At 34.1% G+C, this 69925-nt stretch overlaps 8 protein-coding genes, 1 long non-coding RNA gene and 2 pseudogenes across 22 annotated transcripts in view; 8 read left to right on the plus strand and 3 right to left on the minus strand.

Annotated features, from left to right (window-relative positions):
• The first annotated feature begins 1268 nt into the window (after positions 1–1268).
• LOC120155267 lies at positions 1269–4371 on the plus strand. The gene is made up of 9 exons (XM_039166840.1): positions 1269–1385; positions 1672–1788; positions 1995–2339; positions 2516–2838; positions 2983–3082; positions 3163–3222; positions 3404–3490; positions 3572–3712; positions 3824–4371. The coding sequence occupies exons 1-9, from the start codon at positions 1269–1271 to the stop codon at positions 4151–4153; spliced, it is 1620 nt and encodes a 539-aa protein (XP_039022771.1). The 3' UTR covers positions 4154–4371.
• Positions 4372–6566: 2195 nt separating this feature from the next.
• Positions 6567–18264, plus strand: LOC120155144. Of its 10 annotated transcripts, none has more exons than XM_039166720.1 (18): positions 6567–6698; positions 6801–6955; positions 7879–9569; positions 9677–10042; positions 10387–10545; positions 10914–11305; positions 11480–11807; positions 11889–11961; positions 12126–12178; positions 12256–12363; positions 12448–14207; positions 14310–14415; positions 14790–14970; positions 15691–15758; positions 15860–15972; positions 16060–16938; positions 17668–17761; positions 17850–18264. In XM_039166720.1, the coding sequence occupies exons 3-18, from the start codon at positions 7889–7891 to the stop codon at positions 17864–17866; spliced, it is 6378 nt and encodes a 2125-aa protein (XP_039022651.1). In that variant the 5' UTR covers positions 6567–6698; positions 6801–6955; positions 7879–7888; the 3' UTR covers positions 17867–18264. The 10 variants fall into 10 exon arrangements, with proteins under 10 accessions (XP_039022651.1, XP_039022652.1, XP_039022656.1 ...); XM_039166721.1 differs by having other exon boundaries at positions 6887–6982; XM_039166725.1 differs by having other exon boundaries at positions 6887–6955; positions 17668–17768.
• Positions 18265–19084: 820 nt separating this feature from the next.
• Positions 19085–24422, minus strand: LOC120155145 (O-fucosyltransferase 29-like). The gene is made up of 9 exons (XM_039166728.1): positions 23999–24422; positions 23825–23915; positions 22893–22969; positions 22198–22286; positions 21903–22092; positions 21155–21336; positions 20557–20659; positions 20091–20419; positions 19085–19661 (listed from the first exon to the last, which is right to left on the minus strand). The coding sequence occupies exons 1-9, from the start codon at positions 24266–24268 to the stop codon at positions 19385–19387; spliced, it is 1608 nt and encodes a 535-aa protein (XP_039022659.1). The 5' UTR covers positions 24269–24422; the 3' UTR covers positions 19085–19384.
• Positions 24423–30593: 6171 nt separating this feature from the next.
• Positions 30594–31724, plus strand: LOC120155148 (metalloendoproteinase 4-MMP-like). Its single transcript, XM_039166729.1, has one exon. The coding sequence runs from the start codon at positions 30629–30631 to the stop codon at positions 31706–31708; it is 1080 nt and encodes a 359-aa protein (XP_039022660.1). The 5' UTR covers positions 30594–30628; the 3' UTR covers positions 31709–31724.
• Positions 31725–32221: 497 nt separating this feature from the next.
• On the plus strand, positions 32222–34839 carry LOC120155151 (protein NONRESPONDING TO OXYLIPINS 2, mitochondrial-like). Of its 5 annotated transcripts, XR_005518946.1 has the most exons (4): positions 32224–32517; positions 32646–32764; positions 33750–33820; positions 34391–34623. XR_005518946.1 is itself a non-coding variant. In XM_039166734.1 (3 exons), exons 1-3 carry the CDS (start codon positions 32345–32347, stop codon positions 34706–34708), a joined length of 318 nt encoding a protein of 105 aa, XP_039022665.1. In that variant the 5' UTR covers positions 32223–32344; the 3' UTR covers positions 34709–34839. The 5 variants fall into 5 exon arrangements, 4 of the variants coding, with proteins under 4 accessions (XP_039022664.1, XP_039022665.1, XP_039022666.1 ...); XM_039166734.1 differs by lacking the exons at positions 33750–33820; positions 34391–34623 and adding an exon at positions 34683–34839 and having other exon boundaries at positions 32223–32517; XM_039166735.1 differs by lacking the exon at positions 33750–33820 and having other exon boundaries at positions 32223–32517.
• Positions 34840–36113: 1274 nt separating this feature from the next.
• On the plus strand, positions 36114–37856 carry LOC120155153 (WAT1-related protein At5g47470-like). The gene is made up of 7 exons (XM_039166737.1): positions 36114–36337; positions 36421–36483; positions 36588–36704; positions 36785–37016; positions 37111–37272; positions 37514–37665; positions 37756–37856. Exons 1-7 carry the CDS (start codon positions 36123–36125, stop codon positions 37841–37843), a joined length of 1029 nt encoding a protein of 342 aa, XP_039022668.1. The 5' UTR covers positions 36114–36122; the 3' UTR covers positions 37844–37856.
• Positions 37857–38127: 271 nt separating this feature from the next.
• Positions 38128–43487, plus strand: LOC120155150 (zinc finger protein ZAT4-like). Its single transcript, XM_039166732.1, has 2 exons — positions 38128–38138; positions 42379–43487. Exon 2 carries the CDS (start codon positions 42429–42431, stop codon positions 43332–43334), a length of 906 nt encoding a protein of 301 aa, XP_039022663.1. The 5' UTR covers positions 38128–38138; positions 42379–42428; the 3' UTR covers positions 43335–43487.
• Positions 43488–47190: 3703 nt separating this feature from the next.
• Positions 47191–49255, minus strand: LOC120155149 (probable pectinesterase 68). The gene is made up of 5 exons (XM_039166730.1): positions 48955–49255; positions 48631–48820; positions 48181–48387; positions 47550–47788; positions 47191–47467 (listed from the first exon to the last, which is right to left on the minus strand). Exons 1-5 carry the CDS (start codon positions 49224–49226, stop codon positions 47311–47313), a joined length of 1065 nt encoding a protein of 354 aa, XP_039022661.1. The 5' UTR covers positions 49227–49255; the 3' UTR covers positions 47191–47310.
• Positions 49256–51947: 2692 nt separating this feature from the next.
• On the minus strand, positions 51948–56077 carry LOC120155152 (annotated as a pseudogene).
• Positions 56078–59948: 3871 nt separating this feature from the next.
• On the plus strand, positions 59949–68572 carry LOC120155147 (annotated as a pseudogene).
• Positions 68573–69675: 1103 nt separating this feature from the next.
• LOC120155216 overlaps positions 69676–69925 on the plus strand; it is a 10331-nt gene continuing 10081 nt past the window's right edge. The window contains exons 1-2 of the long non-coding RNA XR_005518950.1: positions 69676–69717; positions 69801–69914. This is a non-coding gene — a long non-coding RNA (uncharacterized LOC120155216). The remainder of the gene's footprint in view (positions 69718–69800; positions 69915–69925) is intronic.

Raw genomic sequence — 69925 nt, forward strand, 5'->3', positions numbered from 1 at the left:
TCGATTATTTGCTATTATCTTCCCTAATTTTGTAACCAGAAATGTTCCAATGCATTTTCAGGTAAGGCACCTTAAAAAAATTAAGGTGAGTCGTTTTTGTTATTTCATTTGTAAATTAGCATCTCCAAAATTAATAAATTTCAATTATACTCCAAACTCTATAGTCATACACGTGAGAAAGTCAAGTGGCATCGCTGGTAAAAGGGAATATTATTTTTTCTAGAGATATTGGGTTTGAGCAACTACGTTTGCAAAGTGTGTGTGCGTTGTCAATAGATTCGACAACATGCAGGCGAGTAAAGACTAACAAGATCAATGGAGACTTGGAGAGTAGCCACATACTTTAGAAGCCAACACTAATTTGCAAAATTTCTCATACTCGAATTCTAACTGGGGTAAAAAAAAATCAGACAGGAAAAAAAGGACAAGGTGAAACAACTCCTCACATTGAATGCACTCAACAACTCTGAAGGTGATCATCTAAAGCAGGCAACTACCTGGTCCCATCGGGGAGGGAAAATTTTTGCCTTGTTTACTTCACAATCTTATGTTTGAACATTTATGTTTCGTTTGAATTCAATTACTTCCATTTTGATGAGCCATCTCTCTTGAGTTTGGTTACTTTTATTACAACTTCATCATATAACATTTGCCAGGAAGTTTGTTTTCCTTATCACATTTGAATGTTTTTAAACGAGGAATATGTAAGTTTGAATAGTGTATAGAGTTGCGGACATACAAGAAATGGGTGGTTTCCGATTAGATCAGGAAGAAGGAGCTGCAACAGCAGGAGGAAGAAAGAAAGAGACTGAAGATTCTTCTTGGTCAACCAATCCACATATTCAGGCTCAACATAGGCGTTCCAAGAGGTGATCTTCACATCTTACTAGTTTCTAACGCTGTTTTTCTCGGCTTGTTGTCTAATAATCAACAGAGAATGGAGTTCTTTAACCATGTCAATTTGTATGGAGTTTTGAGGGTTTATTTTTCTTTGTACTTAACTGTTGTTTGCTTCTTCTTCTTTCAATTCTCTATGGTATTGCCTTCACTTGATAAGCAAGTGGAAGATTTGGGATCTTGTTTTTTTTTCAGTGCGTCTGACAGAAATATCGATGTTTCGAGAGATGGAGTTTCGAATCTTGCTAAGAAAGAGCTACAAGTGAGGATACATTTTCTGGCTTCAAGCTTTTCCAATGCTTACATTTTAGAATTATGAATGCTTCTTTATTTGTGATTTACCCTTTTATTGTTTTCTCAAATGTGAAAAGATGCAGGCATCTCCATTATCGACAAGAGTTTACAGGAATCGAAGTCCTCTTCATGACAGCTGCGCTGATGGAAACCAGATTACATCGTTGAACCAGCGAGCCTCATTAGAGAAAGATGTAAGCCTTGAAATAAGACGTTTTCCTTTGATAAATGACGCAGAGATGAATCAATGTGTATCAACTATAGTGCTAAATTATGCATAACCTGAGAAGGCCAAACCCTTTTAATTCAACTTCTGTTGGGACAGGAAATGGATAATGACCCTCTATGTATTCTATAAGAGACTTGCCATGTGCACATAAACAATGGATCAATGGCTTCTTAATGCTGAATAGCTGTATAATATGTCTCTTTGCTGCATAAGTTTCAACAATAGCATTACCATGGTTTTCCCATTTTCAGATAGAACTTCTGCAATTACATCTGCAACAAGAAAAATCTATGCGACTTATGCTTGAGAGAGCGATGGGGCGGGCTTCAAGCACTTTGTCTCCAGGACACAGGCATTTTGCTACACAGGTAACATTATTTCTGTGTCGTCGATGAAAACCGAGCCTCGTCAAATATTGTGATGTTTTTTCTCCAATATTTGTTTAATCAAACAAGAAACTCCCACATTGTTTGACTTGCAATGTAAAGGTGTGTGTTCTGTTTAACGTTCAACGTGTGAGTTTGGAAAAGACACTCTACCTGAAAATAACTTGACAACTACTGGTTAATTTCAGACAAAGGAATTGATTGCAGAGATCGAGTTACTCGAGGAAGAGGTCTCGAACCGTGAGCAGCATGTACTATCTCTCTACAGGAATATTTTTGACAATTGTGTTAGTCGGCAACCTTCTGAGCAGAGCTCAGGCAAGGCCTCTCCTGCCCATATGAAGCATACATCGAGGAAACACCCGAGTATTATTTCTAGTGCGTTTTGTTCTTCGAAAAAGTTCCCTCTGAGACCTTGGCAAGCTCTAGTTTCCACAAATGACTCTGGGAAAAGAATCTCTAGTATTGATGCTTCACAGTTTTGTGGAAAAACTGACATTCTATTTGACAGGACATCTTTACACCTAGTTAAGGTAAAAAAAAACATGGATACTCATTTTCTTTACAATATTAAACTCCAAGATTGTGTTCATGTGGAAAGACTACGCATTTTGTATACAATATATTACTGTGTGCATCATATGGCTTATCCGTCATATATTGTCGGTCATGTATGCTGTCCGGATGTTCTTATTCCATGCATTTCCAGGCTCATGAAAAGATTCAAGGTATTGAAAAAACCTCGGTGTTACGAACTCTGAAAGACCATCTTCATCAATGTCCAAGCAAGCTGTCGGAGGAGATGGTCAGATGTATGGCAGCAGTATATTGTGGACTTCGTAGTGCAACATCTTCGAATTCTGAGAAAAATCTATGGCCTTCGTTGTCAAGGTCATCAACTAAGGTTGTACTTCCCACACGCGGCGTTGGAGAGGACCAGGGTTTCTCTTGCACGTCCAATGTTGAAATATCTTGGATATCAACTGATAGGAACCGATTTTCTCGAGCATCTTATGCCATTAGTAACTACAGGTTGGTTAGAGAAATACTGTGTTTTAAGGAAATTAAGATACACATTGCAGCATAAATCTTGTTGGAAACTCTTCCCTAAAAAAAAGAAGCTTAAGAAAAACTTCTGCTATGTTTATTTCTCGTGCATTACTTTGTCGATTTCAGAGCTCTAGTGGAACAACTAGAAAAAGTGACAGTGAGTCAGATGGAATATGATGCCCAAATTGCATTCTGGATCAATGTGTACAATGCCCTTGTTATGCATGTAAGCTTAAATTTATTTACCAGCTCTTTCATTGTCTCTTTCTTTTTACTATCATGAACTCTCAAGTTTTCCTTGTGCAGGCATATTTAGCATATGGAAGTCCCCACGGTTCCTTGAGACGGTTAGCCTTGTTTCACAAGGTAGTCCTTTACTTTATCTAAATCAAAGACAATTTAGGCAGGCCACATTTTGTTTCTAGTAATTCTGATTTCTGGTGTTTCCTGGAAGATGTGGAGTGGATGCATCTTCGACATTTTTTCGTTATGATTTAATCGGCTATTAGATGATGAAATCAATAGTTTTTTTTTCTGTATAGTGCAGGCTTCATACAACATAGGTGGCCATGTCGTAAGTGCAAATGCCGTAGAGCAGTCGATATTTTGCTTCCGTACACCTCGAACCGGACGGGTATAACATTTACCATCTAAGGTAATTAAGACACAAATTGCCAGTTTCCTGATATTCAAATGTTTGATCTGTTTTTACCAGTGGCTAGAGACAATCCTCTCCACAGCCTTGAGGAAAAAATCTGGTGAAGAAAGGCAAATTATCAGTTCAAAATTTGGTCTTTCATATTCCCAACCACTTGTCTGCTTTGCTCTTTGCACTGGAGCTTTTTCTGATCCAGTGGTAATTTCTGCTTCTTTTTTACATTGTATTGCACTAGGATTTCCAATGATTTTCATCTCAAAGTCATATTACTCCAACTAACCTGCCCTCTGCTCATCTTACACTTTGTAGCTAAAAGTTTACACGGCATCGAATGTTAAACAAGAGCTAGAAGCTGCAACAAGAGAGTTTCTCCAAGCAAATGTAGTTGTAAAGAAGTCGAAGAAAGTATTTCTACCCAGAGTTCTTGAAAGGTTTGCGAAAGAAGCCTCAATCGGCTCGGATGATCTACTGAACTGGGTTCTCCAAAACGTCGACAAGATGCTCCACAATTCGATACAGAAATGTATGGATGGCAAATCCAAGAAGAAACCATCGCAGGTCATTGACTGGTTGCCTTATACCTCAAGATTCGGGTACGTTTTCTCGAAAGACTTGACAGAGAAGCTATGGCGGGCATAACTTCGACTCTTGGACGACAGGCGCCGGGGAGGTATCGGTCACCTTCACTTGTAATTCAATGTCAAATTCATTGAACATTCTAATCTATAGATCATTTAACATATATTCTGCTTGATCTAGAGCTAACACCTTCGCAGAAGTAGGAACCGTCTGCCAAATTTAGCTCTGGGATTATGATAAGCCTTGAATTTTGGTGTAGAATATAAAGTTTGATTCTAAACTTCTTTGCTATATACATATTTACACTGTAATTATGTAATCTTCTTTACTTTTAATTCCTAGAGCCAGATCGTTAACAACAGCTCATATCAGGTGCCGACATGGTACAATGAAATTGGCCATGTCAGCATTAGTGATTTTTAATTTTCTGTATCCGATTTACGATTATATTCTCTCCTTGAAAACATAATATGCTTCATTAATGCACTCACCATTTAACCATTGAAATCTAATCCCAAATTTCGACATCAACACTATGCTTCGAACTCAACGTACTGTGTGTGTTTTTAATGTAAATTTAGGCCATAATTTAATTAATTTGTGTATATTCTTTACATTTCTAGTAATGATATATATATATATATATGTGAGGAGTTGAATTTTTATATGGAAATAGTTGGTAAAATTAATTTTAGGGTAAAAATCACAAATGGTTCCCAAACTATAGAGCGTTGTTTTATGGAGTCATCCGACTATTAATAATTATAAAATGGTTACATGGCTATTCATATGTTCCAAATTCATCATTTTCGGTTAAAAATTTTGTGGTTGTTTGAGCTAGCAGTTAACATGTTGATTGATATATGATAAAATCTGATTACATAACCGTTTGAGTTGTATTTTGTGGATCAATTTTTCGTTTACATTATGTCGTCGAGCCAGTGGTTGAAAGCAACAATGATACCAATTGACATAATTAAAATATGATTTTATCATATTTCAGTCAGCAGGTTAACGTCCAACTTAGACGTTCCCCAATTTATTAACCAAAAAAGATGTGTTTGGAACATCTAAATAGTCGGGCAACCATTTTGTAACTTTTAATAGTCGGGAGATTTAACAAAATAATGTCCTGTAGTCAGAGATTATTTGTAACTTTTAACAGTCGAATGACTCTAAAATAATATCTTATAGTCGAGGGATTATTTGTTTAATTTTATGAGTTTCTAGTAAGTATATGTTATGTATGTTCATATTTTCATGTAGTGCTCAAATATGTCAACCTCTTATTTGAGCTAATTTTGATTTGAACATTGACACATATGTTTTATTTGACTACAAAAACTAGTTTCATAAAGTAAAAATACCAAAAATGTATAATTGGTTAAACAAAGAAGTGTTTTTTGAACTAAAAATTATATGAAAATGCTTTTATTTGTTTAACCCTTTATTTCAAATGCATTTTAGGATTGTGAATATAAATTTTTAATTATTTTTATGTCTAATTGATATAAGAATTGATCTCTTATCGTCTATATATTTTTTAAATAAGTTTAAAAACTTTTAAAATGACACTTTTAATATTTCTTTGATACTAGATCAAAAGTACCAAAATTAGATAAAGAATTTTGACACTGTTCTAAAATAGGAGGTTCGAAACTATTGGATGAATTTCAGAATTCTCCTTTAAATTTTGATTTTCTACAAATTTGTCCTTTAATCATATCTTGACCAATCGACGTCCGTTTGGTTGTGGTTTATATTGAAATTTATAATTTTGTTTAAACATGTGTTTAATCACATGATTAGTTGAACTTTATAATTCAATCCCTAAAGTTTAAAAATTTATCAATTGATGGTCCTTTTCAAATTTGATTGACATGGTTTTGTCACTTCAGTGGTTAATATATAATATTCTATTCGACTATACTTCTAGGTTAGGTAAGAGACACTGCACCTTCTATAACGAGACTCAGTTTAAGCTCCATGCGGACTATATCCAACTCGACAAGTATGTGTAGGTTCGAAACAAAATAAAATAGAGCTCGAGTCTAGCAAGCTACAATTTATCAATTGTTGTATTCAACAACAATCATTGGTGTAGTTTATTCTTTTTTTAAATAACGAGATACACATTAAAATTAAAAAATAGGTGGAAAATCAAAAAAGGAACTAGAAAGCTACAATATTTTCTTAACAATTTAACTATGAGATCAAATTTTTAAATTTCAAAATCGTTAGTGATTAAGTTGAAAATTGAAGTTAGGTGATCAAATAGAAATGATTATAAAGTTAAGTGCCCATTTTAGGTAATTCATTTTTAAATCCTTAGTGCATAGTGTAGATTTTATCGGACGTCTAATATAAGCCACGCGTCATATTCCGTAACGTCGAGGGCCATTTGATGTTCGTCATATTTAGAGTTCACTGAACCCCATTTCTTTTTGTTCATTTTTCAAAAGCATCACTCGTTTCGTTTATTTATTTTCTTCAGCGAGAAAAAGAGTCTAATTACATCGGAAATATCTCCCCTCTTTCTCTACTTTGTTTTTTACTTCGATTCAACGGAACCCTAACTCAACCAGCTAGACAATTCAAGATTCTAGTAAGTTGTTCTATTCATTTACTCCGCCGTTAGTTTAGGTTTTTATTCAAATAAAATTTTCTCTTGTTCCTTTTATTTTACCTTCTTCCCCCGTTTGTCTAGTTTGGCTCCTTCTTGTTGCTGATGTTCTTGTTGTTATGGTGTGCTTAAAGTGATATTGTTTTGAATTGGAGTTCTTTTTGGTGCAGTAGATGACCGTACGATTAGGGAGGAGTTGAGATCAAGCGGCCAGGGATTTTTCCACCGAATGGAGGGAGGTAGCGCCTCTAGACTTGCTTACTCTGGTAACTGTTCACATTCCTACTTTGTTTTTTTATAAACAATTTCTGTTTAGGGTTTCGTTTTTTGTTTTTAATTAGAGAACCTGGAAATATTTATCTATCTTCTTGAAGTGGTGAGGTATATTGTTGTTTAAGGTCTGGAACTTAATTTTTGTTATTCTGTGCGTAAATATATTGGAACCGAGTTCTTTTATTAAGTTTTCAAGTTTGCCTCAGTCAATTCTTTTTCCAGTTTCTATTATTTAGTAATAACATTCTAATAGTTAATATGATTGAGCTGGAGGTTTTGTTTAATTCAATTCGAAGTTGACTGATTAATGGTTTCAGCTAGATCTTTGTTTGGAATTAGTTCGTTGTATACTTGCATTAATATCCAAGTGTAACCAACTGATAGTTCAGGAACAAAAATACATGTTTATTTTTATTCTTAAGGATTATTAATGTGTACACTGTAGTGGGTTTGAAAACTCCACAGGTGGCTTTTCACTTGCTATGTTTTGGTTTAACTATATTTGTTAGCCTGATAATGTACTTTTGATTTCCTTATATTGGAGACATGAAAATTATGCACAGGAAGTGTAAATTAAAATTAGTACCATTTCTGCATTTTGTATATCAAGTGAGTGGCATATTTACTCCAAGAGATGAGGTCGGGCTATTCCATGTGAACAGTTTAACTTCTTTTCCCTTCCTTACTCTTCTTTGAACTGTACATTAGTATTCAACTCTACTGGAACTAGTTGGATGGGTAACGTGGATTGTTCTGTTTGTGTAAAGGTTGTAAAGTTTAAGCTTTCTGATGCAATTCATGCTACGACAGGATACACTTTAAACTCAAGAATCCTGATCACTTTGTCTGATTTAACAGTTTGTTTTCTTCCGAACTTTTTCTGTTGTAGGGATACACTCATGGATTATGATGACAATGATTCCCAAAGCCAGAATCTTCATTTAGCTGGTGAAGGAAACAATAAATTTCCTCCTGTTTTGCGGGCATATGATCTCCCAAGATTTGATTTTGATGATAATCTTCGTGGAAATTCAAGATTTGATGGTTTAGTTGAAACTGAAGTTTTTCTCGGTATTGAAAATAGTGAAGATAATCAGTGGATTGAAGATTTTTCGCGTGGGAGTACTGGGATTGCATTTAGTTCAAGTGCGGGAGAACCGTGTTTGATTTCTAGGCGCAACAATGTCTGGTCTGAGGCAGCGTCCTCAGAATCAGTTGAAATGCTGTTAAAATCTTTAGGGCAGGACGAAAATACTCTTGCTCAAACTATTAGTAAGGATTCAGATGCCTGCGATGAACTGGCTTGCATGATAAAGCAGATGGAACCTAGTTTGAAGCACAAAGATAGTAGCCTTTCTAAATTTGATGACATAAAACCTGTTCTACAGACAGGTGAGATTCCCGGAAAATGTATGGGAGACCATCAACTGGTTGAAGATGCTTCTAAAACCCAAGAGAAAGAGCCATCTGTTCATGGGGGATTAGAAGATCCAAATAGCAGAAATACTGGCATACCTTTGATTGAGATGGGCGAGTCTAAAGATGGTAAACAAATTGTTCTTGATGAAACTCGAGCGGAAGCTTCGGTTGATCAGTCTTTGGATTACAGGGGACAGGAAGATAAATTTGCTTCTGGGTCAGAAGTTGATACTGTAATCCCTTCTGTGCAAGGCACATGTTTGAGTGGTGTTTTGATAGATGATCAAGATACCACAGATTTGAAAAATGATATCATTGATAAAAATGTGGACAGTTTAGAGGGTGAAAATGTTGATTTAAGTCCAGAACATCACATTGGTGGTAGGAACTTGATTGATGATACAGTTGCAAGTGTCACCTCGCATGTACAGAAACATTCAGCTTTGGAAATGCAATCTAGGGAAGAAGAACATGCTGTCGGAAACAACACAGTTAATGTGGATGAGCCTTCTGATAGGATATCAGAAGGGAGTTCTTACCTCCATGTGGAAGAATGTAATGAGGTTGTAGGTGTAGAAATTCCTCTGCAGACCGGCAAGTCTGAAGACATTGTTTTGTCAGAAGGAAAACTGCATGACACACCATCAATGCCAGTTGTTATTGATAATACCCTCAAGGAGCATGAAAATGTGGTTATTGATACTGATACTATGCTTTCTAAGGGTCTAGAGTCGGAGGTGAATTCAATGGTGCAGGTAGCACCTGATGCTATTAAGGAGGACTTTTTAGAAAGTGATTGCCACCTAGATAAAAAAATCTTGAGCAGCAAGTCTGAGAAATCTTTGTTGTTAGTGGAAGATGGTAAAGGTTCTAAGGACGAAGATAAAGGTTCTCATGTCACTTTGGTAACTGAACCAATGAGAGTATGTAAAAAATACATTTTCACCGAACATAATGATGATCATAAACGTGATGAAAGTGTTTCAGCTGCTGTTAAGCAGAAAACCAGTTTGCCTTCTGATTCTAGCACTGCAGATTGTTGTGATGATGGATCCCCAGTTGGAACGAAGGGAGTTGATTTCTCATCGTTTGGTGCTGGTGGCAAGGTAAATGAGTTAACGTCAAACCTACAACCTGATGTTGCTGTCAGCAGTATGTCGGGTATGTATTTTCTGAAGCATTATGTCTAACAATTGAGCTTTTATTTCCTTCTTTATGGTTTTGTTTACCCATTCTGTATCACATACTAACATAGTGATTTGGTACAGTGGATTGTGTTCTTTTGCCTTCCGTCATGGATATACCGGCCATTACTGTTTTGGATCAGAAAGAGGTGCAGGTGCCATCTTTAGAAGCAAGTTTCTCGGTCATAAATACCTCTGGAACAACAACAGAAAAGGATGCTTCGTGTGAGGATGGTGAACAGTTCTCATGCAAGAAAGTTGATCAGTCATTGTTAATGGAGGATACCACTACCCTTGAGGGCAAAAGTGGAGACCAGACTCTTTGCAGAGTCACACCGGAGGTTGGAAAGGATATGCACTTACCATCTATGGTCTTTGATTCAGCAGCGAGGAATACTGATGGTGACGAAGCTCAAGCTATATCTAAAAAGGTTTCTACAGATGCTGCAGGTGACCTATAATTTATAGAATATCTTGGTTTACTGTTTAGCTATCATCTCAGCTTAAATTTGAATATAATAAAATTCTTATTAGCTATTTATTTTAGGATTTGTGTGCTAATTATATTTGGTAGTCTTCCATAGCCAGTGCATTTGTTTAATTGTCTGTTTCACTGTTTTCCTGGTTATTATGGTACTGTTTCCTTGGCTCATTCTTTCTGAACTATTTTGTTCACGTGATGATAACTGGTGTTATGCGCTGTTGGTGCTTTACTTTATGAAGCATATCACCTAGCATTTATGATTTAGAAACTCCATAAGGTTAATGTCAGCGAACAAAAAAAATTTCATCAGGTGATGTATCAATTCAGATGGACAAGACGTCGATGAATTCAGTGGCTTCAACTTCAATGGAAACCCCCCATAATGCTGACCAAAATCACCCTAAAGATAATGATTCCAAATTGGTTTCTGAAGAGATCAGTGGTCATGTTGCTGTGCATTATGTTGATGGTTATTTTCTTTATCAGTTTTTCTTTAAGTAATCACAACTTTATTATTTTGTCTGTCACGGTGAATCTCTCCTTTACTGCTGTCCCTAGTCTTTTTCCCTTGTGTTTTTTTTATTTGTTGGGTTGTTTTCTTCTTTTTTTGCCATCCCTCCTGCCTTTCCCTTAGGTTCTTGAGATGGGTCTTTCTATGTTCTTATTTTCTGTATTGTGAAGTTTTATCATGTTCAAGGGTGACTTATATTTTTATTGTTTTTGCATTCTTAGCTTCTTTGATGACTCTATTTTTCCTTTGAGATCATTTCATTAGTTTTTCCTGTTTTCCTCCCACAATTTTCATGTTATTGTTCATGGAATATTTTGCTGCTGCAGTTGATCCTGCAAAGACTTCTATAACTTCCTTTGCACCTTCATCTGAATCTCAAACTAAGTTTCACATGATGGAAAGCGGAAGTGGTAGTGCTGATCTTGACAATCCTTCCTGTGGCTCTCCAGTTGTCATTAGAACTTCTGAGCAGTCACAAAGTAAAATCGAAAATGCAGTTGTGAGAGGATCCAAAGATCAGAGTGCTGTAGTGTCTGGCATCACTAAAAGGGAAGCAAACAAAGAGCAGTCAATTTCTCGGGATACAAAAGGAAATCATGCGACTCCAGGAGACAAAAGTTTCACCTTTGAGGTGCCTCCCTTGTTAGCTGTGTCTGAACAAGAAGCTGGGAAGAATTGGAAGCCTTTTTCAACCATGCAACTTGAAAAAATATCCCCGGTAATTTTTTTAAGTGGTGCATAGGGTTATGTTAAGGTCTTTTTGTTCTAATAATGTCCTGCTTCTCGTCTTCTAGCTGAAGACTTTTAAGAAGTATGATTCTGTTCTTTATTGTTTCATTCTGGTCATGCCCTGCCTTCTTGCACTTGCTCTCTCGCTCTGTCTTGATACAAGAAGGCCGTGGAAGGAACTCCATCAACATCTGGATTAAGCATAGCAGGGCCCGAAGCTGCTCAAGAGACAGGTCGTACAAATCCTCAGGTAACTAAAAGGGGTGATGCACGTGGTGGCTCCAAAGGGACTTCTGAGCGTAAACCAAGACGATCAGGTGGTAAGAGTGCTGGAAAGGTAGCTGCTAGGAAGGGAAATGCTACAAAAGAAACAACACCTGCAAGGCAATCAGAAAGAAGTGATAGAACAAGCAATGTGTCACCCAGATCAGCTGGAACTGGTCAGCTTGTGCAATCCAGTGAGATGCAGCACCAGGGACACACAGAAGGCGGTAATATAAAACAATTTGGTGTTATTTCTACTTCAGTATCTAGTCTGCCAGGCTTGAACACATCACCTTCTTCGTATGCAGTTTTTCATCAGCCTTTTATGGATTTGCAGCAAGTTCAGTTACGAGCTCAGATTTTTGTGTATGGAGCTTTGATGTAAGACTTGTAACTTCCATTTTGTCTTTAGCATGTAATAAGATTTTTGTTCATGTGCTTTGATATCATTGTCAAACTCGATTGTCTTTGGTATTGCATTTTCATGTTTTACTTCTGATCATTTGAGCACATTTATCTAATTGTTTTTAACAATGTTGCTGCAGACAAGGAACAGTACCTGATGAGGCATATATGATAGCGGCATTTGGAGGTCTTGGTTGGGTTTCTTATCTCTATAGATGTTATCTCTGGGACCTTTTATGCAGATATATTCACTATTTTGGTTGTCTGCAGATGGTGGAAGAACCATTTGGGAGAATGCCTGGCGAGCAGGTATAGAGAGGGTACATGGTCAAAAATCGCTTCTTGTTAGCCCAGAAACTCCGGTGCTGTCTTATATAGGTATCATTCCTGGTCTTAAGTTGTTGAAATAGTTACTTCTGATTCTGTTGTCTATTAACTTTATGCCTTGGTTGAGTTGCGCAGGTGCTAAAACTTCTGATCAACCAATCAAACAAAATCCACCTCAGAGTAAGGTTACATCCTCACCTGCTAGTTGGTCTACCGGAAAGGGTACTCCAACTACGTCAATTGTAAAGCCAATGATGCCTCTTTCATCTCCACTATGGAGTATTCGTACACCTTCCGTTGATGCCCTTCAACCAACTGGCCTTCCAAGAGGTGCAGTTATGGATTATCAGCTGGCAATTTCTCCATTACATCCTCCGCCTACAAGGAATTTTATTGGACACAATCCTTCTTGGATGCCCCAATCCCCTTTTCGTGGTCCCTGGACTCCACAGACTTCTGCATTTGATGGCAATACTTGTTATCCTGTTCACTCCATCACGGAAGCAGTTAATTTGAATCCTGTAAAAGCATCTGTGCCTCAATCTTCTAGCGGGAAACAGGTTTCTTCAGTTCCTGTGGTCCAGGGTGGAAGTCCTGCTAATGTTTTTGCAGGGACTCCCCTGCTTGACACAAAAAAGACAGCATTAACACCTGGTCAGCATTCTGCTGATCCAAAGCCTAGAAAACGAAAAAAGTCTACAGTTTCTGAGGAGCCTGTGCAGGTTATACCTCATTTTCAATCAGAGTCCTCGTTGTCTACTGTTGTGGTTAGTCATGCCTCTACACCTGCTGCCATTACCATTCCTGCTGCCAGTATATCGAAGTCCTCCACTGATAAATTGGTGACATATTTCTCTAATCATCTCAAAAAGGGAGACCAAGAATCAGATCAGAGGGCTGGTCTGTCTGAAGAGACTCTTAGTAAACATGAGAATGCTCAGAAGCATGCAGAGGATGCTGCTGCTGCTGTTAGTCACTGTCAAGAAATATGGAATCAGTTGGACAAGCACAAAAATTCAGGGTTGGCACCAGATGTTGAAACTAAATTGACTTCCGCAGCTGCTGCAATAGCAGCAGCAGCTGCTGTTGCAAAGGCTGCAGCTGCAGCTGCCAATGTTGCCTCAAATGCTTCCATGCAAGCAAAACTGATAGCTGATGAAGCATTGGTTTCAAGTGGCTACAGAAATTCCATTCCCAATAATTCAATCTCTGATAGCTTGAAGAAGTTGAGCAAGGCTACTCCTGCATCCATCTTAAGGGGTGAGGATGCTACTATTAGTTCGAATTCTGTCATTGTTGTTGCTAGAGAAGCTGCTAGGAGGAGGTTGGAAGCAGCTTCAGCTGCCTCAAAGCAAGCTGAAAACATGGATGCCATTGTCAAAGCTGCTGAGTTGGCAGCTGAAGCTGTGTCACAAGCTGGAAAGATTGTTGCTATGGGGGAAACATTCTCATTGATCGAATTGGTAGGAGGTCCAGAGGCATACTGGAAAGTACCCCAAGCATCTCCTGAGCCGGATGGTGCTATTAGAGAACACATAAACATAGGTAGTAGTGTGAAAGCTCCTAGTTCATCAGTTGGGCATCTAAAAGAAGTTTCTGTGAACAAGAGGGAAAAGCAGAGTGATAACCATGGAAAGTCACCTACCCTTAGAGAGATGGCCAGGGAGTCTATGGAAGATCATTCTAGGTTGACATATTTGGCTCCTGTTGCGACTGGTGAGAAGGATAAAAAAGGGCAAAAGGGCCGCAAAGCTTCAGATGTTGCCAAAACTAAAGGGGTTGCTTCTGGATCTCAGATTGGGTTTGGATCACCTTTGATGACCACTGCACATGAAAAAGCAGGGGAAGGGGAAACTTCTAAAGATAATAATATAAGGGAAGGCTCACATGTTGAGGTTTGTGATTTCTACTAAAATGTGATTTGAGATTTTTAGTTGAAATACACTTGTATTTGATGGGAATTTGTCGAGATAGTATTGAGTTTGACATTTGTCCAGGTATTGCGAGATGGAAGCGGGTCAAGAGCAGCATGGTTCCTGGCAGATATACTGAAGTTGAAAGAGGGCAAAGCTTATGTGTGTTACAATGAACTTCGACAAGAGGGTGAGCAATCACATCTACCATAACTTATGTTTTGTTTGAATCAAGTGAGTGTTGATAACTATTAAAGCATATCTGTTGGTGTCCTTCAATTTTTATGTAATTCCTTGTTGATGTTTCTTTTTCTTAAATATTGCATGTTCATCTCTAGGCGGCTGAATCTTAAAATTTTCTTGTAAGATGTGTGCTTCTGTTGTGGGGAGATTTAAAATATGATTAAATGCACCAGAGTGAGGGTATATTTCCTTTGTACTTTCCTACATAACTTATGTGTTGAAACTTTTAGTTTCTTATGACAAAGCAATTTCTTTTGTAAGTCTTGTGACATGTGCATGTCATATAATAATTTCTTAATATCTTGAGTGCTTGTCTTACAGATGGTGATAGGCTAAAGGAATGGGTGAAACTTGAAGTTGAAGGTGATCGGGCACCCAGGATACGCTGTGCCCGTCCTATTACAGCCATGTCATTTGAAGGAACAAGGAAGAGACGCAGGGCAGCCTTGGGGGATTATAATTGGTCTGTTGGAGATAGGATTGATGCATGGATGCAAAATAGGTATGCATGCATTTTTTTTATTTATCCTCTCTATTTCTTGCAATCCATTGGACAGAAATGATATTGTTGGAGATTATATTTTTTTGATCGGAAGATTATAGTGATACTATAAAATCTATATGAGGAAGTAGATTGTTTATTTTTCCTAGCTGAACTAGCAACATGAGTGATTTGTCATATTGCCCAAAGCAAGTAGTGCTTGATGAATCTGTATGCGAAATTTAAATTGTCACTAACTGCACTAAAAATTATGTTGAAAAGTATCTGAAAAATTTTTATCAAAAAAAAAAGTATGTTAAAAATCGTTTCATGAATAGTGTTAGATAAATCATACAAGTCTACGTTATTTTCATTTGCATGTATGTTAACTGTGTAAAATCTCCTGGAAACCCATCAAATAGGTTGTGCTTGACTATGGACAAAAGTGATTATGAATATCAATAAAAATCTGTCCTGAAATCCATAAAAATATTTCGCTAAATATCAAGTTAATGACAGTACAACCTTTAGAATATCCATTATGATGTTTTGGGGAACCCTATGATTTGTCATTTTCTAATCTGTCCATGCTATGTATTTCCCATCCATCATGTATTTCCTTCTTCCGTTAAGAGAGGAAGGAGAGTTTCAACCGTATCAAGTTGTTTCAATTTTAATTATGAAGGAATGAACTGATGTTTGAAATTATAATAAAATAATGTTTGTTTACTTGTCTTTCAGCTGGTGGGAGGGAGTTATCACTGAGAAGAGCAAGAAAGATGAAACTTCTTTTACTGTCCATTTTCCTGGTATGTATGACCAAACACAACATTTATTAAGAAGATTGAATCTGCCCAGTAGTAAAGTCTATACAGCCTGTACTCTGTTCATTTTATTATTTTTATTGCAGCACAAGGAGAAACTTCTGTTGTCAAAGCATGGCTTCTTCGTCCTTCTTTGATGTGGAAGAAAGGTAGTTGGGTTGAATGGTCCAGTTTTGATAATAATGAGTCTTCCCATGAGGTGATATGTTGGCTTAAACTTGTGGTTGATGCTTCTCTCATTTTCTTAAATTGCTTCTTGGTGCTAATTCTTTGATCTATTTTTCAGGGTGATACCCCACAGGAAAAACGACAAAGGTTAAGCAGTCCTGCAGTTGAGGCCAAAGGGAAAGATAAGCTTTCAAAAAATGTTGACATTAAGGAATCTGGGCAACCTGAAGACACGAGATTGCTGGATTTATCTGCAAGTGAAGGAACATTTAATATTGGTAAAAGCACCAGAGATGAGAGTAAGCCTGATTCACTCAGAATGATACGTACTGGTTTAAAGAAGAAAGGGTCAGGAGTGGTTTTTGGTGTTCCTAAGCCTGGAAAGAAGCAAAAGTTTATGGAAGTGAGCAAACATTATGTTGCTGATCAGAGTAGCAAGACTCATGAAACTAGTGATTCAGCTAAGTTTACAAAATATCTAATGCCTCGAGGATCTGAACCCCATGGAACTAAAAGTAAAATTGAACCAAAGGAAAAACGAATGGCTGTATCCAAGACCAAGATTCTCAAGCCTGGAAAACTGCCTAGTGTTTCTAATAGAAGTATTCCTCAGATGGACGACTTATCAAACACTATGGTTTCTGAACCTGATAGTGCTGGGGCCTCAGATGTGTCCAAATTGGAGGGTTCTATAAGCCATGCTGAGAATATATCAGGAAAGCCAAACATGATGGAGTTTAAATCATTTTCATCTTCGGATGGGGCAGCAGAGGGCCCAGTCTTATTTTCTTCTATGGCCCTCTCATTGGATGCACCCCCCAAGAAAGCTTCTGCATCAAATGCTAAATCTGAAAGGATTAATAAAGGGAAACTTGCACCAGTTTCTGGGAAGTTGGCAAAATTTGAGGAAAAAGCCTTCAATCACGATTCAACAAAAACAAGCTCTGATGTTGTTGAGCCTCGTAGATCTAATCGCAGGATCCAGCCAACCTCGAGAGTAAGTTCAAAGATATGATCATTTATCTAAGTTATGATCACCATACTGCAGTATCAAAATTTTTAGATCTTGGGATCAAATTCATATGCATACTACTCTTTTTGTGGAATTGTAATCGGAAATATCCTTGCTTGTACATCATTTGCCCATGTGAACTTTTGTGTGTTGCAAACTACTTTGCTTGCAAACCGGTGATATTTTATGTGCAATACTCCTGGTTTCAGACTCAGAGGGAACAAGCCGGGAAGTAGAGGTTTGCTTGGAATATAGAAACATTTCCTTTGTCGGGTAATAGGGAAATGAACTTGACAGTTGGCAAAGCTGTTGAATTCCTATTCTACTTACCAATATTAGGGTGTAGAGACATCACAAGCAGCGCCTTTGCCATAATTCTATTTTTTTTTGTCATAACCAAGGAAACCTACATAGAGTTAAGACATTTGACATATCTAGTTAGACAAATATATGTCAAAAATATAAATTCGTTTCTGGGTTTTACACTACGTTGATAGGGTATTTTGGTGGTGGTTTCAAACCACGTACAAGATTTTGTTGAATGACAGTAGGAACTTGAAGAGTTTGGTTGCTATTTTTGCTTCTTTGAGGAGTTTACTTACGTATGGTGCAGGCTGCATTAAACAAGGATATGCCACTCTTTATATTCACTTTCATGCATTTATTTTTATGGTTTGTACTTATCCGGTTATGTATCATTCTTATTGCCCACAGCTTTTGGAAGGGATACAAAGCTCATTGACGATCTCGAAAATTCCTTCTGTTTCACATGACAAAAGTCACAAAAGCCAAAGCAAAAGTACCAGAGGTGAATGGTAAGTTCGTGAATCAATATTGCTGTCATTTTAGCTTCCTTTGTTTTCAAATATGCAATATAACTGCCTGGAAAATAACAGGAAATAACCAAGGTTGATAGCAGCTAAAGGAATCCAGCCTTGAAGAAATTCAGTGTAGCTTGTGTAAATTATCAGATGATAGCGGAGAAAGCTTGGAATGAAAGTTGCTTCTTTGGCTTTTTGATGTAGCTGTAGATACTGTTTTTTGAGTTTTATTTAGAATTATTATGATCTGATATGTCTAGGCCATGCTCTTCTAGCGTTTGTATATGGAACGCCCCACAAGTAGTTAGGTTTGATATTCACAGAGCAGCCGTTGCGAAGCGATATCAGCCCATGTATCTCTGTTGCATCTAACTGCTCATCTGCTTATTCAGCCTTATTTTATCTGTGCGTGGACATATCAATTGGGGTTTCTTCTAGTTCTGTGTTGCTCCTAAAGGATTCGTAAAAGATCGGGATTCAAACCGTTATTCTTATGCTTTGTTTATCATCAGCTTTTACGTGTGTTAAAAATCCATGGAAGTCATATTTGTTCGAATGCAAAATAATTGAAAAACGTGGTCACCGTAAACTTGAAATGATCTCGACTGTTGTAGAGGTTCGAACTTGGGGATTGGGATAGAGTTGAAAAAAAAATGAGTTAGTGGAATCGACTACTTTTATTTTATAATTTGAATTTTATATAAATTGAGTTAATGAAATTTAACCCGAGTCAAGTTATTTAAATTTTTGTTTAAATTTAATTATAAATATTTATAATATTATTATATTAATTAATTCTAATTTGAATGAATTTTATATTCGTATATGATATGTATATATGTTCTTATTTTTCTTGTATGATATATATATTGAGAGAGGTAATTCAAAATTAAAAATAATCTATTAATTATTAAAATATTTGAATTTGAATCATATTTTATAGTTTAATTTTTTTAATCGAATTTATAAAGTTATAAATCAAGTCATTGAGTTGAATGGAAAAAATCAATTGTTTAACTTGAATTTTGTTCACCTTACTCATCGCTTACGTTCCCTGCACTGTGACAAATCTATTCGTCACCAATTGTGATAAAGAGAGAGCAAGTAAGGTAATGAGGTTCTGGAGCCATTTACAACGCTGAAGATCGTTGATTTGAATGGAATAACCGGCCGACTTTATTCATGTGCAAAGCATAAAACGGTGCAGCAAAGGTTCACCAGAATCATGATTGTAGAGCACTTGCAATAAATGGTTGTAATTAATTGTCCAAAAAAAAAAGGAATAAAATATGATCCATCAAACAAAACAATCTCTAGAATCGAACTTTGATAAATAGTCCATAAATAGTTGAAATAGATACCTATTTACCTAGCAAACAGAACAGTCGAAAGTTCTTAAACATGGTTCTCCCTGTACAATTCTTTCCTGCTATATGCTACCGGTAAAACGGGAAGGAACATCCCTGTACTGTGCTTTGGCTCAAAACCAAATGGCATGTGCTGTCAAATTTTCCGCCAGACATCACAACCAAATTCTAGTCATCAAGTCCAACATGCTGCATCCTTCTTTCCCCTGATGAAGGAAACACATTTTTCAACCTCCTTGGCTCCTAAAATTGGCTCTTCTTCCTTGCCTCTCTCCCTTGCTCCTTGATTTCCTCTTGTTCCGGCTCGGGATCTCCACTCTTTTTGCAGATGCAAGAATATGGAAATTCATGAAATTCACCACGTCCGGGTCTCATCTCGTCTGGCTCTCCCATGAATCCTCTTTGAACTGCCTTAACTTTTCTGGCAAAGGTGTCCCAATCCATTTGATCCCTTTCCCTCAACAAAGAGCTCAGCCTCTTGGCGTTTGGTCTTATAGTCCTTTCGTGCCCAATGTACCTCCTTCGAATCCAAACAAGAAATCATGGAAGAATGAAGAGAAATAACACTATCCTAAATATGCATAAATGCTGAACAAGATCAAATCTACAGTAATCAGTTTGATACCAAACTTTCAACTGAAGATGTTCATAAAAGTTCATACTTTACATATTTTCAGATGTAACATTTTGAAATCTAAGCTAATACACGGCCCACCAAGGTGGTAAAGCCTCACATTATGTTACAGGTAGGTAATTAAGACATGGTGATGTTAAGAGCATTATTCTGCTTGTGGTTGATATCTTTAGAGCCTGGTCCAAATTTCACATCTTTAAATTAATTCAACAGATAAATTTCTAGATAAACATAAAAGTCAGCATGTATATGCAAGACATGTGACTACCAGAAAAGAAAAGGGAGCATGATACAAGAAATAAGTGGATTTCTCACCTTCGACCTGCCAGAATCCTTGCCATATTTCCATTATTATTGGTGACAAAAACATCACTTTCATCACAAACAATGTAGTCAATGGCAGCAAGGCGAGAAGAGTAAGGAAGAAAAGGTTTCAGCTCTTCATTGGCAAGCCTCTCTTTTGTATAGAAGTTTGGAAAGAGATCTCTTAATGGTTGCAGTGTATCTTCTCCACCATATATTTCTCCCGAGGCAACATAGATGTATGTGTCATTTGCAAAACCAAGTGCCCGCAGCATCAATCCTACTTCATGAGGAGTAAGTGGACATTTACCTCGACTTCTCTCTCCATCAGCATCTAAATCCTGCACGAAAACAAAGATGAGTGCAATTTTACTGGATAAAAGCAGCATGCGGGGGGAAACGGGTATTCTTTCTGAAAACGAGTATTATGGTGTATATTAAAGAGAGAACTGCTCAGTCATAAAAGATGGCATCTAACTGGTAATGTTTCCCATCGTTTTCGTATCTCTCCAAGCTCGTATCTCTCCTTGTCCCCTCCACCAAAATAACAACCAGAAAATGCTAGCATATCAGGTTCAAATCTGTAATGAAGAAAAGGTTGAATAATATATAAGAAAAACAGATCTTAGAATTTAGAATCTTACATGCAGATGTTTCTGTTTTCATATGCGAATGAGCCAATGGGCTGTTATTGAACACACATGCACTAAGTTGCCATAGTTGTTGGGTATAAAGTCGAACATAACAGGAAAATGAATATATAAACTCACTGAAGTTAAGATTTATTTCCAAAATTTTGAGGAATGGGCACTTAAGGGAAAGGCATTCTACAATGTCACTAACTTATCTGGTTTAAATAATTTGAAATTGACCACCACCTGAATGTGAAGGGACTTAAAATAAGTCTAATCATGCCAATTCCAAAGTATGCAGCGTAAAATTGCGATTATGGCAACAAGAATTACTGAAAAAACCCAATTTCAAGATGCATATCTCAATATATGTTTTAAAGTTCCTTCTTATATGCATATAACTTCCGAAAGTCAAATTCTAGCTATCTAGAATAAGGAACAAACCTCAAATGGACTGCTATAAAACGTTTTGCCATCTCACGCATTCTCGTGACAAGTTTCTGTCCAAGTTCTTGAATAGGTTTTGTAAATCTTAAAGCATGAAAATTAGCCCGGCAACGTAATTTTTGTAGCTCTTCATCGATGTCATTGGCCAGTCTGTAATCAAACTTTGTCAGTTGCAGGACCTACAAAATTTTCAGTGTGTTAACGGCTGCAGTCCCACATGAGACGCATAATATCCTAGAAAATGTATAATTTAAAATATTCTAGTAACATGGTGCTTTAATTGGAAAGATACAAAGAAGATAAAAGGATAGGATGTTGTCAAAAACTCTCGCCTTTGAACCACAAAACCAGGAGGGGGACAGAGAGAGGTGAAAAGAAGAGAGGAAATTTACAACTTATAGATTCTCTTCTAAACTTCCAGAAGTGGAGAATAAAACATAGAGGAAAAACTACTGTAATTGTAGCATTCTTATTTTCTTTAATTACTATTTCTTTCCATCACAGACACCTAAAAGGAATTGAAGTTTATAACTTCCATCCTCTCTCTTCTTGTTTAATTTTCATCTTATTGACCCAAAAACAATGGCAGTCTTGATATTTTGAAGCATTGAATGCAATTAATTTCACAAAAGAACACAATATATAATTCATGGAATATAGAAGCATCAGGAAGTTAAATTATGTAGATTATATCTACGATCAGCCTAAATATCATTAGTGATAGAGTATCTGAAAGTAGTCTTACATGTCTTCTTTTAAGTAAAGGCAGAACTTGGTCTAGATAATATTCTGGGGGGGATTTCCTTGGGACACGCATACTATATGGATTTTTTTCCATTGATCGCATGAATTTATCAGGAACTCTTTTTACAACAGTAACATCTTTTACGAGGTAAGAAATGAACCAGTTGACATCAAATATGTTGGCAAAGTCACTGCATTTAGAAGAAGTAAAGAAGAAGAAAAATATTAACGATAAAACAGAGGAATAAGATATTAAGCATAAGTGCAGAACTTCTAAATAAGTTGATTCAACTTACCTATTATCCTTCCAATAGGAGTTATGATCTAACTCAGGTACCACTAAAGTTGCATTCAGAATTCGTGCAACAACTACAGCATCTGATATCTGTGTGGCATAAGCAAAATATGAATTCTAAACAAATTGTACTCTCCAAGGTCAGTGAGGATAATAAATTCAGTAGGCAGCCTAAATCTCCGAGGCACACTGAATCTTAATTTATTCAAATAAACTAAAGCAAAACTTATCGGTTCAAATAATACATAGTGAAGGAGTAACAATACTCTTTACACACAGATAAGCTAGATATGTCATTTTTTTTTTATAGGAATTGAAGGCCTCATTAAAAACCTCCTTCTTGATTAGAGAGACTTAAAGAGAAGCTCCTTAATCAGCGGAAGGAGGAAAAGAGTGCCTTAGGATTTCATTGAACATAAAAACACCAAAATACATCCAGATATCGACCCCGTACATAAAACAAAACACCATAAAACAATCAAAAAACACCCCCATAGCAGCAACAGTAGCTCAACCTAATATCAACCACAACAGCCTCTAAAGGACTGACCCAACTAAAAGTCTAACTCTTGACTCGGAGAGCACCAGAAAACATAACACCTAAAAAAGAGAGATATGTCATTGAAGCAATTAAAAGATCTTCCATTAGGATATTTACCCACAAGTATAGCATAATGTATAAATAGTTCCACTTACTCCTGTTCTTTGTTGATTCAGTCCTCCACTTGCAGCAATAAGCAAGTAACCATTCGATGATCGTTCACGTACAGCATCTAAATATCAAATATTAATATAAATGATGAATCAATGAGCTTAAGAGACTGGTTTAGTAATATTTAAATAGAACAGTATCATAAAGATTGTTTATAAGAGGTGAAAACAGAAGATAAAAGGCACTAGGTATTAGACTCATTTTACTGGAAACCTATGCTAAAAAGAAAAGGAAAAAACGTATCAGAAAATTGCTCAATATGAGTTAATTCTATCTGATTCCACTAAAGAAAGAAATCTTCAGTAATTTAGTTTCATTCTTCAAAGTTAAAGACTAATATTATGAGCTAAGACATGACAAACATAGGCAAAGTCAAAGCCCAAAATCTATTTAAGCAAAAGCAGCAGTCCCTGTACATTGCATTATTCTTTTAACTATGACATATTTTTTAGCTGTATAGACTCGTATGGGCACAACTATCATGCTCTTGTCTCTATCAATAGTCGGTAATGTTGAAATTCAATGTGTCCGTAACACAACATATAGTCGTGGTTAATTGCTTAGCCCTTTCTTACCCTAAAACCAAACAATTTACTAATTGCCAACAAAAGAACTTAAAGCTACTGTCATCAATTACCAACTTAAGAGATGCACATAATTTTGAACTTTGCTTAACCAGCAATTAACATAAACATCTAAGGCATCAATCTTTGCATCTGTTAAGTGTTAACATTATGTTATCCCTTACATTTTGAAAAAAAAGAAAAAGAAAAAAGAAAGCACATAATTTCAGATAAAACCAACATAAATACTTGAGCAGAGTAAACATTCCTGTAGTCATTACAATGTGCTTCTTAAATCTTGATCCAGCTTTTTGCATTGAATACCAAAGTTTCCAAAAATAAATATAACGTACGAGGAAATTTACGGCTTCTTTTGCTGCATCCATAGTAGTGCTCTCCATTTTCTGATTTCCATATATCAATCGGTCCTTTGTCACTTCCATCCTATAGCATTTGCATCACAATTAGCCAAAAAAATGTATAAATAATAAAAAGAAAGAAAGTTACTCTTTTTCTTTTCACAGTACCAATTTGAAATAGAGTCTTTGTTTCACAAGTCGCTGAGAATACCAGTCGAGATCAGAGGCCACGTGTCCGGTGAAAAGCGAAACAATGCCTAAGCATAAAAGCATCAAGCCACAGACGAGCGGCCATGAGATTTGCTTACTCTGCCGCGGCGCTGAGGATCTCCACCTCCAACACACATCCTTGTAGCCAAGAACGGAGCCGTTGAGATGCTGTAACAAGGCCAAGTTCGCCGGTTTCACGCTGAACATCCGCGCTTTAGCCAAGCCCATAATTAACACTAAGACAGCAATAACGACTCCGCCCTCAACTTCATCACTTATTTACACCGAAATGCCACCTCCACCTCCTCCCAACAACCAAGATCATCGATGAGTAAATGAGGGTGAGACTGTAAATAATGCGAATGAGGGTTTTTGCTTTAGTTCTTTCGAATCGAAACGTGGCAGACTTGTAAGTTACTGTGAATTAAAAGGATGAAGAAAAGATGAGAAAAGAAAAGAAAGGAAGAGAAAACCGGGTGATTTTTCCCGAAAAATCACCCTAAAATGTTTTTATTCCCTTTCAGGCACGTTCAGACTTTATTTACTAATCTAACACTTTTTTTTTTGTAAGAAGGCATATCTTGCCCGTGCCTTACGCTGATCTGGCGTCATGTGAGTAAGGCGCGTCCCGCAACGTGCTTTGTGAAACGGGTAAAAAAGTTGAGTGATAATTTTGTAAATATTTTTACAATAGTATCTAATATGCAATTAATTTTTATTAGAGTTATATTTTTATAAAAACGTCAATTTTATTTATTTATATTTTGTGTTCTACATTAAAATCTTTAAATATTCCTTTACAAATTATTTTATAACTCGACAAATTTTAATTTTTTGCATGAAATTACGTAATAAGTATAATTTAGTATAGGAAAACTTTAAATGTAAGTATTTTAAAATATGAATAATTTTATAAAAGTTTTATAACTAATATTTATTTTATAAAATGATGATGATGGTGATGATAAATATTTTATAATTTAAAAAATTATAAATTTCATATATTTTTAAAAATTTATTGACTTTTAAAATTAATTATTTAAAAATATAAAAAATATTAAAATAAAATTTTAATTACAATTGACTTTTGCAATAAAAATTACTCCACTTTTAATTTTTCTGTGTGCACGTAGATAACTATATTCAACAAAAAAGAATTGGAAAAGAATTGAAAAAAAAATGAGCTCATAAGTAGGAGAAAATGATAAGACAAAATAATTTTTGTGAAGATTGAGTAGAAAATATCAACTCTTTGATCGGATGTTTATTCGTGGTACAATTGATTTGATATTTAGACAACAGTTAGACAATTTTGAGTTATTGACTTTGTATGATCGAATTTTTATTCGATTCATGTAGCTTTCCACACCTATAATTGTTTAACAATCATAAACTTGACTTTAGGTCTTGAGAATAGAGTATTTTAAAATTAATTGTTTAAAAATATAAAAAATATTAAAATAAAATTTTAATTACAATTGAGGGATTAAATGAATTATTATTCATTAATTATTATTTTTAACAACAGTTAATAATGTTTATTTATTTTTAATAAAATTAAAATTAAAATTTAATATTTATTTTATTTTTTTTAAAATTAATATTAAAAAGAATATTTTAAATAAAAAGATGATATTTTTTAGCTTTACATTCTATTTTTATTGAATTTTATTTACTTTTAATTTTTTTTTATTACATTTTTATTTATTTTTTAAAAAATTAAATAATAATTCATTTGATCTCTCAATTGTAATTAAAATTTTATTTTAATATTTTTAAATAATTAATTTTAAAAGTCAATAAACATTATTAATTGTTGTTAAAAATAATATCACATAAAAATAAATAGATAAAATTAACTTTTTACACAAATATTACCCTAACAGAAATTAATTACATATTAGACATTATTTTAAAAATATTTATAAAACTAACATCTGAATTTTTTACAGGTTTCACAAGACGCATTTCAGGGGCGCGCCTTACCCCACTGACGTAAGGCACAGTGCGACCTTCCTGCAAAGGGTATTAAATCGAAAAATAAATATGAACGATACCTGACAGAAAATAAAAGCTTTTTATGGTGATTTTTCGAAAAAATCGCCATAAAACCGCAGCCTCTGTTGGAAGGTATTTATAGTTCGAGAATTAATGGTTATATAAATGCAAATGTGAAGAAGAATCAAAGATCTAACATACTGTTTATATTAACAATTCTAGATATTGGAGATGAGAATTTGATTTGAATATTAAAATGGAAACCTAGCAAAGAGCTACATGTGGACAAAAACAATATCTGAAATTGAATTTAAATGTAAATTCATTTATTTTATGTCTCGAGAGAATAAATTTGAAAGACGAGGGAGACGAAATACAAATAAACCCACATTTCTACGTAATGAAAAGTTCTTTTCTAAAGGGAAAATCACATATTAATTAAAATGATTTTATAATAAATTATAGTGAGTAATCGATTACAAAATAAATTTAAAAAATAAATATATTTTTATATAATTAATTTTTCAATAAAATTATACAATAAATTTTATTATGTCAATAACAAAACATAAAAGAGATTAAAAAACATAAAAAATTTCATTAAATTTAGAATAACTAAGTATATTTCTTTGTAGATACCTTTTTTGTTGGTTTAATTGGAATATATTACACAAATTCACCCAAAAAATTGAAGTATAATATCTAAAAATATTATAAATAAATATCCTTTCAAATCAATAATAGACTGAACTATGACCACTTTGATAATGTCCCACTTAAAAAATAGATTTGGGTGCGCGAAGCTACTGGCCTCTTTGATAATCATGAAGTTTAAATTTATTAGGTAAGGTAATATATATTATGAATTTTTTTAGTTATTGACAACATACATGTATCGTACGTATACAATTGCTTGAACTTGAGTATGTGAAAGACAACGACATGAGGAAAGAAACGATTTAAACCATTTGGTTAAAGTTGTAGCGGGCAAAGTGTGATGGGTTTAATAAGCCGGATTCAAATAAAGGCTCTCACTCTATATGTGGGCCTATAAGTATATGCTTTTATGTGGACTGAGCTTCCTCTCACCTTCTCACATATGAATGCTTTTGTGCTGCCTAGAAAATTATAATATGAATTATAGAATAATTTATAATTTATAATAATTTTATTTGGCATGAAAAAACTTAAATTTTTTACGTGGAAATACTCAAAAAAATTCTTAAAAAATCCGATAAAACATTATTCTTCCCAATTAATTAATTGTGATTTGGTTGAATTTGTACCCTCCTCAAAGAAGTAATAGACATATTGCCAAATGGATAAGTTCAGCATCAATATCAGTTTCATAATTCTCAAAATCCCATTCATTGTGACATCATCAATGACTTATTGTAGGGTGGGTTATCTTCCTGATTAATTCATTTTATTTAAAAATAATTTGATTAATTAAACATTTATTATAAAACGAATAAAAAAAGTTAAATAATGCTTCTAATGTTAACGGAGTCCCTTTGTAGAAATTTTGAGGGGAAGCGATACTTTTAGGATAGACACAAATCTCCAACGCATATTTGTTAGGTGGTAGTTTTTAGGTCTTCCAAACATTGACCTACAAAAGATCGGACCGTCTCTAGGACACAGTTGTAATGAGTGTATATATATATATATATAATCTAAATCGAGTATTGCAGAAATAAGGACGATCCTCCTAATCTAATTTTTGTTGTTGTTGTAAATAACGTTATTTAAACTCTTGACCTTACTTAAAAGATATAGTATCTTATCCCACTAGACTAGTTGGTTGTTAGTAGAATCAAATATATTTGTTTAATTTGTATTTGAATTCAATTATAATTATTGATAATATTTTAATATTGTTTGGTTCCGATTTAAACGACCGTATATGATATATATATCGTCCTCGGTGGTAAATGAATTGTTGTTATTCCCTGAAGTTGTAGGTTCGAACACTAGGAATATCAAAGGTATGAACGTTCAATATTAAATGGTTAAGAGTTATCTTTAAAAATATACTACCTTATATTTACCCCAGATTAATCAAAACAAATATTTAAAATTTGAATAATTAATTTTAATTGTCTTGAATAATTTGAACATACAAAATTTTAAAAAATAATTTTTATTTAAATAAAAATTTTACTCTTATTACATAGTATTAAGGTATATTCTATTCTTAAAAAAAACAAGAAGCAACCATGAATTCTTAACCTAAACAATAAAACAAACTCAAAAACATATAATATATGTAAATATATAGGTCAACGTCATTTTTTACAAAAGGTCAAATGAGGGACAACTAATAAGATATAGCTTTTTATGTTTACATTGATTTGTATGATGAAATTAACCAAATGGTTCGTACTCGAAAGACACTGCCACGAAAGGAAAAGCGACGGTGGCTTGCTTCAGCCGTCCGAAATAGCTAATTCTTTTAAAGGAAACAAATATGAAGTATTTTATAGTGAATTAATGCACCCATTTATGAAAAACATCTTCATTTAATTTTAAAAGCAAAACTAACAAAGACTTCGGGATTGAATGTCCTTTTTTATCAAACAAATTAATTAATCATTTAATTTAAGACTTGATTTAATTAGTTTATATAATAATTTGAATTTTAACATCCATTGATATTTAAAAAAAAATATTCTATAAACTTAATTATTGTAAGAAATATTTGGATCAACCATCAATTGATATAGTGGGATGATGTATTAAATTCTTTAAACAATGTCATATATTTAATATTTAACGTTGTGAATACAATAAAGGGTAAAGTACACAAATATCCCCGACTATAGGATATTACTTTATCGAGTCATTCGACCATTAAAAGTTACAAAATGGTCACCTGACTATTCATTATGTTCCATACTCATCCTTTATCAGTTAAAAAAATTAATGGTTGTCTGAGTTGAACGTTAACATGCAGACTAATATATATAATAGTTATTTGAGATTATGATATCAAATTTTATGATATTTTAGTTAGCAAGTTAACGTCCAACTCAGACTGTCATCAATTTTTTAATGGAGAATGAAGAGTTTGAAACACAATGAATAGTCAGATGATCATTTTGTAACTTTTAATAGTCAATGGACTCAACAAAACAACTCTCTATAATTGAGGGACTATTTTTTAACCTTTAATAGTCGGAGGACTAAATAAAATATTATCATATAGTCGGGAGACCATTTGTGTACTTTATCCTATAATAAATTAGATCGAGAGGATTATCTCATGATAAACCTCGATATCACCTAATTTGAATTAATCGATAAGTAGATCAAATATCGATGGTTAATAAAAAAATTACTTTGAAATTGATTTGATTACATAGGGAAGTGGGTGTGATGATGGAAGTGAGTGATTATGACAAAATTAGTGAAAGGAAATAGGTATGGTTGCCACACTGGAGTAGCCTTGTATCGATGGTTATATTTATGATTTTATTTAAGCATGGAAAACTTTCAACTTATTAGAGGGCTTTGTATTACCATTTGAAAGCAAAATCAAATTTGGTAATGCGGAGCTTAGGTTCATAAAGTTGAAAAGTTCTTTCCAACACATTCTTAATATATCTTTAAACGATTAAACCCCAACCTAATTCAATTGCTTGCTTATTTATATCGCTTCTCAATTAAAAGAGTAAATTATCCAATAAAATACTAAAAATATTAAAAGTCATAATTTAATTGAGTCACACAATCATCTTTTATTTTTGGGAATTTGAATAAATTTCCTTTTTTTCTTCTTGGGTAAGATGAGGAAATTTCTATGCTGACTCCGACTCTTTGAATTTTTATTTTTTGGGGACAAGATTGCCTAACCATGTAAAAAACAACGGTCTAATTGACGGAACAAAACACGCAATCGAAGAATCTTGGGTCACCAAGAGTTGTCTTGTAGTAAAAGTTAGAACTCGGAACAATAGAAAACCTGATTGGAAAGTGATGTGAAATGAAACTAATGCTGAAATCAGCTCATTTGGTCAACAAACAACTAAGATTTTAAAGTTTATCCCCAGTTTAATCTCACCGAAATAAAAGAAATAATGAAATCAAGAGATTAAATTAAGGTTTCGAGAGTAATTTTGATTTTATTATATTATCATGATTGTAAATATGACTGATACTATTATAGTTATTATAAATATTATGATCGTACTTTAATGATTTTAGACAACACACCATTACTATGATATAACCACTATTATTTCGATAACGTATCGCTATTTAAATTTTTGCCGGATACTAAAACTATTTAATGAAAAATTTAATTACAAACTGAGGCAGTGGTTAACCCACCATTCTCTCCCTCAACGCCAGTGTCTCCAGGCAGGGGGCACGGCAGAATCTATCTACCTTCTCTTCCCTTTTCTTGTTCATCGATCCTATCTTTCCCATGCTTCGATTATTACAATTTTCTAAACAAATTATTAAAAGAAGTTCGATTATTTTTATGCGAATTTAAAAAAATGAATTCTAACCTAATCTCCTAATAAAAGCCTATCAATTCCTTCAATTTTCAGCTCTAATCCAAAAAAATAACTAACAACAGAAACTATGTTTCAGTTGTTTGGTTACTTTTCCCCCCTCTCTTTCTTCCTTTTCCTCTGTTTCCTCCCGCATCTTTGTTTTCCCGCCAGAATCACACCAGGACAGGTAACTGTCATAACGACCGATGATCACCACGTTACGTGGCTTAATTTTACTCGCTTTAAGGACGCCGAGAAAGGTAGCCACGTCAGCGGCATGTCGGAACTCAAGAAATACTTCCAACGGTTCGGCTACCTATCGATTCCAGACAACCAAAACGACAGCTTCACTGACGTTTTCGATGCTCAATTCGAATCAGCCATAATTTTGTACCAAAAGAAGTTCGGGTTGCCGGTATCCGGAAAGCTTGATTCCCAAACAATATCGACGATCATGTCGCCGAGGTGCGGCGTGTCGGACACCGGTCCAAAACTCCATGCAACCAAACACTTCGCCTATTTTTACGGAAGGCCAAGATGGGTCCGTGGGTCGCCTATGACTTTAACGTACGCTTTCTCGCCTTCGAACATAATCGATTACATAAGCTTGGCAGGAATCAGAGCAGTGTTTCAACGCTCGTTTTCGAGGTGGGCTTCGGTGATTCCAGTGAACTTCACTGAGATAGAAGATTACGGATCGGCCAATATCAAGATCGGGTTCTTCAGCGGCGATCACGGCGACGGCGAACCGTTTGATGGGGTTTTAGGAGTGTTAGCTCATGCTTTTTCGCCAGAGAACGGGAGGCTCCACCTGGATGAAGCAGAAACGTGGGCCGTTGATTTCGGGAAAGAGAAATCAAAGTCGGCTGTTGACTTGGAATCAGTGGCGATGCATGAGATCGGTCATATACTCGGCTTGGCCCATAGCTCGGTGAAGGAAGCCGTGATGTATCCGAGCCTGAGGCCTCGGAGTAAAAAAGTGGACCTTAAACTCGATGATGTTGAAGGTGTTCAAGCGTTGTATGGATCAAATCCCAACTTCAAATACAGCTCTTTGTTGGAGTCTGAATATTCTTCTAACAAAGCAATTGGCTTGCATTATAGACCATGTAGCTGCACGTTCTCATGGCTACTGCTAGTTTTCTCTCTTCTTTTCATGATTACATGACACCCTCTCTTTTGTATACAAGTTTGAAAAGAGATCTCTTTTGTATAGAAGCCACAGCATTTAGAAGAATGAAAGAAGAAAAAATAAAAAATAATCAGAGGAACAGGATACTAAGCATAAGTGCATAACTTCTAAATAAGTTGATTCAACTTATCTATGTGACCATTAATAAGGACCGATATATAATTTTATATTAAGAACGGAAACAAGATATTAATAAAACATATAATAAATATATAAATTTAATGAGAATTAAAAAAATTTAATCAATTAACAAACCCATCCTATAAATATAATTATTTTAAATCAGAATTTATAAAAAAAACAACAATCTCTTCTTTAATCACCACCACTAGTTGGATATGTGATTGAAACAATAAAAAGATATTCCATAAGGATATTTACCCAAAGATATAGCATAAGGTATAAAATAATGCCGGGTGAGAGGGTACGACTGTAAATAATGGGAATGCTGTGGTTAACAATTGAATGAGTAGGGTTTTGCTTTACTTCTTCGAATCGAAAACGGCACTGTGAGCTAATACCTAAACCCTGTCTTCCCGCTTTACTTCCTCCAAGGTTTGAGCTTCGATTAGTAAAGTTTTTCGATTTCCTCTCTCCTTTTATTATTTGCTAATGGCTTCAGCTTGCAAGAGCTTCATCAGTAGATCATCCTCCTCCATCAAATCCGCCTTTAAAACCAACGGTCCAAAATCCCCATTCTCAAGATCTGCCGCTGCTCCCTCCTCCACCCGATCACCTCTCCCCTCCCAATCCACCTCTCCTCTTCGCCGTTTCACTTTCTCCAGGTACCCTTTTTTGGTTTCCATTTTCTAGATTACAATTTCTGTAACCATTTGTTTCCTGAATTGGGAGCTATCGTTTTACTATTTTGAAGTTGTAATAATTATTTTTGTTTATTTTTTTATGATGGAAGGTGTCCTTCGGAGCTGGGATGTGCGCATTCACTGTTGCCGCTGCACAGTGCGGTGGCGGCGGCGAGGCTGTCGTCCTGCCTGAGCTCAACATCGAGGAGTTGCCGGGCACTTTCTCAGGGTACACTCTGCTGCACTTATCCCGGTCTCTAGTACTATTTTATCTGTTTTCTATTGTGAGTGGCTTTTTTTTTGCTTCTCATACTCTTAATATGGTTGTATATATATCTGCTCCTGTTTCATCATTCTTGAATTTGGTTTTGAATATTTCATGTATTAAGTTTGTTTTCCTCCCTCATTTGTTTTGCATATGAAGATATTACTAACATGACTGTTCTGAATGATTTTTTTTTGCTTATAAATGCTATTTCTGTGTTATAATTATAGTCGAAAGCTTTAAGGCTAAGAGCATGATCATATTTTTTAATGAGCATATAGCTAACTAACGTCAATTTAAAAACAATGATCAGATGAATGCCAAATTTTCTCTTTAAAATCGTTTCTTCTACAATTAAGAAGCAAGTACTAAGTCTCTCTGTTTCTATCTCTCTTACAAGCTGAGCATCTGTGGTAGACTGTCGAATTAATCGAAGAGGCAAGAGTGTTTGATAAACCGCCCAAGTCCCAACCTTGCATTAGATAGATGAGCCATGTAACCTTAAAACATGTATTTCAAAAATAGGCTTATGAGGTAAGTAGAAGACTACATAGATAGTAGGAAAATATGGTTATGATGCAAGTAGTAAGCATTCCTGAATTGAAAGTTTGGTTCCAAATTATACTTGAATTGCTACTTGAGTATTGCAAGTGATTTCTATGTCTGATCCCCTATAATAGATAAATTGACGTTTCTTTAAAATTTTGGTTGGGTTGAAGGTGTTAGTTCCGATTTTAGAGAGCATAGCTAATTAGGAAGTAAAATTCTAAACTTTTGTTGCTCAAAAGACGGTGGAAAAAATTCTAAACTTTTGTTCCTCAAAAGACGGTGGACACCATCAGATAAGTGATATTGCCTTCTGAGTGAAACACAAAAGGGCATATAAAATGGGGTCGGGTGTGCTTAATGATGCATAACAATGTCTGACTAGAATATTTGGTTCCTGCAGGCACATAAGTTCAATATGCTTGAAAGAAATAAAGTGGGAATTTACAGTGACAGGCTCATCTTCATTCTCAAGTACGAAACCATGAGTGCCTTTTTAGTGATCTTGAAATTTAATTATTCAGGATATGGCCATTATTTTTCACACTTCTCTTTCTATTATTTAAACCAGTTCCCTTCTTTATACTCTTCTTAATTCTGGAAAGAGAAACCTCTATTCAACGTTGCACGACCTCCCAGTGTAGTTGTGGGATTTTAACTCTACATAATATTTCTTGCATTTGTGTATAGTGTGGATTTTATCATCCTATCTTCCTGGGAATTATTGTTGCTTTTTTTATATATAGGATAAGATAATATCAATATTGACATGTTAAAGTCTGCCGATCCACTCGCCCTTCCATTCAGCTTTGTGCTTACAGTTCCTCCTTTTGCTTGGCATAGTCTTCTTTCTACTACCTGAAGTGTGGTAGTCTAGACAAATAGGCCGAGTGAATGCATTCTAAAAATTTGTGCAATAGAGGTCATCATATGATCATTTGTATTTGAGGAATCAAATACTGTGACACTGATTTATTTTATTTAGAGTGATTCATTCACAAGTGATCTAGAATACAATGGTAACAAAAATGTTCCTTTTTCCAGATGGAATTGATGGTACGTGAGACGTTGCTGTCTTCAGAAGGCGAAGCCTGTCTTCTATTTTTCAGTTTTGTTTGACGTTGATTTCAGTGGGAAACCAGTTTTAGATGATCTTAGTGACGTTTTTAGTGTTATGTTTAGAAGTTCGAAAACAGATATAATATACAGCATTCATTAATTTGCTTGCACTCAATTGTTGGTTGGAGTTTAATGCTATTATCAATGCTTTATTTACACATTGTGGAATGGTTTCTGCTAACAAGTCTCTGATTTGAGTGAATTCTGTGTACAATAGAGTTTGGTCTAGCTGTTCCAAGGTGACTTGTTAGAGACCATGGTTACGATGATACGTTGGAGGCGTGTTCGAATAACTGGAGCAGCAAGGACCTATGGACTTACATTTGGAAAGAAAATATTGTTGTCATTTCATTCTAACAGCAGTGGAGCTGATTTTGATTCATACAAGTTATAAGATTAAGAACAAAGTAGCCTTGTTTAACGAATTTGGGATGCTTATCAGGCTAAACCATCATGATTTTCCAACTTGAATAAGAAATTCAGTTGCCCTATGCTTTGTATCCCAAGTTAGGGACGAAGGCAAGAAATTTATAAAGCTCCGGGTAAATAAAAAATCAAATTATAAAGTTTTGAAAAATGAATTATTTATATTTATATATTCTTATAAAACAGTTTTATTAAATCATTTTTTTTTGGTATTTGGAAGATGCATAAATCATTTTTGTTTGATAAATCTTTTATAACTTATTTATTATAAATACTAAATATAATAAATAATATTATTCATTGTAAATTATTATAAAAATTTAATTAATATTATTTATTATAAAATTATTATTTAATTATTTATATTTGGTATAAGTTAAGGAAGATTTGGAGCGAGAGAAAATCAGAGATTCATGATGTTATTGTTGTTGACGTTTAGTGAGAAACTTGTGTCAATAAGGGATCGGTGTGTCGATGAGAGATGTTGGTGCTATAGTGGGGAAATGTATCGACAAGAATATTTTGAGTGTTTACTTTGAAGTGAAAATGAGAAAATATTTTATAGAAAATCAAATAATAAAATATAAATAATAAAAAAAGTGTGTTATCAATAAAATAAATTATATTGATTAACTTATTTCTGGCTAATTAAATATTAAAAATGAGAAAGAACATCTTTAATTAAATATCATAGTTACATGAAAAAAATTGTGTGGAGGAGAAGAGAGACCAGAAATGATGGGTGAAGTGGACAAATATTTAGTAGGAAAAAATGGGAGTTGTGCCCGTTAACAGTGCTCTAAAGATAGTTTAAATCTGAAGAGAGAGATGGCAAAACGTAATGTAGGGAGACAAATTTGTGAAAAAAGCTATAAAAAGATAATCAGAGGAGCCACTAAAAACAAAGACACCCCCCCTTTGTTACACCATCTTGCGAATAACCTGGAGAAAGCCTCCTAATGTTAGTTAAGTGCCAAAAGAGCAAGAGGTACACAGAGAGATAACCAAGAAAAACGAATAAACAAAAGTACTGTCATTTGGTTGCGATTACATAACCCGAATCCAAAAGGAAGAAAGAAAGAAACTCAAGTGATTTGATATAGAAAATCAGAAACAAACATTTTAAACAACAAATAAACAGAAAGGTGCTGGGTGTATATAACTTTTCTTTGCGTTTCTTTTCTTTTTTGTTCCCTGTTTGGAAGGAAAGAAAGTGGGGAGGAAAGTAAAGATGGTGGTGTACTTGAAAAAACTTATGCTTGAAGATGTGGCAATAATAGGAGGATTGGTAGGAGTGCAATTTGTTTATGCAGGGAACTCTGTTTTACTTGCTTATCTTATGTCGCTTGGCCTTAGCCCTTTCACCATTGTTATTTACTTCACCCTTGCCACCTTCATTATTCTCTCCCCTTTTTCTTTTTATTTCGAAAGGAAATTCATTTTCATGTTCTTTCTTTCTTTCTGGAGTTGCTTAGCCATGGAAACATTTTGAAGGCATCAAAATTCACATCCCATTCATTTTGCAGGAGCCGATGGCCGAACCGATTAACCTTGAAGTTCATAATTCAGTTTGTTTTAATCTCCTTTGGAGGGTAAGGTTAATTTTCATTTTACATTCTGTTTTAGTATTTGGATCATGCATAAAAATCCATCTAGAAATTAGAATTATTCATGTTATTGATAATCTTTGTTTCAGAATAACTTTGTTCCAATCCCTATTCCTCAAAGGGATTGATCTAACTTCACCAGCAGTGGCAACAGCCATGCCAAACCTTGCTCCTGGACTTATCTTTATAATTGCTTGGGCTTTCAGGTACTGTATTCCATTCATTTTTCTTCATGTACACATTAGTAATTAACACGTACTGATGAATTTTGGCAATGCTGATGCAGGTTAGAAAAAGTTGCTATAAATTGCCTATACAGTAAAGTTAAGATTGCAGGCACATTCTTGTGTGTCATTGGCGCCATTATAATGAGTGTAATGCAGAGCACCGTCTCGTCGGGAGATGTGGTGATGGATACCGTGGCCATTTATAACGACATTTTCAACAAAAATATGATCATCGGTTGCATGTACCTCATGGCAGCAGTCCTGGTTCTATCAAGCAATGTAGTATTGCAGGTAATCTTGAAAAAAATGGAGAAAAAATATAGGAGGTTGAATTTGTGCTTTTCTTTTTCTTTTTCTTTTTTCGCTAAGATATTGTGTTTTACAGGCGACGACCTTGGGAAATTTTCCTGCTCCGATGTCGTTGTGTGCGATAACGTCCTTGATCGGAGTGATTATAACTTCACTGGTGCAGTTGTTTGAAAATCATGATTTCGAATGGGGTTGGCCTCTTGTTAGTGCTTGGAACCTACTTGGCTTTTCTATACTGGTATGAAAATCTCATATACTGTGATCTTTAATGAAATATAAGTTAGTTAATACTGAATTCCCAAGCTCCAAACTACTATGAAGATACTAGTTTCATACCCCAAAAGCATGCTTATACATGAAGTTGTAGGAGCAGACAGAAACTACACACACTTCAGAATTTAAATGCACATCGAAAGATTCAAAACAGTAATGCACCTCGTTTTCTTCACCGATCTATTCGTTCATATTCGGATGCGCAGGGAGGAGCCGTGAGCGGAATTTGTGTAAGCTTCAACGGATGGGCAATGAAGAAGAGGGGACCAGTGCTGGTCTCAATGTTTTGCCCCATTGGAACAGTCGTAACAGTAGTTCTGTCTTTTATTACATTAGGACAGACCATTTCATTAGGAAGGTAAACCATACACATACAGATTTACAAATTTGCTTCCATGTTTGAAATCGCAAATGTACCAACATTCTATGAATCCATCTCTTGATACAGCCTTGCCGGAATGTTCCTCATGTTCACCGGCCTCTACTTCGTGTTATGGGCTAAAGGAAAAGAAGTTTATTGGCCGGGGAAGGCTTAACAAGCGAGTTCGAACCGGAGAAACGGAAACCTCTATTGAGCTAAAGAGCTATCTACTTCCCATACGAAGATCAACAAAAGTGAAGTTCCCTGACATGCAAGATCGACGCAGGCCATCTGAAGTGTGATGGAAGCTGTCACTACGAATGTAAATGTTCCTATATTTCAACTGTTTTTTTATTCTCTTTTTGCAGAAACTCAACGTACCAGTAGATTCATGTATGGTGTACTGAGTTCAGACTGTATATTAGAGATGATAAGAGATTAGGTTGGGTAAAAGAGGATTGAGAGGAAGAGTAGGGCAGATGAACCCTTGTATTGAATCAAAGAGAAATGTGTTGACAGATTGTTTGAGTCCACCAAATCAAATGGGATTTTAGATTCATAAATTATACTCAGTTTGGTGGCAGAGTAATGGCATTGCACAACAGTTTCATTAGCATGTTGATACTGGTAATGATGTGTTTGCAGGGATGAACAGAAGGATATTAGACATACTCTTTGAAAATTTTATATTTCTATGTGGTTTAAATATTTTCTTTATAATTTTTGTTGATAATTTAGTTTTACATGCTTAAATTTCCATAATTTCGCATCACTTAACTTTTTAATATAATTTATTAAATCTATATGCATCTGTTTATGCATGTTTATAATAGATAAAGAATGACAAGTGAAGCAGAGATGAATGAAAGCAGGTGATGAAGGCAGCTAATATAAGATTCTTTGCTTCATTTGTCTTCCCTTAATACTTTGCTTTGTTCGCTTTTGCTCCATTAATTGCGGTTTCAGACTTATCCGTCTTTTCGTTTACCGCTAGCTTTCTGTGGTTATTTTATTGCAAGAAAAAACATAAAATCTGTTCTTAAAAATTAGGGTAAAATTCACTAATAGTCACTATTTTTAGAGCATTTTTATTCTGGTTGCTCAAATTTTAAAAAAATTCATTGGAGTCACTGTCGTTAAAAAAATTATTTCAATCACTCGGCTGGCATACCATTAACAATAATTGACGTGACATGTCAAAGAGTCCTAAAAAAACCTAACAACTATCATTCTTTTTCGATTTAAAAGACCATCGAACTACTTATTTTTTTTTTTTGGTTCAACTCGTCGAAAACACTCCAATTTCCTCAAATCTCAATAAAAAAAAATAAAAGTTAAAACTTACTATTTTCCACTAAAATATGTCAGATTAATTTAAAAATTAAACTATGTTAAATAAAGTATTTCCACAATTGAGATTGACCAGTGACTTCTTCGTTGACCAGAAATTTTACTTTTAGGGAGTGTTTGGATCAAGGAATATGGGATTCCAATAGGAATGTGGGATTCCCATAGGAATGTAATCTACATTCCCATGTTTGGTTGGCTGGGAATCTCATTCCCGGTAATGTTTTATTACAAATAGTAGATTTTTTGGGGTATATTACCGGGAATGTCATTACATTCCTTTCCTTAGGTATTGTTGGATTACCAGCGTTTTGGACTAAAATGACCTTAATTTTTTTCCTATTCAAAAATATCATTTTTCTGTCATTGAATAATAAAAATTATACGAATGTTAAATTACAAATTTATCCTTAAATTATTTTAGATTTACAAAAAAAGTTTATAATTAAAATTTTATATGAAGTTCAGTGGTTAAAATAAAATATTACCATTTCATTAAACCTTTTTATATTTTCAATTTTGTAAAAAATATATATATATATATATTATATATATAAATTTTATGAATTTAATTTTTTAAAGAAAATATATAAATATTTTTCAACTTGTTAAAAAAAGAAATATATAATAAAGATAATTTAGTCAAATATACATTCTAATAATCTTTTATTCCTTTAACCAAACACAATAATCTTACATTCCTATTAAACCAATCAAACACAAAATACAACATTCCCAGTAATCCTATTCCCTGGTAATCTTACATTCCCACTGATAATCTTACATTCCGTGAACCAAACACACCCTTAAAGCATTTGTCAATTTAGAAATTTTAAAATTTTATGAAAAGAATACTTTAATATATCATGTCATCTTTTTTAACGACAATGACCGTAATGAAAGTAAAACAAAAATTTAGTTATTGTAATATAAATTTTAAAAGTTTGTTGACCAAAATAAAAGCATCATAGAAGTTTAATGACATTGCAATTTATCCTAAAATTTATATACAATAATAATAACAATGCATTTTATAAATTAATATTAAATTCATAAAATATGTCAAAAATAAAAAATTAATTGTATAATTATATAAATTTTATTAAATATCGTGTCAAACTACTTCATCAAATATTAATGAAATATAATTCGATTAGTATCATTTAAATAATTAATTAGTCTAATTAATAAAATTAAAATATCAATAGTCAACTAAAAAACTCCATAACTAAGTGATTAGGGTGTAATATACCTTCAGGGCGAAGCTAATATTAGATATAGATAAGGGCTGAAATATTAAATTTTTTAAGAAAAATACAATGACTTATTAGGTATTTAAACTTATAATTTAGAAAACAATGTCTAATTTATCTAATAATTAAATTTATATGGCCTAAATTGTTATTATACCAAAAAATTGAGAACATTAGATTAACATTCATTTTTTTGTATAACTACTGATTTCCAATCTATTTATCAACAAATTCAGATCGAGTACTGCAGAGGCGATGACGACCCTCTCAACCCAGTTTGCTCCATTCGCAATCGCCAATATTCAAACCCCTAACCTTGTTTAAGGGACCTAGTGTCTCATCCCACTAAACCAACGGTTGTTGGTTTTGGATTATCATTCTTTAGTTCGCCCCCTACTTGATTAAAGAGAAAATAACTTCAGTGATCGAAAATGCCTTATAATATACGATTTTAACCAACTGTTTTTGGATTTGCAAAAATAACTAACAAATTCGCAACGCGAACTCCTATTTCGCAACACAGTTTCCAAATTCGCATCTAGAACATGGAATTTTTTGCAACGCTAATTATCGATATAGGTAAACACAACTATTCGCAACACGAATTTCGTAAATCGAATTCGTCAATTTCGTAACTTAATTACCGATATAGGTAAAAACGGTAGAACAAATTCGGTAAAAAATCCAAATTCGACAATTTGAAAACCGAGTTGCGAATTTGGCAAATTCGAGTTGCGAAATGTAAAATCTCGCATCTTAAAGAAAAAATTAAAGGACATAAAATGCACTTGAGTGGTTTTCAACCTGTGACATCTCAGTTGCTAAGTCCACGTATGAATCACTCAGCTAAACATACGCCTGTAAATGAATTGAACAAACACGAACGAGGGTATGTTCATGTTCGTTCGTTCGTTTAACTTTAACCAAACAAACGAACTGTCGAAATGATTTTTTCTTTAAGAGGTGAGATTTTACATTTCGCAACACGAATTTGTCAAATTCGCAACTCAGTTTTTAAATTGGCGAATTCGGATTTTTGACCGGATTTTTTCTACCGTGTTTACTTATATCAGTAATTGAGTTGCGAAATTCGCGTTGCGAATAGTTGTGTTTACCTACATCGGTAATTAGCATTGCAAAAACGAAATTGGCGTTGCGAAAATTTCCATGTTCGAGTTGCGAATTTGAAAACTGTGTTGCGAATTTGAAATCGCGTTGCGATTTTGTTGGTTATTTTTGCAAATCCAAAAAAAGTTAGTTAAAATCGTATATTATAAAGAATTTTCGGTCACTGAAGTTATTTTCTCCTTGATTAAATATATAATAAATTCTTATATTTCTTAATTTAAATACTTAATTTTACATTAACTAAAATATTATTAGATCAAAATCTATCAAACATAAAATAATTTTACAGGGCCGGAACCCTTTGGTTCCTAAGGGAGCTCCGCCCCTGTTTACCCTTGTGTTTTATTATTTGCGATATGAGGTGGATGGTTTGGCACTTGTGTTGGCACTTGTGTTGGCACGTGGTTTTATGATGGATTAACGGGCAATTACTTGCGGCCGGCGCTGCAACAAATCCAATAATTTTTGCTTCTTTTGTATGTAGAAGTGGCTAAAACCAATAAGGATAAGCAAAAGAGAACCGCAGTAAACGATAACCATAAGGTTAAGGACTATTGATTCGCATAAATGTAAGTTAATAGATTTAACATGGCCTATAAATTGTTACATTTATCAAATTAGTATAAATCCGAACTCAAAATATTTATAATATAATCTCCAAAATCATGCTACTATATTCATCAAAGTTCACATTTATAAGTAAATTAGCAAGCAAAATGTTCTAATAGGACGAGTGACAATTTTATGGGCAAACTTTGCATGCTATGAACATCAATTATAATTTATATTTTCCAAATTTTAAATAAATATGCTAATTTTTTTTCATTCGTATCATACAAATATGTTTTTAGTTTATTTTAAATAATAAAATGAAAATCATAATTTTGGGTTGGATTGTGTGTTGGATGATGAATGCTTGTCGCCTACTTCATTTAAATTCCCCATCTTTTCTTTTTATTGTTTGTTCATGCTTTTTGGTGAGGGGAAAAAAGTTGGGTACTTTGATCTTTGGTTTGCTTCAGTTCTGCGATAATGGAGAAGCACAAATGCAAGCTCTGTGCTCGAACATTCTCTAATGGCAGAGCTTTAGGAGGCCACATGAAAGGTCACTTAGCCACTCATCCACTGCCTCAGAAGACGGCTCACCAGCACCAACACGGTGATCGCACTGACTCGGCTTCTTCGTCATCGTCTTCATCAGATGAGGAGCAAGAACTTGGAGAAGAGAAAATCAGAGTTCTCGAAGAGAAATGTTTGGTTTACGGGTTAAGAGAGAATCCCAAGAAGAGTTTCAGGTACGCAGATCCTGAATTCTCGTTTGCAGCCAATTTTGGGTCCGTTGTTCAATATATAGAAAGCGAGACCGAGTCAGGGAACCCAACTCGGAGACGATCCAAGAGATGTCGAGAGCTGGGTACTAACAAGGAACCAGAGGTGTTGATGAAATCCAGTTTGGTCGAGTCACCGACAGAGCAAGAACCGGTGAGCTCAGTTTCCGATACTTCACCTGAAGAACATGTTGCTATGTGTCTTATGATGCTGTCGAGAGATGTCTGGAAAAGCAAAAACGTGGAACAAAAATCCGTTCAGGAGTTGAACAAGAAGAAGATTCGTGGGAAGCATCGATGTGAGAAATGTAAGAAAACGTTTCGATCTTATTACACATTGGATGAACACAAAAGGGTTTGCTCTGAAACTGAGAAAACAGGTAAAATCGCCGCTGTTGCTGCTTTTGTTGGCTCCAACGACAGCAGGACATTTGAGTGCCCATTGTGCTGTAGAGTGTTCGGTTCAGGACAAGCACTCGGCGGTCACAAAAGATCCCATTTTCTCGCCGCCGCCGCTGCAAATTCAGGCAAATTTGACAACAATTTGATAGATCTAAACTTGCCAGCTCCATTGGAAGATGATGAGTTCAGTGTGGTATCAGATGCGTAGCTGTTATGGGATCGAATTCACGTACGTGGATCTGATGCTCTATATTCAATTTTTTATGCAATTTTTTCACTGTAGTTTCTAATATTTCTTCATTCATAGATGAATCACGAATGTTTGGATTTCTTTCTATTCTTCATTGTCTCTGACCCACACTCCATTTCTTGAATTCTCCGCAACTTATTACAAAATTACTGCAAATTATTACAAGCATTACTCTCTGTTTTGTCCCTGGTAATTGCTATTAGCTGCCATTGTTGAGGAGGCAGATAGCAGACTTTGAACCAAGTTTCATTTCCAGTGAATCCCATTTAAGAACAAAAAGGAAACTACAACACTAAAGCATTTTTTCTGGGATTTGGTTGGGTTATCTTATGGACCAAACACCGGCCACTGAACTCTGCAAGTACCAAAGGTGTTCGGTTCTGATAACATGTCCTGTTTCTTATTTTTTTCCACCTTTTCTGCAAAACTATCTATTACTGTACACTTGGAAGAATATTTTATGGCTTTTACTCTGTTTCGGCTTGAAGAATGATGGGAACATAAACCAGAAATTTTAACATGGATTGACTCAAATAACCTCCCTAAAAATTGGGTTTTACATTTAACATCCACCGAATTTCTGCATGAAAAGATGATTGATTTAAAATGTTAATGTGCCTTGAGATGAAAGAAATGATCGGGCAAAACAAGCTGCCATCAGCCTTATCCTATTATTGCTGCCAACAGATCCCTACTTATTTTATGCTAAAAACTATTTTTGGGTTGTCTTAGTAAACAAACATGTAAATGTGCTGGTTTTCAATACTTTCTAGAACTGAAAATTTTATATTTTTAAACTTTACGATGTTTTCTAAAATAAATTGTAGACTGTGATTATAAATTTATGGGTAAAGTATATAAATGATCTCTTGACTATGAGATGTTGTTTTATTTAGTCATCCGATTATTAAAAGATATAAAATGATCACTCGATTATATTGAGTTGTTCTGTCGAGTCTCTTGACTATTAAAAGTAACAAAATGATAATCTGATTGCTCATATGTTTCAAACTCATCATTTTCTTATTTGAGCTATAGACGTTAACCTGCTGATTGAGATATGGTCAAATAGTTTTTTTAATGATGTCTATTGACATTACTGCTGCTTTCAAGCACTGGCTTGAAGGCCTAATGTTTAATGCGCTGGCTTAATGACACAATACAAACGGAGACTCGATCTACAAAATACATCTCAAATAATTCTAAGATTATATTTTTATCATATCTCAGTCAGCATGCTAACATCCAACTCAGAAGGTCGACAATATTTTAACGGAAAAATATGAGTTCGGAACATAGGAATAGCCGAGTGACCATTTTGTAACTTTTAATAGTAAGAGGACTCAACAAAGCAACACCCTATAGTGAAGAATCATTTTATAACTTTTAATAATCGGAGGATTCAATAAAATAGCACCCTATAACCGAGAGACCATTTGTGTAATTTACCCGAAATATATATGGGTAATAATGCAAGGAGCACTTTCGTATTCCGATTTGGAAATGGAAATCACAATCAGCATCACAAGATGTAAATGGTAGTTGATGTACAAAGTTACTAAATAGTTTGGTGAGTCCATCAAGCTCCAAATTATTAATGATTCGTGGTTCATCTACATTGCTTTTAGCTGCACGTATGATTGTACAACACATGACAAAAAACAAATGAAGCATGAAACTGTCCGTTGCCAACCAACTATTGATGTGGACTGCCTTTACATGTTTACTATGCTTTGGATTATCATTCATCGACATGGCCTTTTCGTTTTCAAATTATTTAATTTAATTGTTTTTTCTCATTATTCAAAGCATATACCACCAGTTATTTAAGAAATTATAGTGCTGTAACATGTCTATGCTAACTTTACGAGCATTCTTCAAGATATCCTTCCGGGCAGTACATTTTGTTTTCCCGGCCAAATTAAATAGCATTTTAAACCATGTTTTGAGGCCACAAATGCTATGGTATTGTACCCCTATTTTAGGTTACAAACAGAGATTTAGCTGATCTAAGGGTATCGAGTTGTGCTCCTAACATTAAACTATACATCCTATAATCATTTCTAACAACAGCATACCTAAGTGGAATACAACTATATAAGAGAGGTTCACGTCTCAGAATTTTTTAATTTAATTTAATTTTAGGTACTTAAATTTGTTTTTGATTAATTTAAGATGATTATAATGTAATATGTTTTAAAGATTCACAATCATTTGACAATAAAAACTCAAATATTTTAACAGTTTCTGGTGCACGAACTTGAAACCCTTTAACTACTAAGGTAACTGAGATAACAAACATCTCTTTAACTACTAAGACAGCAGATATAACAAGCATCCATTTAACTACTAAAGTAGCTTAGTTCGCATAAGTTGTTACAAATTTAAATACTAATAAAATTATTTTTTCATTTCTAAAATATTCCTTCGACTTTAATTCCATTACTCTGTTGATACGCTAGTGTTTCTCACATGTGATCGAATATATGAGGCTTTGAAGAAGTTGGTAAACCTAGCACCGATCGAGCCAAACAAATGAATAAAAAACAAAATACATAAATAATCATTAAATTATGTTAAAATATTTTGTTTCATCATTAAAGTTTCAAAAATTATAAAATGATTATTAAACTTCTCAAAAAGTTATAAAATGATCATTATAATTTATTAAACGGTTACAAAATAGTCACTAAATTTTATTGTTATAAAATGGTCTTTAAATTTATCAAAATCAATCAATTTTATTATCTGGATTGACCATTTTATTACAATTAAATAAATTTAATAATTTTTTTATAACTTTAAAGTTTTGATGATAGAAAAAAAACATTTCAACATGATTTAATAATGATTTTATGTAGTTTACGCATGAAAATCCTACAAGAAATCATTCAATGGGACGGGGGATTAAGAATTAAAAAGATAATCCAAGTAAGCAATAAACACCTATAATTCAATATTTTTCTAAATAAAATAAGCTGCAACGAAGATTAAAACAAGTTTTTCCGAACTTTAACACTGTCGACTTTGTAGGTTTTTTTTAACTGTATGGGATAATTATAAAATAATATATTTTTAATCATTAATAATATATTCTATGTGCGCAACTGTTCAATTTAGGATTTCAAAAGAGAACGGACTTTGCACGAATTATTGTCGTGTTTAATGCGGTGTGAGCACACCCTAAGTTAACGTAATAAATGGCGACCCAATTATTAAATTGTTATTTTAATCACCCATCTTAATAAGCTTTAGATTTAATCACTATCATTACAAACATTGATTATTTTAATCACTCTATGTTAAATCTAAGGTTGGAAAAATGTGAACCGATTGAATCGATTCATTTTAAATGAAGTTTTTCGTTTTTAAAAAAATGGATGTGGTATGGGGTGGGGTGAATCTTTTAAAAAACATTGTTTATCATTTGTTCATGTAACATTTTAACTCGATTTAGTCGAACATCGGAGGAAAATATCATCATATTGATTAATCAGAATTTAGATGGATCTGAATTGGAACTAAACCAGATTAACCAAGACAGTGTTGGATATTAACTCTGGCGATTTGCCTAGGTTAGGTTTTTGAACAATTTGTTCAAAATACTTGGCTTTATTATTTATTATTATTTTTTGTTAATATGAAAGGAGGAGATGGATATGGTGAAGAAAAGAAGCAAGAATCTGGTTCTTTAACGAGTGGGATTGTAGGATTAGGAATGGGATTACGTGACTTGAATAGCAAGAAAACACATGAGGAAGAATTTATAAGAAAATATGCAGTGTTACATCTTGAAGAAGCAATTGAATGAAATAACTTTTTTTCGTTACAGTATATATGCAAACAAAAATTGAATTGAATCGGTGAAATAATACGAAGGGAAATGGAACATAGAATATGGACTAGGTTGTATATTGTTTGTTTGTGTTTTGGACTAGGCTTCCCACGGTGCAATCCAGTGTCTGCCATTGACAAAACTTTTGGCTAGAAAAGGATGCGCCTCGTCGAACTCTAGTTCCTTTGCCCACGACACCCCACGCACCGCAGCAGCTCCGGGACCCCAGCACTTATAAACCCCAAAGAACGCCGTCCTGCAAAGGCAACTAAAAAGATTAACGTGTGGAAAAAAAGATTAGGGTAGAAGTAATCAAAAGGAAAATGAAGGGAACTTACTTATTTTTGTTGCTGGCATGGTCCCAGTCGTCCCACCCACCATGAGCAACCAGGTCATCAAAGTAAGTGTAAGCATATACAATTCTCGAGTATTGACCCATGGCTCGACCCACATAAAGTGGACCCGTTCCCGTCACCTTGCAACTCACAAATGCAAAGCCCGTCTTCTCGTCGGGTGAGTTTCGGCCGTGGGCTGCTATGGATCCGAATCTTGTGGCTATGGAGTGCAGCTCACAGTCCTGGCAAAGCAGCAAGCAACCAAACAATAAATCTACTGTAGAAACGGCTCTTCTTGCCCTTTTATTCGAAGAAGATGGCTGAAGCAAGTAGAAATGTATGCTCATGCAAGAGAGAGAAAGGTTAAGTAATAGCTGCGATGGTGCCATGAAAAATACTGCATCTTTTATGATTGTTTACTTAAGTATCTGTCATTTATCTTTTCGACGAGTTGGGTACCACTAGTTTCTGATAGACAAAAGGCTCTGAGACTCTGATTGATAAGAGAAAAAAGCTCTCTTCATTTTCTTTAAACTTTATGGAGACAAGACTCAAGAGAGTCAGACTTGCTATAGAACAATGCGACGTCTTTTTCATTTTTCTTTATCAAATTGCATTATATTATAGTTCTTACTTTGTACATGGAGCGGCCGTTTCCAAAGATGAAGTCGATTGATCCCTCAATGTAACACTCCTTGAAGTAATGGCGACCAGCATCATCACAAAGAGTGTCTTGTGCACCGTAGAATCCACAGCCTGAGAAATAAGCCTTGTCGCCCGATATCCGAAACGCCACCGCTTGCCATCCTTGCATCCCCGGCATGGGTGCCGGTGCTGTATTCTACACAATGTACACTCATTAACATTATTATTTTCATGAGTTCAAAATGATTTCACTGTTTCAGTTAAAAAAACTACCGCCAAAATAAAGTCACATGCAGCACAGCGTTATAATAAATATATGTATCTACATTTATATCTATGGCGAATTATCTGCTGCTTCTACTTTCTCCATTCAGTCTGAAGAATTAATGGCGTAGAATGTCATTAGTTAGCTGTTCGGTGGTTTCTTATTATTCTTTACCTTGAAGCTGATGTTTCTAGCAGAGAAATAATTTGCATACACAGTGACAGAAGCAGTTTGATAAGTACGCAACTGTTGGCCGTTGGATCCAAGATCACTCGCTCGATCATGCCACTCGATGAAAGTCACCTCTCTCCCTGCTCCCTGCAACGTAATGTATGGCTTTGTCACCGGCACCACCACTTTCTGTCTGTAACGCCACCGTCATTAAAAAAAAAAACGCTTAGACAACCATTTTTTAAAGTGAAGTAGGTTTAGCATTTTTGAAGATTCTTTTTTTCTTCTTATAATGGCTTCCAGGGAAATAAAATTGAAGTATATTACATGTAATATCCAGCGCTGATACGAATTAGAACATTCTTTCTATTGTTCTCCGGGACAGCATCAACGGCAGCTTGAACTGACCGGAAATGACCCAACCCATTAATGTCGACGGTAATCAGCCGGTGACCGATGGGTCCGATCCACTTATGGAGGTGTCTTGTAGCTGCAACCGAGCTTGTAGCTACTGATAATGGCGGCGCAGGACAAAAGAAAGAAGCAAAACCGAAGACAAAACAGATGTAGAAGAACAAGAAGCAACTAAAAGACTCCATTAAAATAAAACAGAATCAACTGATCAGAGAATGGAAATGATGAAGTAGAAGAATGTTTCGATGTGAGATTCTTCTGAGGTTCGTAATTAGAGCTCGGGATCTTATAAAGAGACACATATTTATAAATTAATTGCGTTGGAATAATTTTTTGGGGGGTGTTTGCAACGGTCATTTCTTTTTGTATAAAGGCTTGTAGGGTTGCTTTTATGGAACCTGTTGGCTGTATTTTGCGCAAGTCTCGATGTCGGATTCTTTGTAATTTAGCAGAAACCGGTCGTTAGTAAAAACAAAATGAATCCCCATTTTAATTAATTAACCGGTCCATCCAAAATAAATCATGCATCGATGGAGAATTAGGGTTAATCTTTCCCCTTAATCCGAAAACGAAACGAATTAAAAAGAAACGGCCACGTTTTGTGAAGCATCAGGTGGTGTTGGCGTGCATGAAGGATTATGGTACAGGCATGGCTCAAATACTAAAAATTTTCAATGAACTTAAAAAGATACTCCTTTTTTTTCTAAAAATGACCCTAAATGGGGTCCACTTATGTTTTTTGAACGTTGGAGTACAAAAATCTTTGGTCTATTAGGGCTAGGGACAAAAAAGCCTAGACTCGTGGACATATATGCTTTTATATTCTTCATCCTATTATTTTAAACATGACGGTTTTTTTCAAATCGTAATTATTAGGGACCATTTTAACAAAGGCTTTAAATTTTAGTTTTTTCTTAACAATTCTCGAGATAGCTTAAAATACAATTTTCCCCACAATACTTCACTAGAAAACCAACACCAAAAGTCGTTGAATATATGGGAAAAGAAAGTCGTTGCTGATGATTGGCTTGATTATAGCTAGGGTTGGACCCACTTAAACATATGCTAGTAAAGTTTATTGTGATTGATGAAAACAGCCCAAAGAGAATTTTCTTAAATAGTATGAATGGATTAGAATTTAGGGTAGAGTATATAAATAGTCTCTAACTTTTAAAACGTGTAATACATAAATTTTAATTCGTTTTCAGTGAGACTTCTGATGTTACTCGTCGTTAGTTTTATCTAACGTGGCACGTTAACTCTATTAAATCAACCCCAATCTTCTTCTTCTTTCTTTCTTCTTCTTTCCATGTGTGGTGGCAAAATGAATTCTCATGAGAAAAAAAACAATGAATGTGAAAAAGTAGAACGATGACAATACCTAGGGTATGAGTGGAGAGTAAATGTAATCTTATTGCACTCACAACTCGAGTTCTTCTTCTCCGTTAATATAACATGAAAGGAACATGTACATACATAGCTTTTCCTCTTCTTTCTATAGACAACTCTATCACCATCCATATAGAAAGAAACAAGAAAAATGAAGTTAATCTTGAGACATACACCAATATCCTGCTTCCTTGAAACAAAATTTCATTTTTCAGAATCTCGTTATACCAGTCAAAGAAGATACTATAACCACAAGGGAAAAAGAAAGGCCAGGTCTTTATTTCTTCCAAAGGTTAGTGAAGCAAAGAGAAGAAGAAAATAATTTTTTTTAGAAAAAAACAATGATCTGAATGAGAAATAAAAAAAATTCCAGATTAGATAACATGGTCCAAGTTAAAAGAAAACCATTTTAATAGAGTTTGAAGCCATGGAGCAGAGAAGACAAGTTTGAGAAAGAAAGGTGTGTTAAAAAGATTGGTTTTTCCCCTCTCTTTGGTGTGTCTTGGAAGGGTTGTTCTAGTTCTAGAATTAGAGTTAGAAAAAAGTATTTTGTAGGGTAAAAACTGAAGTAGAAAAAGGTTAACTAACAGACATTGCTTCAGTCCTCACTGTCAACAACAATTTGTCTACTCTTTCATATCATCATCATCTATCTACTTTGATTGTGGTAATGTTTGACTCCCAACACTTAAAGGATAAGAAGGAAGAAGAAAGAAGAAGAAGAACAGGGGTGTTTAATGGAGTTAACGTGCCACATCAGATAAAACTAATGACGGGCAATGTCAGGGACCTTACTGAAAACGAACTAAAAGTTCAGTGACTATATTGCAAGTTTTAAAAGTTGGGTGACCAAAATATAAGTGCCCCAAAAGTTTGGAGACTATTTATATACTTTACCCTAGAATTTAATATTTATTCATACTTTTTAGTATCTAATCTATTGATTAATTAATTCATATCAGATTTTATTGAGGTTCAATATAAGTGCGACTCTCCTAACTAAATTTTCTTCACTCATAATATCATGATTCGAACCTATGATATTGTTTAAGCAATCTAATACCTCATCTTACTAGATAATCAATTATTAATTATTCATAATTTTTTTAATCATTGATAATGTATATATACTATATAGATTTAAATGTTCTAATCAATAATCTTTAGAAGAAACATGAGTCTATTATATGAGACTTTGTCCGTCAATTAGTTTTTTTTTTACAATATTAGATTTGGTTCGACTCTCGTATCTTTACAACATAATATTTATAATAATGATAAATTACATCATTAGTGATCAATATATTATTGTTTTCTTATTTTAATTATTGAACTGATAGAAAATAAATCAAATGAGCAAAATTTAAATACATGGAAAAAATCCCAAATTGAGAAAAGTATAGGGATGGAAATCACAATTTGACCTATAAATTATATAGAGAATAATAAAAATAGTGAAACCTATGGAGGTTTAAAAATCTCAATACATAGGATTATACTATGACAAGGAAATGAAATAAATGACAACATTATATTAACAAAAACAACCTAGTTAAATTCCCCTGTTTCATTGCACTATATATCAAGTCTCAGCACAACTTGTTGAAGCCCAGAGGTGGTGAAGATTCAGCCATTTTTGGGAAAAACTGTTCCCTTTCAAGAGAGACATAAAGACGAGCCAAGACCTTAACCGCCGAACCCCAAGCAATAGGAGCATAACAAAACGCATAGCCGAAAACAGCTAGAGCTCTTATAACTCCAGAAGAGAACCAAAAATCCCAATCAATGGAACGAAAACTTGAATGGCAGGCAGCAAGAACGAGTTGATCGTTATCGATGACAGAGCAACGGAGCCGAGGAAATACAGTGTCCAGCCTACTAAAGGGTGAATTGTGCGAGGAATAATGGCGAAGGGAACAAAATAGGCCGCGAGAATTGACCAGATTGCTACGAGCTTTAGTGCAGTTTGGATCAAGGACGTGGTTTTGTCTGAGTGCCGGTAGCATAGTTTGGAGATGCTGGGGCGTGCTAGTCGAGTCATTGCTATTATTCCAAGGAAGATAATGGTTTGGATTATAACAATCGGCATCTCAGCCGCGTAGCCTAGATTTTGACGACGATTTTCATGCCACTGAATGCCCAAAAGCAAGACAGGCCAAGACCACCAATACCATGGCTTCAACCATAGTGCACCAGGGAAAGTGATCACACTGTTCGGTCCACAAGGTTAGATTTGCAGCTCGGAATCATTATAAGATTTTTAATGGCATAATGTCAAAATTAGCCCCCAACATTTATCAAGATAATCACTTCAACTCTTCTTCTTCTTCTTTTTAGCACTTTAACCCTCAATGTTTCAAATTTTAGTTAAAATGGTCTTTATTTGATGAAAATAGTTAGTTAACTAATGGTCTACGTATGTTATTATGTAGAATGTGACACATCAGCAATTAAACTCATGTAAAAATATCACATCAACTGTTAATTAACGTTTCCATCTAACATGAGTCATTTTGACCAAAAATTGAAATATTGGATTAAAATACTCAAAAAAATAAGAACTAAAATGACTATTTTGATAAACGTTGGGATTTAATTTTGATATTATACCATTTTTAATATCATCACCAATCAGTAATAAGAAGCATCCATTTGATAGCCCAGTGGGAGCCTGTATTGTCCATCAAGGTTGGAGCCATTTAAAGGTGGGTGGAACATTGGCTGGTCGAGCAAGTCAGGGAAATAGGCACAAATAAATCCCTGGTCTGCACCATCAGGGTTTTCTTTACCGGATTCCAGTGAATGAATCATGTCTTTAAATACATCCAACGATGGCTGCAGATGACTTTCTTTTAGGAACCCAAAATTTGTTCACAAAACACAGTTGAAAACCTGGAACGAATCATTTACATAAGGAGCTCGAATTTTTTACCTGCAACACAAAGAGACCAGTATGGAAGATGCAGGGGTTGATAAAGACGGCACAATTTTTTAACTGCCCACATTGGAACAATTCATCGGTTTTCTGTAGGAAAAGATTGTCTGCGTCTAGCATGACAACTCTCTCATAGTCCACCAAACTCCAAGCATATAGTTTATTCAGTGTCAACTTGAATCTCTTGTCAAAATTTTTTTGACCATTGTAAGGGTTATTAATGTTCTCCACCCTCACCACCTTTGCTCCATCTTCCTCTTCCCTATACCACCAAAAAAGAAAAAAAACCACAGCCGGTCAAACTCATGTCCGTTTCATCACAATTTTCATTCTAATAAGGAACATTATAGCCTTTAACGATCATGTTTTTGAAAGAACCAAAGCAAAAGAAACCCCAAAATATTACAATAACGAGGGTATATTTTGAAGGGATCTTGCATCAGTCATGTATTAAACGAGTGAAAGATATTAATCTCACATTAAAAAGAAAAAGAGAGAGGTTTTAAAGTTTATAAACAATGATATTTTACATCTTATCACATATATGATTTTTAGAAGAGAATAATGATTTCGTGATAAGTGATATCATAGTAATATTTTGGTTTTTTGATTTCATGTTGGGCATCCTAGTGGATGGAGTAGATCGAATAGACAATCATAATGACGACTTATGACGAGAACGTCACGAGATTGAATAAAAAATAATATCACACCTTAAAGAGATATAAAACATTAGTTTCATAAAAAAAATTAAAATTTATAAATGATGATATTATACATTTTAATATTTAGTTTGTTATTTAAATAAATAAAATAAAATGATAACGTGCATGGCCCCAAGTCCTCCGTCTCTTACCGGTAGTTGACTTTCTCCAACCGACCCTAACTATCTCCGTTTGAGTTTCAAAGTTATTTTAATATTATTACCGACAGTGTTTTCTATCAGCAGTTTGACACGTAGTTGAACAATACTAAAATTAGATTTTAGCCGTCCATCTTATTATTATTTCTAATAAAAGTTACTTATATTTATTTTTAAAAATAATATGTTAATAGTACATAGATATTTTTTGGTTAAAAGTCTCATTACCAGTCATCGTCGATCGATTTTAATATGACACGTGTCATTTATAACTCAACTTAGTCCTTTTAGTATAAATAATAATATATTTTAATCCTTGTATGTTTGATAAAAGTAATCCCCCCCCAATACGTTAAAGTTATTGTTAGTTGGTCTAAATATTTTAACATAAACACTCTTTAGGTCCCTATCGATTTTGAACTCGAGCAAATGAATCTCTAAAGTTATTGTGAATTTTTACATGTACTGTGAATTTGTACATAAAGTTTCTAAACACTTATGAAATCTAAATGTAAAATGTGTTACTATTATAACTTTAAATTTCACTATCTTTACTTACTCAAATATTATAATTACAAAAACATGAATTAATTTCTACAATCGCACTGAGAAACACATAAATTAGTATTGCAAGTAAGACTACGGAACTTTAAGTTAGAATAAATTTTTTTTAAAGTGGGGTTATTTGAACTAAAATTAATCACACAAAACACCAGTCATACAATTTAACATATAAAAATGCAAAAGCTACATAACCAAATATAGTTACAACGCTACAGTAAGGACTTCAAGTGTTTAAGAAATTTCATGAAAAATTCATAAAAATATTAAATTAGTAATAAAAAAATATATATAATTAGAATTTTAAGATTTGGACTGATATAGTGAGATTAAGGATTTATTGGGAAAAAAAAGAAATATTTATAGTTTCAATAAAATTTTCAAAATTCTGATAATAATATTATAAAAAAATATTTTTTTGTTTATATTTCATTTAAAAAATTATTCAATCACAGTTGAAGACATACGGTGTACTAACAGACAAGGTTTGACACCATCATAAATCGTTCTTATTTACTAACTTGTAAAATATACATAGACTAAAATACTCTTATTTTTTTCAAGAAGGATCAATTTGTTCAATTTTAAAGTTGATAAAACTTAAAGTGTGTCTAAACTTAAATATTTAAGCTAATTAAGTATAAGTTTAACATTTTAAAGTTTATATAATCACCTTTTTAAATATATATAGATAAAAATATTTTTTATGGTAGGAACTAAAACATATTTTTTATGTAGTATAGCTATTTGAGGAGGACTTTAACCTATTTCTTTTTGCTCACCAACAATGTTTTGTTTCCTCCATCGTATAATTAATTACTTTTAAGGTAATTCATGAAGAAATTACCCGACGTTACAACTTGAACCAGAAAAAGAATGGTAGATTCAAGGGATTTTCATTTCTAGTGCTTGAGCTTCGGTATCCACTCAACATCAGCCATGTAATTGTTCATTAACGAGGTGATACTCTGTAAAAAGCATTTAAAGAAACTAAATAAAAAAGTATTGGATTCTTACAAGGCACGAACCCAACGGAGGGGAACATCGAGGGAGGCAATGACGATGAGATCGGCGTTTGCTCGTAGCTTAACAAGGGATTTGATCAAGACACGTGTGGCAACGTAGAACTCGTAGTCTCTCGGCGTCCCCATGTACATCATCGTCGCATAAGCGTTCCGGTGATCCTTCTTCCTCGGTTTAACCTCGTGAAGCGCTGTCGTTTCCACCACTGCCAGCAACACCGGCAAGACTCTTAAGAACGTAACAGCACAGTTTCGTCTCTCCATTCGTTTCTCTTTCTCTTTTTTTTTTTTTCCTCCTCTAAAAATGATTGGAAAGAATGGGCATGGCTTTGGATGGCAATTCTCAAAGCATATAAATAGGGGAGAATAAAGCAATGTACGAAGGAAGCAGACAAGGAAAGCTCTTTAAGACGAAGTACAAGTGCGGATTTTGGAAATTTACCTTACGAATCATTAAACTCCACTTTTGCTTCAAAGAAAAAAGTTTAGCATTTTAATTTTATTAAATTAAATTATTGATTATTTTTGTAAAAATTAAATTATTGAATTTAATATCAACTTTAATAATATCTAATCTATTAAATTTATTTATTATTATTTAAAATTTATGGCTTTTAAAATATTTAAAAATACATTTTAAAAATCTTCAATCAAATAATTTTACATATGTATTTTATAAATTTTAATTATTTAAAATATTTGAAATAGTTATGATTGAAAATCTTAAAAATTTAACCATCAAAATAATTGATAAGTGATAAATATCATAAAATCAAAATATAAATTATAATTTTTTTTATTAAATGAAGAAGTAATACATTCTTAAAGTAAATGTCGAAGTTTTAATCTATATAATGTGTGATAACATGAACATCCTTGACAATACAATCAATTAATAGATGTTATTAAATTATAAATTTTTTAATTGATTCATTATGACCCTAAAATATTTATTTATCGATAAATTAAATTATTTAAATTAATTACGTTAGAAGAATTCTAAAAGAATATCTAACTTAGCATGTGATTATGTGTAGGGATGGACATGCGTCAGGTTCGGCTAACTCGAGGCGATTTGAAAATTTTACATCCTTCACTCGACCCAAAATATATATACCCTTCACCCGACCTGACTTTTTGAGATAAATCCGAATCTAACCCAAAATAATAAAATATTATTTTTATTTAAAAATAATGATTTAATTGAAAAAAATAATATAGAGGGATATTATTGTATATATTCTGAAATATATAAGGTAAAAAATTGGGTCGGATCATGTATTTTCACCCTGAACCCGACCCGAACCCAATTTATTTTAAAGAAAACCATATCCTATCGGGTCAGATTCGAGTCCCATGCCCATCTCTAATTATGTGACATTTTATGTAATTAATAAATTTTTTTGATAAAGAAGGTATGATGTACTTAATATTTTACTAAATGTTTTTTTATTATAATTTTTAAAATAATATTGAATTATTAACAACCAGTTGATCTAGTGGGATGAGACATTAGATCTCTTAAGTGAGGTCAATGGTTCAAATCCTAACATTTGTGAATGGAACAAAATGATCTGAGAGAGCAATATCTGATCTAAACTAATCGAATAATAAAAATCGTAAATCGATAATTATAAAAAAAATATTGAATTAACTCTTAATCATAAACATTTGAAGTAGTCATGATGACGGACAATAACAAAAAAAAAAGTAGTAGATGAGTATAATTTTAAATTCTTTAAAATTGTTCATAAAAGTAGTAGGAATTATGTTATTTTTTAAATTTATAATTTAGACAAAAGGTACATTAAACCTTTCTACTTTTTAAAAAATAAAAAATTAATATTATCCTTAAATAATTTTTACAAGACCCTAAAAAACATAATATAACTTTTTAATCAAAGGTTTTTGTCATTGATCGCTAAGATATTAACATGGTATTTCACATACTCACATGATGGTCTACGTTGTTGACATAACGGTCTATGGTGACTGATGATATGGCTGATGATGTGACATATGAACTAAATATTTTTTTATTAAGTTCAAAGGTAATATTGATTTTTTTCAAAGTTTAGGGGTTTATTTAATTTTAAAAAAATATATTTTAAATTCTAAACATTAAATTGATATTATTATTTTTTATCTCGAGTATAGCCTAATTTTATTTAAATAAATCTAAACTCGTTCATTCTGCATTAATTTTATTTTATATATTTATTTCTAACTATCTTAAACTCCAACTTTCTAATTTTATTTCACTAATTTTTTATAAAATAAACTAAATAAATATTATAAAAATAAAATTTAAAAGTTATGAAATTGAAATTTAGTTATGAATTATCACGAAACTATATAATTTAAAATATATAATAATAATAATTATACGATTAAGATGAGTATTTTAGTAAATATGACAAGTAACTTAGGTACCTTTTTTCCAAACAAAATATCGACCTACTTGCCAATTTATGTTAGATACAACTCTATAAAAATTAAGGTGGCTATGAACTCCATGTGTTTGAGATTTTTTGTCACCCACAATATGTTTTTTTTAAATTTTTTTCAAGGAATAACAAATTCGTCTCTACAAAAAATAAAATAAAAAACTTACATTAGAATTGATATGTATGACCATAACAATATAATTATACAACTAAATAAAATAAAACTCAAATTACAATTTGTTTCTAAATTCAGTGAATTATTTAACAATAACATTTTCAATTAGTCTAGTTAATATAAATATGTATTTAATAATTTGATTTTTATTTTTAATATTTTATATCTATTTTTTATAATTGTATATTTTAAAATTTAATTTTAAAATATTTTTGAAAAAATAAAAAAACCCCTACACTTTGAGAAAAAGAATTTGGCCCTTGAATTAAATAAAAAATCAATTCATCTCATCCGTCACGTCACTAACCACTGTAAACTATCACGTCGATATTATAATGGTTAACAACAGAAATTGTTGGTTAAAAGACCATATTAATTATTTTCTAAGTTTAAAGACTACATTAATTTTTTTAAGAGTACAAAAACTTCATATACCATTTTTCCTAAAATTTATTGATACCTAGACTGTCTTACGGTAGCATTTCAATAAAAAAGAAATAATAATATTAAAAGAGGATTCGGAAGAGCATAAAATTAGATTTTTTTATTAATAAGGTAAATATAAGATAATATTTCTTTAAAAATAATTTTCACTAATTTAATATTAAATATTCATACTCTTAAAATTTATATTACTTTAATTATAACTTAAAAAAAAATAGTTTCACAACATTTGGATTGGGTCAAGAAATTAAATTTTGGAAGTTAGAAGAGGCCACTAAAAACTCGAAAGTGGAAAAGTCAAGTCAGCAGAGGGAACCTAGAATTACGAGATTGCCCTAGTGGACAAAGCAGACGTAGTCGTCGAGGGTAGCTCAGGATTAAAGGAAAAAAAAGGGGGGAGGATTTGAGTAAGGGGGTTTATTTTGTCTTTTTGACTGGGTAAAGGGTATATTAAATTATGAATAGTGTAAATTACGCGTAAAGCCAATCCTATTTTGTTTTATTTATTTGTTTGGAATTTAACAGGGGTAAAGGCAACTGGAATGTACTCATCTGGACTCTTACTTTCCCGTGCTTACTTCTACGAACAAACAATCCTTCTTTATTCATCTTAATAATTGAAACACTTAGAAGGAATTGAATTTGATATGTTTAAAGAATTATAAGAATATTATTTATATAAATCTTATATGTGATTCAACTTATATAAATTAAATTAAGATGATGGACTCGCGTGTCTATGATTTGAATTTATTTCATATAGTATTTTTATATTAGCGAATTTCTAAAAGAATCCGATAGTTTGGCACCCATTCTCGCCTAAACCATGATCTACGTATTCGACTTATATATACGTATTTTTATATTAGAAAATGTATAGTATAAAGTTTAACAATTCATATATTTTTTTTATAAACTATCCATAACGTTTTCTCATATCTTAAAATCGTTGAATTATATTTTTTATTGTCAATACTATTAAAAATATTTTCCTCAACATATCTAACAAAATAATCACTCATCCATTAGTTTCCAATTCAACAACTGGTAAAATCAATACAAGCTTAATCACTTTTGGCATTGCTTTTACTTTGATTTTCAATAGATTTTGTTTAAGTAAGAATTTCCCATTTTTTGTTTTTTAATTCCTTACATGTTTCACATTGGCTAATGATGGTTAAGACTTGAGGTTCTTGTTCAGTAAAGGTTCTTTATGAAAACTGCAGGACAAGAGTATCTGGAACATTGTTGAATCACATGTTGTAATTGCAGCAGCTTAGGACATTGATTGTTTAATTTGTTTTATTCCATTTCCATTTCTTTGAAAAGTGTTCTTTTTGTTGATGTTGAATATGCATAAATCAAACGAGAAATATAGGGAGGTAGTTATAGAAAGAGGTGGAGGAGACAGTGAGGACTCTCCCTGTAGAGATACAAATCAGTTTCCGAGGTGATGAATAAGCCTATACATCCGCCAATCGAAAACCATTTCCTCCTCCCTCCACCTCCTCCTCAAGAAGTCGAGAAGCCGACGAGTTCATTGGGGCTTAAGTCTGTGCTTTTGTATCCGCTCAAGGTTCATGATTTATTGAAGAGACTCGGGAAGAGCAAAGCATGGAAACCATCCTCGAAGGAACTCACGATCCGAAAGATGAACAAATTGTTCAGTCTTTCCGTGAATTACTTTTCCTTGAGGATCAGTTACCAGCAAAGCACAATGACTATCATACACTTTTACGGTAAAGTGAATGGCAATGTTCATACTGATGGAAGAATGTACGAATGCCTTCTAAATATATATCTGTCTAAATATATATATATCTGTATATATCTAGGTTTCTAAGAATGAGAGATTTTGATCTGCAAAAAGAAAAAGGAAAATTTCTAAATTATCTTCAATGGCGCAAGGATTATGGAGTTGATACAATCCACAAGGCAAGCAAAGTTCAACCTATATCTTGCCTTTTTATGCATGAATTTTTAGCACCACATTGATAAGTTAAGGACCACCTGGATTGCTTGCTCAAAACTCTCATTATCTTCTCATTTAAATCTGCCATCCTGGACTTTAAGTTCAGCGAGCTTGCAGAGGTGAAGAAATGCTACCCTCATGGATTTCATGGTGTCGAACGGTATACATAGAAAGGGTCGGGATGGTAGACCTGAATGCATTGCTACAAGTAACCAGCATAGACAGATTTGTTGAGCATCATGTATCAGAACAAGAGAAAACACTAAATTTGAGATTTCCTGCATGCTCAATTGCAGCCAAGAGGCATATAGCATCCACCACAAGTATCTTAGACGTGAAGGGAGTTGTAAGCATCTCTTCCATTCTAAATTTCACCCTCACTCTTTTGCATCTTTCAAAGGAGAAAAATGAAGCTTTATATTTTCTTGCTGAAGAGTTCTACTTGTCTTAATCATGTCTTTAAGTTGCATCATAGTATAGTACGCATTAATTGAGATCGATGTTTTTTTACTCGTGATATGACCGATTTACTATGACAATATTTACATCAGTATGTTGGAGCATGATATATTATATAAATGCTGACTTCCTGACAGTGAGTTCTAAATTTATTTGAGTGTTATCTCTGTCAAGGGAATGTCTAATTTCTCGAAGCCTGCAAGATATCTCTTCATGGAAATTCACAAGATTGACAGCAATTACTACCCAGAGGTAAGTTCAATTCCATTTTGTTTCACTGGTTTAGATTGGATAAACTAGGGAGAAGAAGATTGTGGGAACGGTTAACTTGTAAGGTCCGATTACAACTATGTGTTGACCGATTAGCCAAAAGCTCGGATCAGGATGCTTGCTAGTTGTAACTTATTGTTAGCCATTATTTGAGGCAATTAGTAGGCAAATCTCTGTTCCATTAGCTTTCATTACAGTAGAAATTTGTTCAGTATGCAGACACAACTGGTTCTTCCAATTATACTCTTGAATAAGCCATAGCTCAAGACTTGTTAGGTTGTGTTCATTACTCACTAATATTATTGGGTAATTTTGGTTAACCATATTTGTTCTTGCAGACTCTAAACCGGCTCTTCATTATCAATGCTGGTCTGGGTTCAGGATGCTATGGCAGGTCCTAAAGACCTTTACGGAGGCACGAACCTTGGCAAAAATTCATGTACGTACTCATGCAATCGATTTCCTTTGTCGAATTTGCGTGTGTAAATATATATTATATGCGGTTTCCTTCTCAAACAAGGGAAAAGTTTACTTGGGGAAAATAACATGATGTTTCAGGTGCTGGGATCTAATTACCTTAGCAACCTAATTGAAGTGATCGATCCTAGGTAATTCATCATTCTCATGTCTACTATTCATGTAGCAAAGTTGGCAGTTGTGCACGTACGGCCACATATATGTATGTACTTATGCTTTTAAGGCCTGTACTCAACAGTAATTTGCCGACATTTCTCGGCGGAAGTTGTACATGTGCCGACTATGGGGTTGCTTGCTTAGTGATAAAGGACCCTGGAAGAATCCTGAAATTACAGAGATGCTTCAGGTTAACTCCAACTTGGTAGATGTAAATATGAACATGATTTCACTGATTCACTACAATATGATCCTTAATGTAATCAATTATTATATTACAGGCAATTTCTACAACAGAAGAGACCATTAATGAAGGAAATGGTGACCTAGCTTCAGGAGATGCTTTGATGCATGATACAGTATCTCTAAGCTTGTACCTCTCATGCTCCTTATATGTAGTCAATTGATTCAAGGTTTAGTTGGACACAAAAACAGGATAATGGTAAAAGTAAAGACTTGAGAAAGGAGGAAAGGGCGGTGAGTGATAAGTTTGCAGCACCAGAACTCATGGCACAGGAAGCTGCTCATGCAGAGACCATTAAAGTAGGTACAATTTCACACTTGTCTCTAACAACAAATAAGATTGTCACGGTTGTAAGAGAAGACCAGGACGAGAAGATTAGAATTGAAGCGAGGGAATTGGGGGGAATGGACGAGGAATTAGGGATTGAGAGAAAAGAGATAAGGGAATTAGGGATTTCAATCTCTAATGAGAGGGCTGAAGGAAATTACCTGGAGAGGCAGCAGAAGAAGAGTTGGGCAGAGGAGATGGGCTCAGACGTGGATCCAGTTATCAACCCAAAGGAGGAAAATATTCAACTGCAAGGAGTTTGTTAGAGAATTAGTTATACAACTATCCTCTTTCTATTTGCTATAGTACATTGTAATCAAATAAAACTGTGTACTAAGGAATGAAAAAAATACCTGATGAATGAATGAAATTCTGATTTCTGAAATCTCCCTACTTTTCTTCTTCTAAAATCTTTATTCCTTTGATTTTTCCTTTTCTATTCTCTTCAGTTCATAACAATTGGTATAAGAGCTTAATTTCATGGCATTAGCAAACTGGGAAAACAAAGAAAGAATCAAGCTATGGCAGAGTCGGCTGAACTTACTGTCATTCAGGAGCAGATTGAAGATTTATCAAAAAGGGTAGAAAACGTCAGTGATGAAACAAAACCTCCAAAATGGTGGGAGGAGCAAAACAACCGTCTAAACAGTCTGGAATCGAAGATGAACACCAATCAAGCCTATATAGAACAAGTCTTACGAATATTAACGGGGAGGAACGATGAGCAAGACATGGCAAGCTCAGAAAAGGAGCAGACTGCTACGCCTACTCCAATTAAGGTTGATGGAAAGAAATCGGTGATGGTGACAGTGATTAATGATAAGTCCAGATTCTCGTACAATATGGATGAACCAGGTATCCTATAATCTAAACCCTATGAGTTGCAAATGGATCAATCAAAAATGAGGATGGAAAATCAAACAAAGGATAATAATGGGGACAAAATGGTTCAGGGAGGGGCAGTAGGAAACACTGGATTTATACTTCCTAGGCCTAAAGTAGAGCTAAAGAATTTTGATGGAACTAATCCAAGGGGCTGGGTGAAAAAATGTCATAAGTTCTTTCATCTCTTTGGAATTTCTGAAGAGCAAAAAGTTGAGTTAGCTGCCATGTATTTAGAGGGAAAAGCTGAATCATGGTTTGATGGTTATATCATGCAATGAGTTCGAAGCAGACTTATGTCATCGATTTGGTGATATGCAGTATGCAGATGTCATAGAGGAATTTAGTAAGCTAATTCAAAAAGGAACAGTAGAAGAATACCAAGTGAGGTTTGAAGAGCTGAAATCCTTTATTCTAATGTAGAACCCAACCTTGGGGGAGGAATTTTTTGTGTCCATTTTCATAAGTGGACTGAAGAAGGAGTTGAAACATAGGGTCAAAGCTCTTAATCTTAAAGAAGTCGCTGAAGCTTGCAGGCAGGCAAAATTATATGAGATTTCAATGGAGTTTGAAAGCAAAAGACAGAAACAGAATTCAAGATTCCCACCATATCCCACCCAAATAAATTTTAACAGACCTGCTGCTATTACAACAACACAGAAAATTCTACCAAATCCTCATAACAAGAACAATTTGCTGGAGTATCGCAGATTGAATAATTTGTGTTACAAATGTGGTGAACGATTTCAACCAGGCCACCAATGCAAGTTAAGACAATTAAATGTTATGGAGGAAGTGGATAACCAGGAAGATGCAGTCATAACAGATGAGGTTTTGGAAGATTCAAATGATAAAGATGAGAACCTGGAAATTTCAGTCAATGCTCTCACAGGTAACATTGGATATACTACAATTAGAATTCAAGGCTTGGTCAAGGGCAAACCTCTCAATATTCTTATTGACAGTGGCAACACACACAACTTTATCACTCCTAAGTGGGCTAAAGCTGGTACTGAGTTAGTTTCAACTCAACCACTAGCCATTACAGTTGTTAATGGTGAGAAATTATTCAGTTCAGCTAAGAGCAATCAGTTATGTTGGATTATGCAAGGCCATCAGTTTTTTCATGATTTTTGGGTACTTAATCTGGGAGGCAGTGATATGGTTCTTGGAGTCAATTGGATGCGCAAATATAGTCCAATCCTTATGGATTTTAATGCTATGACTATTACTTTTGAGAATGAGGGACAACAACTATCTATTCAAGGACATCAAGCACCATTCCTTATGAAAACAGTTTCTAATGACAAAATGCAAAAGATTACTGCCAATGATCCAAATTTATTGGGAGAAATTTATTTCTTAACTATGGAAATTGAGGAGCAGCAGGTGCCTCATGAGCTACAACCATTATTAGCAGAATTTGCAAGAGTTTTTGATGAACCTAAAGGATTACCTCCTAAACGAGTACATGACCATTCAATTACACTTAAACCGGGTGCAGCCCCGGTCAATTTGCGGCCTTACAGATTTCCACATCATCAAAAAGCAGAGGTGGAAAGACAAATTTCTGATATGCTAGCAACTTCTGTCATTCAAGCAAGCAAGAGCCCTTTTGCCTCACCTTGTTTACTTGTTAAGAAAAAGGATGGTTCTTGGAGATTTTGCGTCGATTATAGACAATTAAACAACCAGACAGTAAAAATAAGTTTCCAATACCAGTGGTGGAGGATTTATTAGATGAATTACATGGAGCAACCTATTTTTCTAAGTTGGACTTACGGTCTGGTTACTGGCAGATTCGAATTCAGCCTACAGACATCTACAAAACTGCCTTTCGCACTCATCATGGACATTTTGAATTCAAGGTAATGCCCTTTGGTCTTACTAATGCACCTGCTACATTTCAATCTCTTATGAATGATCTGTTCACTCCCTATTTGCGAAAGTTTGTTCTAGTATTTTTTGATGATATATTAGTGTACAGCACTACATTGTCTGCTCCTGCACGACACTTGAGAAGAGTTTTAGAAATATTGACACAACATCATCTATATGCTAAGAGGAGTAAATGTTATTTTGGTCAACCACAAGTGGAATATTTAGGCCATATTATTAATGCTCAAGGGGTTTCCACTGATCCATCAAAAATTGCTGCTATGAAAAATTGGCCAATTCCTCAAAACTTAAAATCTCTTTGGGGATTTTTGGGGCTAACAGGCTATTATACAAGGTTCATCAAAGGCTATGGTGCAATTAGTCGACCACTTACAATGATGTTAAAAAAGGAAGGTTTTATATGGACTCCTACAGCATTGACATGTTTTAATCAATTGAAGGAAGTAATGTGTAAGGCTCCAGTTTTGGCTCTTCCTGATTTTACTAAAGAATTTTGTTTAGGAACTGATATAAGCTCAGAAGGTATTGGGGTTGTTTTATCCCAAGGAGGTCGTCCTTTGGCCTATCTTAGCAAAGCTTTAAGCCCTAAAAACGTGGACCTTTCTATTTATGAGAAGGAATATTTGGCTATTCTTTTGGCAGTTTCGAAATGGCGACATTATCTTGAGTGTGGTCCGTTTATCATTAAACAAACCACGAGCCTTTGAAGTATTTGTTAGAGCAGAAACTCACGACAACAATTCAGAAGAAAGGATTGACTAAATTGTTGTTTGGACTACAAAATTCAATATCGAAAAGGGCGTAATAATGTTGTGGCTAATGCTTTGTCAAGACAATTTGTGCAGGTGGGTGAGTGTCAAAGGATGGGTGCCATGATTATAATTCCGGCTTGGGTTAAGGACATTGAACAAAGCTATGAAAATGATGCTGATGCTAAAGAATACATTTGAGCAGTAACTATTAACACTGCTAGTGTTCCAAATTGGAAGTATTCAAAAGGGGTGTTGCGTTACAAAAATAGAGTTTACGTGGGAAAGTCCGGTGATTTACGATTACAGATACTACAGATTTTACATGATTCTCCTCATGGAGGGCATTCGGGTATTCAGGCTACATACCAGCGGTGAAATCTTATTTTTATTGGCCTAAACTTAAACCATGGTCTCTAATTATGTACAGAAATGTGAAGTCTGCCAACGCACTAAGGTGGAGCATGTGGCTAAACCTGGGCTGCTACAACCAATTCCTATTCCTCAACAAGCATGGAGGTGATAACTATGGATTTTATTGGAGGTTTACCTAATTCTTTGCATAAGAATTGCATTTAGTAGTAGTGGATAAATTGACTAAATATGCTCATTTTTAGCACTTTCTCATCCCTACACTGTTATGGAAGTAGCTAAATTATATTTAGATCAAGTTTATAAGCTTAATGGTCAGCCTAAGATGGCCATTTCAGATCGTGACAAGACCTTCACTAGTCTTTTTTGGAAAGAACTAATGAAGCAGTTGGGAACCAGCACACTCTTTAGCACAGCTTACCATCCCGAGACGGATGGTCAAACTGAGAGAGTGAATCAATGTCTTGAACAGTACTTAAGGGGTTTGTGTTTCCTAAAACCTACTCAATGGACAAGATGGTTACCTCATGCTGAATGGTGGTACAATACAAACTATAATACATCACTTAAAATTACCCCTTTTGAGGCACTCTATGGATATAAACCTCCTACAATGTTATGGTGTTCTGAATCTAATGTTAACAGTGTTCAGACGTTATTACAAGATAGAGAGCAGATCAGGCAAATTGTTAGAGACCAGTTACAACAAGCCCATAATCGTATGAAACAGCAAGCTGATAAAAATCGCAGTGAAAGAACATTTGATGTGGGAGAAGAGGTGTACCTGAAACTGTAACCATATCGATAGACTTCCCTGGCAATCAGAAAAAATTTGAAGTTAGCAGCCCGTTTTTATGGCCCTTACAAAATTCTTGAAAAGATTGGTGAGGTTGCTTATAAATTGGAGTTACCAGAAACTGCTCAAATACACCCAGTTTTCCATGTCAGTCTCTTGAAGCGGAAACTGGGAGAGAAGACAGTGGCTTCATCAGACCCTCCTCAGGTAATAGATGATGGACAACTTAAAGTATTTCCTGCGAAAATTTTAAGCAAACAAATTGTCAAACGAGATAACCGTGCTGTTACTCAATTATTGGTTCGTTGGACGAATTTAAGTGCTGAAAATGATACCTGGGAAGATTATACAGTCTTGCGTGCCCAGTTTCCTGAATTCGATCCTTGTGGACAAGGATCTGCTGATGAAGGGGGTATTGTCACGCTTGCAAGAGAAGACCAGGACGAGGAGATTAGAATTGAAGCGAGGAATTGGGGAAATGGACGAGGAATTAGGGATTGAGAGAAAAGAGATATGGGAATTAGGATTTCAATCTGTAATGAGAGGGCTGAAGGAAATTACCTGGAGGCAGCAGAAGAAGAGTTGGGCAGAGGAGATGGGCTCAGACGTGGATCCAGTTATCAACCCAAAGGAGGAAAATATTCAGCTGCAAGGAGTTTGTTAGAGAATTAGTTATACACTGTCCTCTTTCTATTTGCTATAGTACATTGTAATCAAATAAAACTGTGTACTAAGGAATGAAAAGATACCTGATGAATGAATGAAATTCTGATTTATGAAATCTCCCTGCTTTTCTTCTTCTAAAATCTTTATTCCTTCGATTTTTCCTTTTCTATTCTCTTCAGTTCATAACAATTCCAATGCCAATGATTTTGATCATCTTTATGGGACAGAAAATTGATGCATTGGAAGTGGCACTTGAGGACACCAAGATGGTGAGTATCACAAACATTTTATGCTTGGTAGTCCAAATCAGATCATTTTATTATAATCTTTGCTTCTGTTTTGCTTTGATAGGTCCTTAGAGGACTTGCACAGCACATTAAAGGCCTGAATGCTTAAACTTACTGACAAGTATGACCAAGCTGAATGCACATTTTCCTATATTGCTTGAAGAAGTAAAGGTGGATGATACCCTACAAATTTGGTCACCAGCAAGCTTGTTCCACCCTCTCTATTGGCGATTCCATGTTGGCCAAGTCATTTTTGAAACTTGGCAACTACCACTTGAATTGTTTTCTTCTTGGAGATGTGATTATTGGGAAGGAAAGTTGTCTAATTTTAAAAAATTATGAATATAAATATTTAAATTAAATTGAAAAATATTATTAGTTCCGAGACTAAAATTTATTTTTATTTATTTTTTAAACGATGGCTTTTAAAACCTTTTATGGTAGGTAGTTGGAATTTAACTAGAACTTTAAAAGTTTTTATGATCTCTTTTTTTGTTATTAAAATAAGGATTTATCAATTCATATTTTTTAAAATATATATTTTTTAATGTTGGGTGTTGTTTGATATTCTTTTAAAAGAATTTAGTCAAATGAAATTAATATTTTCTACATTGGATTGCATAAATGTTATCACATGAAAATGTTTAATAATTATTTGAGTTTTAAATTTGTTTATCAAATATTAAAATTATAGATATAGATACAAATTAAATAGAAAATAAAACATATTTAGCCATTACTTCCAAATGAGCACGGGCGAACTTCTCACCAGCGAGCCTTCTGAGCTCAAGTTTCCTTGTATGTTCTTTTATTTTCCCTCCACGATCTACGGTTTTCGCTTTGTTTTGATTGTTTCTTCACTTTCTTGTGGTTTTTGGTGAAATGTTGAGCTGAGGAAGCAGATTTCATGTTCTCTTCAATTGTCGAATAAACTGATAATTATGTCTTTCAAGGTACGCATCTTTATTTATCAGCTTCGAATTTCCCCTTTCAATGTAGTTTTATAACTTTGATCTTGATTTATCCTAATCTTCTTACACTTAAATAATGCGACGCCGTAAGCCTCTGTTTGGTTGATGAAAATAAATCAGGAATTATGAATGGATCAACCTTTCGAACCTGAAACCTTTGATTTTTAAGGTTTAAATCTCAATTGATATCGTACGTTTCCTTTTGAGTTACAATTGATTTTGTTTTCAGGTGAAAACAACAAAACAAATCCAAAGAAGTATGCGTTCGTCCCAACGCAGGGTCGTCTTGCCTCGATCCACATGTGAAGTTATGGGTACACTAATTAATTATATTTGCTGGTTCTATCTCTACTTATTATTGGATTCATGGTAAATTCTAATACAATGTTTGATTTAGTTACAATGCAAGCGTAAAAGGAAGCTCCTCCTGATATGCAATGCAGGACAAATCCTCCTTCAAAGTGTAAAAGTGAATGATGGTGTAACGGCAAAGGATATAACTGCAGAAATGGTGGGTGATTA

Source organism: Hibiscus syriacus, unplaced genomic scaffold (assembly GCF_006381635.1).
Source record: "Hibiscus syriacus cultivar Baekdansim isolate YM2019G1 unplaced genomic scaffold, ASM638163v2 tig00111166_pilon, whole genome shotgun sequence".
Taxonomy (NCBI): domain Eukaryota; kingdom Viridiplantae; phylum Streptophyta; class Magnoliopsida; order Malvales; family Malvaceae; genus Hibiscus; species Hibiscus syriacus.

Excerpts from the sequence above, each read along its gene's own strand:
- LOC120155267 (XM_039166840.1), top strand. The coding sequence starts at position 1,269 with ATGCAGGCATCTCCATTATCGACAAGAGTTTACAGGAATCGAAGTCCT. Across the intron at positions 1,386-1,671 it reads GAGCCTCATTAGAGAAAGAT|ATAGAACTTCTGCAATTACA; the intron begins GTAAGCCTTGAA and ends TCCCATTTTCAG. Across the intron at positions 2,839-2,982 it reads TATGCCATTAGTAACTACAG|AGCTCTAGTGGAACAACTAG; the intron begins GTTGGTTAGAGA and ends TGTCGATTTCAG.
- LOC120155144 (XM_039166720.1), top strand. The coding sequence starts at position 7,889 with ATGGATTATGATGACAATGATTCCCAAAGCCAGAATCTTCATTTAGCT. Across the intron at positions 9,570-9,676 it reads TGCTGTCAGCAGTATGTCGG|TGGATTGTGTTCTTTTGCCT; the intron begins GTATGTATTTTC and ends GATTTGGTACAG. Across the intron at positions 15,759-15,859 it reads TTTTACTGTCCATTTTCCTG|CACAAGGAGAAACTTCTGTT; the intron begins GTATGTATGACC and ends TTTTTATTGCAG.
- LOC120155145 (XM_039166728.1), bottom strand. The coding sequence starts at position 24,268 with ATGGGCTTGGCTAAAGCGCGGATGTTCAGCGTGAAACCGGCGAACTTG. Across the intron at positions 23,916-23,998 it reads AAAGACTCTATTTCAAATTG|GATGGAAGTGACAAAGGACC; the intron begins GTACTGTGAAAA and ends CAAATGCTATAG. Across the intron at positions 21,337-21,902 it reads CTTTACTTAAAAGAAGACAT|GTCCTGCAACTGACAAAGTT; the intron begins GTAAGACTACTT and ends AAAATTTTGTAG.
- LOC120155148 (XM_039166729.1), top strand. The coding sequence starts at position 30,629 with ATGTTTCAGTTGTTTGGTTACTTTTCCCCCCTCTCTTTCTTCCTTTTC.
- LOC120155151 (XM_039166733.1), top strand. The coding sequence starts at position 32,345 with ATGGCTTCAGCTTGCAAGAGCTTCATCAGTAGATCATCCTCCTCCATC. Across the intron at positions 32,518-32,645 it reads CGCCGTTTCACTTTCTCCAG|GTGTCCTTCGGAGCTGGGAT; the intron begins GTACCCTTTTTT and ends TTATGATGGAAG.
- LOC120155153 (XM_039166737.1), top strand. The coding sequence starts at position 36,123 with ATGGTGGTGTACTTGAAAAAACTTATGCTTGAAGATGTGGCAATAATA. Across the intron at positions 37,017-37,110 it reads CAAGCAATGTAGTATTGCAG|GCGACGACCTTGGGAAATTT; the intron begins GTAATCTTGAAA and ends TGTGTTTTACAG. Across the intron at positions 37,273-37,513 it reads TACTTGGCTTTTCTATACTG|GGAGGAGCCGTGAGCGGAAT; the intron begins GTATGAAAATCT and ends TCGGATGCGCAG.
- LOC120155150 (XM_039166732.1), top strand. The coding sequence starts at position 42,429 with ATGGAGAAGCACAAATGCAAGCTCTGTGCTCGAACATTCTCTAATGGC.
- LOC120155149 (XM_039166730.1), bottom strand. The coding sequence starts at position 49,226 with ATGGAGTCTTTTAGTTGCTTCTTGTTCTTCTACATCTGTTTTGTCTTC. Across the intron at positions 48,821-48,954 it reads ATCAGCGCTGGATATTACAT|ACAGAAAGTGGTGGTGCCGG; the intron begins GTAATATACTTC and ends GTGGCGTTACAG. Across the intron at positions 47,468-47,549 it reads CATGCCAGCAACAAAAATAA|GACGGCGTTCTTTGGGGTTT; the intron begins GTAAGTTCCCTT and ends TTGCCTTTGCAG.